The sequence below is a fragment of the Tasmannia lanceolata genome, unplaced genomic scaffold (genome assembly GCF_043159265.1).
Source record: "Tasmannia lanceolata isolate RefF3 unplaced genomic scaffold, GAP_Taslan_0.1 ptg000008l, whole genome shotgun sequence".
Taxonomy (NCBI): domain Eukaryota; kingdom Viridiplantae; phylum Streptophyta; class Magnoliopsida; order Canellales; family Winteraceae; genus Tasmannia; species Tasmannia lanceolata.
In genome coordinates, this window is record NW_027518685.1 from 5,097,052 (window position 1) to 5,163,971 (window position 66,920).

Consider the following 66,920-nt stretch of genomic DNA (forward strand, 5'->3'; position numbering starts at 1 on the left):
TTGATGGACCACGATGTAAATAGGATGTGGCCCAAAATCATTTCCATAAGATAATCCCAACCCTATGATCTATTGAGGAACTGCATATTATGGAAACTGCTATAGATCTGACGGTTGGGATCATCCTATGGAAGTGATTTTTTGGGCCACAATCTATTTACATTGTGGCTCATCAAATAGATGGTTTGGATCATACAATGGTGTGCCCATCAAATGGACGGTTAGATCATACTATGGTGTGCCCATCAAATGGTCGGTTTAGATCATCCAACGGTAGTGGTACGTACTGTTTTGTTTTTTAATAAGCTTACACCATCTTGCCCTTATAAGAGAGAGAGAGAGAGAGAGAGAGAGAGAGAGAGAGAGAGAGAGAGAGAGAGAGAGAGAGAGAGAGAGAGAGAGAGAGAGAGAGAGAGAGATTTTCAAAGGATTTAATTTTGCTAAGATGGAGAGATTTTAGGGATTTCTAAGGGTAATATAATGAAGGGTAATGGGTAAAATAAAAAATACAAAGCTATTTTAGGCTCAAAATTGTATCACTGGTAATTATGATAATTTTAAGGGGATTCTGGTTGATATGTTTTAATCTAGAGGGTTTTTAGTAGTTTTCCCATAATCTCATTATAAATTTTCCATGAAAGAGGTTATCCAATAAAAAATTTGTTGGAAAGAAAATAAATGACAATTTAGTATATGCTATAGATAGATAGACCTGCCTCCAATAAATAACCATTCCAAAGTGGCCGACATGCATGCCCTGGTAATAAAATAGTGTATTAAAAGGAGGAGGTCATATATAATTTATTAGCTACAAGCTAAAAGTCTTATCTCTAGTGCAATATTCAAATAAAAGCCTTTCAAAAGCGGTCTCTGTTCTATAAATAAAAAATTACAGTAAAATGACTGACAGAACCATATTTGATGGTAAAAATTTCAAATAAGGGCACGTTTGGCTACCATGAATTTTGTTTCATGATAAACTGGTGTCTCCAAGTGATGAGAGGAGGGCTGTGCGGTTGAATTGGGTTAAAACTAGGAAACAAAAAACACAAAACTAGTGTCTCGAAGTGACTAAATATAAGGAAACAAAACACTCTACTCAAAATCCAATCGGCTTCTTCTTGTGTATTTAGTCGTTTCTCACCCTCATTCCCAGTTGCCACATGGCCTAAATATCTTCACCTGCTGTTGTACATGATTATCAAGGACTAGGGTTTTTCTGACCCGCCAATGTAGTAAGTATCAGAGGAACATGTTTGCTTACCAAGTTAAAATATTCCATGAAATATTCGTTGCCTGAGTGTAAAAGAGAAGTTGAGAAGAGGGGAGGGTGAGAGACTTAGAAGACACGGGTGGAGAGAAAATAAAGAGGGGATGAGAAATTTCTAAAAAAAAAAGTGAAAAATAATACTCTTCTTCAAATCAGTTTTTTTTCCCCTTGTTTTTCAAGGGCTTTCATGCTCCTCCACTCAGCTCCCACCCTCTTTAAGTCTCCTTCACTCGGCCCACTCTCAAACTGCCCAACTAAAATTCCTCGAAATATTTTCTGGGAAATGTTATCAGCACTACTGTATTTTGATGAGGGCACTCCTCACTTTATTCAAAGTAGGGTATGGCCCGCACCATAGGATGATCCAAACCGTCCATTAGATGGACCACAGTTTAAATAGGTTGTGCCCCCAAAATTATATCCATAGGTTGATCCTAACCCTCGATCTATAGAGGGTTAGGATAAACCCTCTAACATTCAGATCGGAGGGTTAGGATCAACCTATGGAAATGATTTTTGGGGCACAACCTATTTAGGTTGTGGTCCATCTAATGGACGGTTTGGATCATCATATGGTGAGGGCCATACCCTACTTTGAATAAAGTGAGGAGTGCCGTCATCAAAATACAGTAGTGCTGATAACATTTCCCTTTTTCATGAAGCAGGTGTATTTTGGACATGTAGTGGAACATAGATTTTGCTCGAGGCCCTTAGTCTTGCCGAGCACGTCCCAAAAGTGTCTTTTGACCACAAAGTTCTCCTTTTCCTAGCAACCACAACTCACAAGCATCTCTCTCTCTACAAAAGGCCAGTAAGAACATTGTTTTGTGAGAAAACACCATCCACTTGCATCATGGCAACGATAGATCACCCCCTCCTTGGCTCTCCCAAGAGGAAGAAACCATCCTGCAAAACCCTCTTTGTTACACTTTCCACAACCACAATCTTATGCCTCGCTGCTCTTGTAGCCATCCATGTCACCTCCAATAACCACTTCCATGTATGCACCCATTCTCTAAATCCCTTTTCTTGCCTTACCATCATCTCCAAAGAGGCTACACTTGGAATCTTTTCAACTAGTGAAGTTAAACTCCTCCAAAACTTACTGAAAAAGTCCCTGATCAACATTAAAACTACCACCCAAGTCGCCATCGGAATCCGGCATCGGATAAACGATCCGAAACAGGACGCCGGCTTAGCAGATTGTCTGGAACTAATGGATCTATCTCGAGATCGATTGGGAGACTCGGTGTCGACTCTAGTGCCACCTCTAACCTCTCGATCACACGCCGATGTACATACATGGCTTAGTGCAGTGCTAACAAATCATGTCACTTGCTTGGATGGGCTTCAAGGTGGGACCAAATTAGTGATGAAGGGTGAGCTTAAATACTTGATGGAATTGGGTAGCACTTCCCTTGCACTTCTAAATCACATCTTGCCGGAATCAGAAGTATTCCGGCCGCTGAACGGGGAATTTCCGACTTGGGTCACGGCCAAGGACCGGAAACTTCTTAAAACTTCCGGGAATGGGAGCAATGCTAATGTTATAGTGGCACAAGATGGGAGTGGAAATTATAGTTCTGTGCAAGCCGCGGTTGCGGGGGCTCCGAATAACAGTATGACCCGGTACGTGATCTACATTAAGAACGGGACTTACACACAGAATGTTCAGGTGGGAAAGACCAAGAAAAATCTAATGCTAACTGGTGATGGCATGGATTTAACCATTATAACTGGAAGCCTCAATGTGGTGGATGGATCCACAACCTTCAACTCTGCAACAGTGGGTAAGGATTATAAAATTTATTACTAGCTCTAAGGTTTTGGTTCTTTTGGATGAATCCGTAGCCTTTCCCAAAAATCTGAAAACTCGGACTCGACCCTAAAGTTGTTAGCTGAGTCAACTCGATCGGGTCAGTGGCGACTCATTAAAAACTGAGTATACTTTACTAGTATATGAATTTACTTTGTATAATTATTTATTCTTCTTATATATCAGCACATTCATGTTGTCCTTTCTCAAAAAAAATCCGAGAACTCGACTCAACTGAAAAGTTGATTGAGCTGAGTCAACTCGGGTCAGTCGAGACTCAATAAAGCCTGAGTATACTTTACTAGTAATACGTAGTTATTGGGTACAAATATTTATTTTTCTTCTATATAAGCATATTCATGTTGTCCTTTTTATTAAAAAAGAAAAAAAAAGAAGAGTTGTCCTTTCTCAAAAAATCTGAAAACTCAACTCGACAGAAAAGTTGATTGACCTGAGTCAACTCGATTGGGTCAGTGGCGACTCAATAAAGCTTGAGTATACTAGTAATATGTATCTGTTTGGTATAAATATTTATTTTTCTATATATAATCACCACTGAGCTGATTCAACTCGATCGGGGGAGTGGCAACTTGATAATGGCATGGCCCTTGAGTATACTTTACTAGTAATACACTAATACGTATTTATTTGGTATAAATAATTATTTTTCTCATACATCATCACATTCATGCTGCCATCTGCTGTGGTTGAAGAGTCAAAACTGAGAGGTAAAATTATGGGGGAAAATCTCTGAAAATTCCAGTATAAAACCAGGAAGATTTTCAATTGGGTAATGATAAAACCTATGGGACTTGAGCCCTGGTCTCTATGGCTGTAGGGGAAATTTATCATGGAATTTTTCCACGGAAAAATAATTCTCCAACCAGGGGCGGAGCCAGGAATTTACACAGGGGCAGCACCCCGTGCTATATTTCCCTCCGCCCGTTCCAACGTTTGACAAACTCAGTTTTACATCTGCTCATGTATAAGCAAGTTGACTCATTTTCTTAGCGAGTCAGTCAATTGAGTTTCAAGATCGCTGGATGAGTCTCGACACAACCCATCCATGCCCTGTGCCCCTCTCATTTTGTCCCAAAACTAATTTTACATCCTCCCAACTCCGTCGACAGCTTCCCGACATATGTGTAAACCACTCTAAACCTATCGTAAACCTCATATAAATATTTCCCCAATCTAATCAGCCATGTTACGACCCAAACCTTTAATTTTTACCCACTCATTTCACCTGTATTTCCTACCACAACAGTCTATACCATCCCGGCATAAATCTGCAACTTCATTCGATCGTCTTGCATCAAAGATAATTGCTCTTGTAGAATAATTGGAGTTTCTGTTTTTGTTTGTTGACACAGCTGCGGTGGGTGACGGATTCATTGCACAAGATATCTGGTTTCAGAACACAGCTGGGGCAGTGAAGCACCAAGCGGTGGCACTCCGAGTCGGAGCCGACATGTCGGTCATAAACCGTTGCAAAATCGATGGCTACCAGGACACACTCTACTCCCACTCCTTGCGCCAATTCTACAGAGATAGCACTATCATGGGCACAGTCGATTTCATCTTCGGTAACGCAGCCGTAGTGTACCAAAACTGCAGTCTCGTCGCTCGATTACCCATGAGCAACCAAGAAAACACAGTGACCGCTCAAGGCCGAACCGATCCCAACCAAAACACGGGAATTTCAATTCAGAACTGCCAGATAATTCCGAGTTCCGATTTGGCACCTGTGGAGGCAACCATACCGTCGTATCTCGGCCGTCCGTGGAAGTTGTACTCACTAACGGTTGTGATGGAATCTTACATTAGTGATAATATTAATCCTGCAGGTTGGCTGGCTTGGGATGGGGATTTTGCATTGAGTACTTTGTATTATGGGGAGTATTTGAACCGTGGGCCTGGTGCAGGGACGAGTGGGCGAGTTAACTGGACGGGTTATCATGTGATTACCGATCCAAATGTAGCTCAAAATTTCACTGTAGCGGCTCTGATTCAAGGAGGGTCATGGTTGAGTGGTACTGGAGTCACTTTTACTGAGGGACTTTGAAATCTCAAAGTAGAGTTTGTCTTCCAACTTTTGTCATGGGACTAGCCACATGATGTCTTTAATTAATGCATAAATAATTACTAGGTTTTGTATTATGATTTAGATTGGCATGATGGGTTTTGCTCCTTTTTGCCCTTTTCTGTGTTTGCATGACTGTATGTAGGGTTCTCAAGTGATCTAATTTGGATCGGATCAGTTCGCATTGTTGTTGGAGAATTCCTAGGATCTCACTTTTGGTGTCGGGGCATTGTCCATTTTAGTTTGTTGGGCGAACTAAAAATCGCGTCAATATTTTGGGAATTCGGGTTGAGTTTTTACCATAAAATCCAGTCGGATTTGGGATGAATTACAACTCAATTTTTAACAAAAGCTCAACCCGACCTGACCCGAGTTGCATTCCTAGGACCATTGGGGTGTCATAGGCCTTACACGCCAGAAAATACCCCCTCGTGTTGAAACTTATGAAACAGTCGTACTGTCCTCTTATGTTATGTTATAATATAATGTACCAAAAATACCCTTATGTTTAGACTCTGCAAGCGAAACCTCTTGGTCTTTCCATAAATTAGGAAAATCTGACTTGCCTACAAGAGTAGATTTCACCTCTGTCTCGAGACGAAGTGTGTAGCTCGAAATCGGCCAATTCATTTTCTAGTTAATAGCTCAGATTAGTCCAAATGAAACGAGATGGGTGGGTTAACGGTGCGTGTGAGGTGAAGTTTTTTTCTTTTTTCCTTAAATGGTGAAAATTTATTCTATCAAAAGCAACCGATTTGGATAGTAGGGAGAGTAAAGAGTACAACGGAGGGAGAAAACCGCATGGGGGGGGGGGGGGGGGAATCAAATATCTCTAGAGCAGATCGAAATACTCTCTCCTGGGTAGCCGATCTACCTCTCCATTTGCTAATCTCTTGACATGATAGAATCAGACTGAGTGGCCCTCCACTAGATCAACGATCTAAAAGAAGAACTCTAAAAATCTCCACGGGGAGAATATTTCTCTTCAATAGGGGTGCAACTCGGGTCGGGTTCAGCCCGAAAAAAAGTCGGTCGGGTCAGGTTGAGTTGAATCGGGTTCGGGTTGAGTTCGGGCCGGCTTTGAGTTAAGGGCTTGGGCAACCCGACCTGAGTGAAACATGACATTTTTTATCATTTTTTTTTTTTTTTTGTTATCTTAAAAAGTCAAGTTGGGTTGGGTTCAGGTTGGAAAAAAGGGTTCCTCAGGTCCAGTCGGGTTGAACCTCATTGAGTTTGGCCTCAACCCAACTCGGTTTCGGGTTGGCCTCAACCCAACCCGACCTGACCCGAGTTGCACCCCTACTTTTCAGGCTGCCTAATGAATTTCCTTCCACTATAAATTGTCTGACTGACTGCCCTCCGTCAATCAAATACCTTGAAGAACCTCTGTGACTTCTGCCTCATTTGAATCTTTTGAGCCATTTTGAACAGAGAAAGCCCACCTACTAAAACCATTTTCATCCCTAAGAAGCCCTTCAACGCCCTCCGGTCCCGGATTGCTCCAACTCGATCCATCAAAATTTAATTTTAGGAACTCGTGGTCTGGGGGTGACCATCTTGGGGCGATAGACTCCACACAATCCCAGCTAGAACATATCCCCTTCCAGCATCGTTTAATGTTGGTGGCTAAGTACAAACTGAAACTAGAGAGAACTTTTTTACCATGGAATGGCTAAAGATAAAATTCTTGAGAAAGAAGATGATGCGCTCATAACAACATTCTTATGTACCCACATTTCTCTCTTTCCAAAGGACCCAAGTAAATGCCAGCAACACCAACTTTCATAGAACCCTACCCTTACTAGGCCACGGCGTAAAAGACTAGCTCTCTAGGAGCTCCGTAACGTGAGCAAGAAAAACCAAAGAGATCCCAAACAAGTCCTAAAATTTGGGCCAAACTTCTCTAGAATACCTAGAATGGATAAACATGTGGTCCATTGACTCGCCAGCCTTCCCGCAAAGGGCACATGATCATTAACAACATCTTGCAATGATGGAGCAACTCTATGATCTTAAATTAGAAGGCAGTCCATCCAATCACCTGAACTCTAGGAGGACATAGAATGGGCCAAACTTTAGAGAGTTGCGACGAGGGGGGAGGAGCCACATAAGAATGAAATGAGTAGACAAAAATTGAGCTTCTGTGGTTGCTCTCTCATGCAACAGCCGGTCAGCAATGGTTTGTTTCCTATAATACAGAAAGTTTTCCTCTTCCTTCCCTGCTTTATATCGCCCCTTCTTCCTTCTCATCTATCAACATGCAATGCAAGCAACAAAGTAGTAAGCCAAGAACCTCCAAACATCCTAAAATATATTAATTAAAACTCAAGAAAAAAATTCAGTCGAAAAGACAAAACCCTGAACCCTATTCGAATTCAAGAATATATATACTTGCATGTACAGAATACATTGTGCCTAGAGCCCAGTGTTTTTGATGCAGGGAGCGTGGAGCGGCAACACAAGATAGAGATCAACACAAGCAGCAACTAAAATAATCTTGTGGGAGCTTGAAAACCCATGCCACGGTTTGGAGAAAAACTCCAATATAACACGTGAAAGGAGTGAAGCTCCTTCACCCCGCGTGAAAAAGCTAATGCTCTCTTCACAAGTGATGTCTCAAAAATAAACTTTATTCAATCTATCTTTTTTTCCTCATGCCATTACATAATATAAAGAGTTAAAATCTAAGAATAGCAACCCTAAATACTTGCCTACCAATTATTCTCCATCTTCTATCTAAAGCAACAAAAATAAAAGTAAGAAATATCTCTAAGATAATCTTAAAATAGTAATCCCGTAATAGACACTTACCATATCCTAAAACTGTCTAAACTTAGCCAAATAAAGTCCAAATAGCGTAATCTTGGGCTCTTTACATAGGTAATCGAAAAACCTTTCTAAAAACACCAAAATCAATCTAAATAGACAAGTTTTGACGTCCCAAAAAAATACCACAAATAAAAGAACGAAAATAGGAAATAAAAAATAAAAGATTTGATCAACGCCATGCGCTCTGCATCAGTTTTGGAAGTAGAAACACTTCTCCCCCCATCCGAACGTCATATCGAATCTTAGTTTTTCTTTTGTTTTGCTAATGTCGATTAACACTTTCAAATGGCACTTAAGAAGGGGATTGGGCATTGGAAATGAGTTAAATAATAATCAATATTGTACCACAACTTCATCAAGAGCAAGGAAGTTTAGCCAGAAAGACCTCTTCGATCACTAAGGACTTAAATTCACATGAGTATGGAACTGACTCTCGAGATTACGTATGTTCTTTTTTCTCTTGCTTGTTGAGTTTTGATATCGAGGGTGCCATGACCTTGATTGTTCTCTTCCCTTCCTTAGTCATTGTTCTAAGGATTGTGGAGTGGTACGTCTTGTTCCTTTTATTATATCATCTTTCTTTATTTAATATTCTGGTAGGGGTCCACCTAACCCCAGCTTACCAATTTTTTAAAAAAATAAAAGAAATTCATCTATCAAGAGCCGTACTTTTATGGGTTTTTTTTCGTTGGGAATCAGCAAACACTATATAAAGAATAGCAAATACTTCAGGCATCCAAATTTCCATCTATGTTAGCATACTAAGTCACTTAATTCCAATATGGTGCAATAGAGTATGTTGCAAAGGTGATATAGATGGAAGTATAAAAGCTTAGCAACAATCAAAGTTATAGTTGGGGGTCTCTATTATTGTGTTTATTTATTCCATTATCTTTGATACCATATTTTTTTATCGACTAGCATTTGAGTTCAATTTCCCACGAGGAAAGCAGATCTTCATCACCTTAGAAGAAAAGAATAATATTGAGAAGTAACTTCCTCTAAGTTGCGCTTCTTGCGCAAGAACTTGTTGGGCCTTCGCACCGCAGTCTGTCTGCACCATTATTTTTTATATAGATGAAAACTCTAATCGTATAAATTGATCGAGACTTTATATGGTGTTCCCATGGATCTGTGTCCATTTTTTTATATTTTATGATAACAAAAAGATACAGATGCTCAAATTTAAAAAAGCAAGTAGTTATAATGGTTTTCTATATATTATAACCACATAGTCAAGCCATGCCAAAAAAATGAGTAAAATAGGTCGGACCGTGCCCTTTGTGATACTAATTAAATTTCATATTACCATTAAGAGCACCTCGACAGGTTGAACTAAAGGCCCATAACCCATCAAGCCTCTTTCAAATTTGCACTAAGAATAGCTAAATTGTTAAGTTGTAGTCTTTTATCAGCTCATGCATGGGATGTTCGTTCGGTATGGAACCTGTAACATATGGGTCGCCTCAAAATGTGATATGAAATAAACAGTCTCAATTGCATACACACGACTCCATGTGGGACCCAAAATTTCATTTTTACCATTGATCGTAATAAAGCTCTATGCCTAGTCATTCTCAAATACCATGTATACACTCTGCCTAGCCCTCCAATCAATTGGATACCTCCTAGTGGACCATAGCATAGAGATTGCATGTATCTAGAACAACAATTTACTTTGTCAAGGGTTTGGAGTTGCTGAGGTGGTAGCACATAGGACTTTGGTGGAAGGAGAGGGTGTCCACCTCAGCCCTCTAACTCTTAAAAAGTGATCATCTTTATAATATAGACTGTAAACAGTAAAAGACAAAAATATCAAAAGGAGGATATTGCAGATATGATTTCCCATAAGAAATCGGTCTTGAGTCTCATGATACCATGTCCATGGCTTTTTAGGTTGCCTCCTCTCTTTAATTTTATGGGACAACCTTGGACGCACTGAGGTGTACAGGAAATGATATTTTACAATCATTTTCCACAAGTTCTAACACCTTTTTATCAAAAAATGTGTAAAATATCATTTCCAATTCACCTTAACGAATGCTCGTTAGCAAAACCCTTTTAACATTCAAAACCAGACATCACTTCCTTCTTCCTTTTACATGATGGGGACCATTTTTTTTTTTTTATTGAAAAAGACTTGGAAGATAATGCAGGCATGTGATGATAGAGTCAAGTCTCCAGATTATAAAAAATGAACCCATAAACGATTCCACTACGGTAGAAGCCAGGGGGCAACTCACATATAGATCACATGCGTGCTCATTTAGATTATTAAATGGGCGTGGTCATATTTTATTTCATGCTTATACTAAATGCATGAATCTAATCCATGGAACCTAACAATATATAAATATATAGACCGGGATTTGCTAGGGACCAACCCAGAAAGGCATTTCCTGGGCGGCTGTTGCATGTGAGAGTAACCACGCAGGCTCACTTTTCAGCAGATAGAGTTTGTCTTATTCATCTAATTAATCTGACGTGCTGCTCTCTCATGCAACAGCCAGCCGCAAAATGCCTCAATGCGATGGTCCCTAGCAAATCCCATATGGAAATACCCCGAATAAATTACAGACTCAATGTGACGACATGCCATGGTAATATAATGGCTTTAACAAACTCGAAGTGATGACATGCCATGGTAATAAAATGGTTGTATTATAAGAGGGAATTGCTAGGGACCATCGCAGAAGGCATTTCTCGGACCGACTTATTGCATGAGAGAGAAGCCACACCTCAGATGAATTAAATGAATAACCGAAAATCGTAGTCATGCAACAGCTTGTCCGAGAAATGCCTTCTGTGATGGTCCCTAGCAAAACGTGGTCATATATAATTTATTAGCTACAGACAAAAGTCTCAAGTTTAAAATAAAACAAGTAAAAACTCTTAAGAAGGTCACCTGTACAAGAGAATCTAGGGCTGCGGGTTTTCAGCTCCACCAATTCAGTATTGGAGGAAAGCCTGGCCCGCAAAATGTGGTTTTCCAGTGTGGTCTATAAACTGAGATCCAACATCCATATATATCTTTAATTTAGATTTGTTTTTCTGATAGATTACCTTTGGCCAATAGAAATTTTCCCAAATGCCATATTGGTGCAGCAGCTGCAGGTTGCTTAATTAAGTGCATGCTTGGCAACCATGAGAAATTATTCCATGGAAAATTTGTGAGCCCACTTGTAAAAGATGAGCTTAGAAGGTAGAAGGGGTGTGACTTGAGAAGGCTCGAGAGGAGAGAGCATAGGAAATTCCTAATTATAACAACAGTGGGAATTTCGTGGTACCCCACTCCCACCCTCTTCTGTCTCCTTCTCAGCTCATCTCTCACAACTGGCCCCACTGATATTCCTCGTAAAAAAAATTTCACTGTTGCCAAAGATGCATTAAGTTTTACTTTGAAACTATACACCTAAATAAGGAGTAGTTCGGTCACTGTTTTTGGGAACCAAGATTTTGCGCGAGGCTCCTATATTATTCTTGTGCACACATGTCCAAAACTAAATCTGTTTTTTTTTTTTTACGAAAACAAACGTCTCATTTTACTAGCAAACCTAAACAACTCGTTTTTTTTTAATAACAAAGAATTTAATTAACAAAGAGAGAAGATAGACAGGGAGAACCCTAGCGGACGAGATGATCAAAAGAAAACAAAGGAAAACACCAAGAAAAGCTCACAAAACAAAGGCTCGCCAAGGAGGGAGAAAATCAAAAGGATTCTAAGGCCACACTGGAAACTCCCTCCTTAGCAAGCTTATCACCTTCAATATTTGCTGAACTTCTTATATGAAGAAATGAAATGGAGGGTCCTCCACACAATCCAAGATCTGTTATCCCGTCCATCCAATGAGCAAACCGCAGCTAGAACATTGGGAACTCCCTCTCAAGTCTCACCCACCTAATAAGGTGGAGGGAGTCACCCTCCACTACTACATTGTTAGGAATCCTTGGATCCAACATCATTACACCTTGATGAACCACTCTAATTTTCACCTCATTTGAGCCCGTAATCCCAACCGGGCCTTAAAAAGCCCAAAGTGTTTCACCATGCTTATCTCACAGGAAACCTTCTATTCTAGCCGGACCTGGGTTCCCTATGCTAGAACCATCAAAATCCAACTTGAAGAACCCATTGTCAGGGACCTCCCAAGCCTGTGAAACAGGCGACCTCTGATTGGTACTCTAACATACCTCTTGGTACTATAACATACCTCTCTCCATCCTTGGCACAAGTCATACACTGACACAAAGCGAAAGCTAGGCAACACCTTAGCACAAGAGATGGTCAACGCTAATGTCTTAGTGAAGTGGAACTGAGGGAACTTCACGAATCTTCTGAATATCCTAGCATTCCTTTCCTTCCAAAGCACCCGGATGGTTGATAGTGGAATCGCCTTCCATAGTACCTCTACTACGCTATGGTACATCAGACCAAAGTTTCCAAATAACTCTGATAGCTTAGCAGGGAAAACCCAAAAAATGCCAAATCTACTAAGAATACGACTGTACACAAGCTTAGAGGTCTTACAATGAATGAATAGGTGGTCGACTAACCCACATGCCCCCGCACATAACACTTAGTGGTCAAGAATCCACATATTTATATTGTGGATGTGGTCCACTGTGAGAATTTTGTCTAGGATAGCCTTGAGATTTAGCACCTTCTCTACCTCCAGTATACTGAAAGCCAAGGTTTCATCGGTAAACTAAAGATGAGACCCGTCCACCCTTGGATAACCCAAGCTGAATCCTTAAATTAGACCGAGCCTTATATTTATCAATCAATCTGCTCAAGGTGTGAGCCACTGTCACGAATAAAAAGGGGAAAAGAGCGACGCCCTGTCTCAATCCTCAAGAAGACTTAAAGAATCCCTTCGGGAAGCCATTTACCAACACGAAGAACCATCCAACGAGACGCACCCCAGGATCCATCCTCTATCTTAGACCAAACCCCATATGATGCATAAGATAATCCAAACAATTCCACTCTACCTGATCATATGCCTTCTCCATATCGAACTCCTTAAGATAGAGGTCCACTACCACATTTGCAATCAATGCACATTATAAAATTTGTCGCCTTCCTACAAAGGAAGACCAATTTGAGGAAAGTATGCTTGGAAGAGCCTTCTTTAAATGCTTCACCAACACCTTAGCCAAGAGTTTGTACATGCGACCCACTAAGCTTATTAGTCGAAACTCCCCAAATCTAGTGCACCCTTCACTTTATGAATTAGCAAAATAGAAGTTGCCCCAGTTCCTTTGTCCGACTCCAAACCCTCGAAGAACTCCTTAAAAAACTTGAGGATCTCTACCTTAACATAGTCCCACCAGCTTTGGAAAACAGCTAGACAAAAACCATTTGGTGCTGGGCCCTATCCCGACCCAGAGCGAAGAGAGCTTGTCTCTTCCTCAATGGGCCACTAAAGCGCACACCTTGGAATAGGGCGAATCACCCTCTATGAGAAATTCTCTCTCTCTCTCTCTCTCTCTCTCTCTCTCTCTCTCTCTCACACACACACACACACACACACACGGAATCCCCTCTCTCTCTCCCATGGAGTTCTCTATAAAAAGCCACTAAGAAGTGAGAATACAGCATCAACTTCCATCATGGCAACAATAGATCAACCACTCCTTGGCTCTTCCACGATGAAAATACCTTCATGCAAAGCCCTCTTTGCTGCACTTTTCACAGCCACAGTCCTAATTGGTCTTGCAGCTATCCAAGTTACCTCCAATAACCACTCCCATGTACCCTTGCTCTTAATCCTTTTTCCTGCCTTGCCATTATCTCCAAAGAGGCCACAATTGGAATCTTTCCAATTAGTGAAGTCCAACTCCTCCGAAACTTACTGAAAACGACTGTAACCAAAATTAACACTACCACCCAAGTCACCATCAGAATCCGACGCCGGATTAACGATTCAAAACAGGATGCAGCCTTAGCAGTTTGTTTAGAACTAATGGATCTATCTCGAGATCAATTGGGAGACTCCCTGTTGGCTCTAGGGCCACCCCTGACCGCCGGATCCCACGCCGACACACAAACATGGCTTAGTGCTGTGCTTACTAATCATGTCACTTGCTTGGATGGGCTTCAAGGTGCACCCAAATTAGTAATGGAGGCTGAGATTGAATACTTGATGGAATTGGCAAGCACTTCCCTTGCTCTTATAAATCAAATCTCGCCATCAGAATCAGAAGAAGAAGAAGTATTCCGGCCGCTGAACTGGTAATTCCCACCGTGGGTAACGGCCAATGACCAGAAAGTACTCCTTCAATCTTCGGGGAAAGCCATAAATGCTAATGTTGTTGTGGCACAAGATGGGAGTGGAAAATACACGTCTGTGCAAATGGCAGTTTCAAAAGCCCCGGATAACAGTATGACCCGATACGTGATCCATATTAAGAAGGGGACTTACATAGAGAATGTTCAGGTGGGGCCGAGTAAGTGGAATCTTACGCTGATTGGTGACAGCATGGATTCTACCATCATAACAGGTAGCCTCAATGCCAAAGATGGAAAGCTAACCTTCGATACTGAAACAGTTGGTATGGATTAGAGAATTTATTAGCAACTTGGTATTTGAATTAGTATATAATGTTTGGATGAATCAGTGGTCATTCTAAAAAAAATGAAAACTCAGACCCCCTACCAAAGTTGGTTGAGCTGAGTCAACTCAATTGGGTCATTGGAGACTAAAAATATTGATTATACTAATAATATGAATTTAGTGGTATGAATATTTATTTTTTTGGATTTGCTAGCCAATTTTGCGGAGAAAGCCATTTTGCTGCTGGCTTTTTGCATGTGAGAACAGCCATCTCAAATGCAAAAGCCGGCCGCTAAATGGCTTTCTTTGAAATTGGCTAGCAAATCATTCTTTTTTTTATCGTATATTTAGCACATGCATGTTGTCGTTTCTCAAAAAATCCAAAGGCTCAACACGAAAGTTGATTGAGCTGAGTCAACTTAATCGAGTCAGTGGCGATTCTTATATTGGATTTGCTAGGGACCATCCCAAAAGGCATTTGGTGGGTCGGATGTTGTATGAGAGAACAGCCACATAGGCTTACTTTTTAACAAATTTTGTCTTAATAATTTCATCTGAGGTGGCTGCTCTCTCTCTCATGCAACACCCTAGTGCCTAAATTTGTCGAACGTTGTTGAACTCATTTTTAAAAAATTCCAAGATAAATTTTCCCTACACCCATTGAAACTAGTGCCCAAGTCTTTAGATTCATGGATTTTAGATACATCGATCATAAACCGTTGCCGAATCGACGGCTACCAAGACAGTCTCTACGCCTACTCTTGTCGCCAATTTTATAGAGATTGCACCATTACAGGCACAGTGGATTTCATCTTTGGTAATGCAGCAGTAGTGTTCCAAAACTGCAATCTCATTCCTCGAAAACCCGTTAGAAACCAACAACTCTTGGTGACCGCTCAAGGCCGAACAGATCCCGGCCAGAAAACAGGAACTTCAATTCAGAACTGCCAAATAATTCCTAGTTCAGATTTGGCACCATTGAAGGGGACCATCCAGACTTATCTCGGCCGTCTGTGGAAGGAGTACTCGCAAACGGTTGTGATGCAATCTTTTATTACTGATCACATTAATCCTTCGGGTTGGATGCCGTGGCCTAATGTATCAGAATCTAGATTGAGGCATTTGTACTATGGGGAGTATTTGAACCATGGGCCGGGGTGCGGGGACGAATGGGCGAGTTAAGTGGAAGGGTTATCATGCGATTACCGATGAAAAAGTAGCTGAGAATTTCACTGTGAGAGAGCTGATTCAAGGAGGGTCATGGTTGAGGGGCACTGGAGTGGCTTTTACCGAAGGACTCTGAAATCTCATGGTAGGTTTCAGATGACATCTTATGTCATGCGCCTAGCTAGACACATGATGTCTTTAATGCTTAAATAATTACTAGGTTTTGTATTATGCTTTGGATTGGCATGCATGATGTGCTTTGGATTGCCATGAGGGGTTTCCCCTTTTTCTTTTCGTTTCAAGTGTGGGAATGTAAGGCATCTGCTCGATGGGGGCAGAGAAAGCTTGTTATATAATAATAAAGAAAGCTTGTTATATAATAATCAATAAATTATTATGAAGTTTATTAAATTTTAGCTGGAAATATTTACATTTAAAAAAATAATTCACATCTATTTGGCCAACCCCATTTAATGATGAAAATGCTCTCATTATTCCTTATTTATTTGTGTAATTTGTGTACGGTGATGGTTCATTGGAAGTTTTATGCTGTGAAACACATTAAGGCCACGTTTGGATACTAATAAGATTTGGATTTGGATTTAGTTAATATTTTGATATGGATGAGATCCTTAGATTTCCAAATCAGCTACAACAGTGCAAAAAATTCTAATTTTCAAATCTTTTCTGCGAGACATTATTTGGAAATCAATATTTATGTCAACTTCCTTCACCATCACTGCTCCTCGATGTTGCTCTGGCAGCAGCGAGACATCCCTCCCTCCCTCCCTCCCTCCCTCTTAAAACATGATAATGAAGATGATTGATGTGTTTTGTATCCAAAACTCAAATCCAAATCAAAATACAAATGAATGAGGTATCCAAATGAACCCTAAAAAATTGGTGTGCAGAAATTGGATTCATAGATAGGACAAGATTAGATTTTACATGATGTGTAGATTTAAAGTCCAATATTTATCAAAAAGTGCATTGGGTCCACTTCATAAGATGATCCAAACCGTTCAGTTGTTGGCGGGCACAACATAAATAGGATGTACCAGTAGATCATCTCCATAGGATGATGATCGATGATCCAACTGAATGGGTTAAATGCACGTGATTAAAGAGAATTCTTTAAAAATGCTTAAAAATAGGCACTGTTAAAAGAAAGAAGATTAGACGTCTTGAAAACAAAACCCGTGTTAAATGCCTTAAATGCCCATTAAAATTTCTTAGAAAATCAGCGATTGGGAGAGAGATTTAGGGAGGGACAAACTTGAAATTACACAAGGGGCAAAGGGTAAATTCGAGAAATTAATATCTAGGGAAAAACCTTTACTCCGTCCCTGTCTCAAGTCATCTAATTTGGATCGGATTAACCTACGTCTGGGCCAGGATCACTTCACATCGTCGTTAGAGAATTCATCTTTGTTTCGCCACAATTCATTTTAGATCGACCCTCAGTTGGAGTGTCATAGGTCTTATATGACATGTAAAATACCCCCTCATGTTAGAACTTACATAACACTCGGATTGTCCTCTTATGTTATGTTGTTATATAATATACCAAAAATACCCGTTACACCATGTCTTTCTACAAAATATTTTCAGAGTCGGAATGGTTTTGGGGTTTTTCTTGGCATATGGGTGCCACTTCAACAAAACTCCTTGTTTGGTTGCCAATATATTGAAATCCTTATAGACTCCTAGGGATGTCTCCTAGTTAATCATTGCATGTCTCATGTGTCATCATTGTGGTCTCCCTGTTAATATCCAAGCCCAAAACTACAAAAAGGTGGAATTTTGCTTGGATTTCTTGGGAATGACTCTCTCTCTCTCTCTCTCTCTCTCTCTCTCTCTCTCTCTCTCTCTCTCTCTCAGGTTGACAACCAACCACTACTTACCACTATTCTCCGAGGTAAGTTCTAGGCAAATCCAATGCTTGTCTCCCCTTCTTGACTACTTATTCCACTACTATCCGAGTCTAGGCCACACAACCACTTAGATTTTACATATTCAAAATGATGGGTTTTTTAATAATTTAGGACCTAGGAAAATCTGATTTACCTACAAGAGTGGATTTCACCTCTGTTACACGACTAAGTGTGTCGACCAAAATCAGCCATTTCACTTTCTCATGAATGGCCGGATTATTTCAACACTCCCCCTCAGGTGTGATGTGGATTTTTAATATCAAGGAGTTGTTGGGTTTTGTACCCAAGACCTGCCGTGAGGCGATAACTCTGGTACATGTCAAACAACCAATTACTCCAAAATCTTAAGCTGTTAGATTTGGTGTTATTTCATCATTTATACTTCAACAATTAGTCCAAATCAAAAGAGATGGGTGGGTTCAAGACACAAGGCGTCAATGTTCATAGCCATTTTACCGGGTTTTTTTCTTCTAAAAATGCTTATATACTTTGGTCCTAAAAAAGGACCTCGGAAATAGTTTTACTAGGTAAATTGGCATTTATGTTGATTGGAACTGGCAAGGGCTGTAAAATTTTGTTTTACACATGGACTCTTTGTTTGGACCCGGGTAGAACTCACCCTTAAAAGCTAGCGGTTTAAGGAGAGGGTGCCCAAGTCCTTATAAGTACTCCTTCCACATCCTCTTACGTTTCCGAAGTGAGATCTTTGTTTTTTCATGGGAAACCCCCAACAATCTCCACCTCCATGCATAAGCAATGCGGGACGTACTAGATCTTCCCCGAGGGATTTTCACCGTCCTCGAGGGTAAACCGGGATTACCAAGATCTTACACAGGGTTACCGTGCCCTTGCTCTGATCCAAGTTGTTGGGACCCAGGTAGAACTTACCCTTAAAAGTTAGTCGTTAAGGGGAGAGTGCCCAAGTCCTTATGCCCTTCCACATCCTTTCAGCTTTTAGCGTGGAACCCCAAGGTTTTTTTGTGAAAATTATCACCTGAAAAGATGGAAAATTCAACAAGGATAAAGCTTTTCAAGAAAAAAAAAATTCAGCATAGCCAAACATTGCCTAACTATTTGGGTTAAGTTATGCACAGGCCTGACCAAAATTGAGTTGGATCTTTAAATCTGTAAGGCTAAAGTCTGGCCCACCATGTTTTAGACTGGGCGGTGAATAATAGGATCGGCCCTAACCAAGCCTAAAACGAGTGACTAAATTTCATTAAGTCAGGCCCAGCATAAAAAAAACTCATTGGAAGGCCCGGCTCACTTGCAAGTCTACTTTGATGTGTCGAATGGTACCACTAGAAAAGTTAGTGGACCCGATCATCCCTTGAAACAGATCACATGTGTGGCCCACAATTAGAAAACTAAAACAAAATGTGTAGCCCACAATTCTAACCAGTGATGGGCTCAATGTATTACAACCACTCAAAATCAGAAAAAGAGGCTTGGCTCTGAAATGGTGGTAAAAGGCAAGCTGTATGTAGCTAGGCATAAGTAGACCACGAATTCTTGGGAAACACGAGTAAAGGGGTAACTTAAGAGTAACGGCAGGTGGGTAACCCAACCTAGACTAAAACTAGGTAGGACTGTCAATCGGGATGGGCAAGCTCGAAGCCCACCCGTTCGGCCCTCTAAAAGTCCGCCCATAATTAAAATGAGAACAAGCCAAACCAAGCTTGGTCAAAAGTTGAAGCCCGAACTCTAATTTGGGCTGAGCTTGATCAAGGGTCGTCCAGCCCGTTATAGGCCAAAGCCAACAATTTTAATGGCTTTCTATAAAATTGGCTTTTCTGTCTTGGCTTAGTCTTTTCTCATGCAGAAAATAAGAGGTGATGGGCAAACCCGTGGAGTTTGGGCTGAGTGTGGGCAAGCAAATTTTCTAATTTAGTCAGGTCCGAACTCGGCCCGAAGCCCGTTGTATAGACATGGGTTGAGCTTGAGCACCTCAGGCCCGCCCAAGCTCGGCCCGATTGACAGTCCTAAACCTAGGGAAGGGAACTATCTCCTTGATTCACCAATATTCGAACATCACTCAAGAGTCAAGAGTAATAGTAGCTAAGAAGGGCGTTTAGGGCAAGGGCCTAATAGGCCCTTCAGAGTATGTGTCATGTACTCCTACTAGCTAAGAAGGGCGTCATGTACTATCTTCTAATAGTACATGACGAGGGCGTGACGACGTTTAGAGGCGATACCTGACAATGGGTCATGAGTGACTAATGGGTCCCTAAATACCCTTATTATGTTACTACTAGCTGCTTGTTGATTCTTCAATTGTGTATTAATTGTCCACATTGTACTCCTACTCATGCGTGTGCACTAGACCAAAATCATTGGTTGGTAAGTACTACACTAAATGAATGCTTCACCAGGACTCGACCACTTTGTGATACAACGAAGTGTTATGGTATGGGGCCACAATGACCACAACGTAACGTTTGGGGAGGGTTTGCGGAATATAAGGGGGCGTATCGGACTTAAGAAATCTGTATATATGTCCATCTAGATTGCAATTGAAGATATGGTTTTAGAAACTCCCCACATGCGCCCTATATAGCTAGCCCCCTCTTGACATGCATCACTTTCATCTTCTACAGTTGGAGTTTTTGTCGGTGGTTTCAGAGCGATCAGACTAAGAAATTTAATTGAATACAGTACTCAAACGTTTTGGAAATCAGAACTAATGTAATCCTACAAAGGCGCTCCTAGCATTAGACAGGAAATTGTCTATAAGTAAATGTCCAGGTGAAGGGCAGGAAAGACTTAATGTTATGTATGCTCAAGCTGTTGGAAGGTTGATATTTGCAATATTATATACTAGACTGGATTTAGCATATCCAGTGGGTCTAGTATGTAGATATCAAAGTAATCCTAGTCCTGCTCATTGGGAGCATTAAAAAAGAATAATGAAATACATTGAAGGAACTAAACACTACATTATCAAATTTTGTTTTCATACAGAAAAAGTTTCTAGTTCATGATTACTCAGATGCAGATTTCGTCAGTGACAAAGATGACAGTAGGTCCACTTTCTGGACAGGTGTTTGTATGTGGATGTGGGTTGTTTCTTAGTCTAGCAAGAAACGAGGTTGTGTGGTGAGATACACATAAGAAGCTGACTACTACCTGATTATCACAATATAATTTTATTGGTCCATCAACCAGAGCAAAGCCTGAAATTAACAAAAAACCATCTAATCTAGACAAAGTGAGAAGTCGCCATGCTACAATGAAACGAATAATTCTGAAGGAAGACATATATCCATGGAATATCATATAAGAGACATAGTGGAGAAACAAGAAATGAAGGTAACTTATATAACAACTTGTGATAAGATTGACAATCCTTTAACGAAAAAAGTTCCTGCGGAAACTTTCATCAAGCATGTGGGCTTGATGGGACTTAGAAGTGTCTAAGTCAAGGACTAATGTCAGGAAGAAACAGCCGAGACAAAATTATTGCTGATCCTTTTACAAACGGAGTTCGTGTGGAATTTATCGAGCATTCGACCTTGATGGGACTTAGAAATGTCTAAGTCAAGAAAAGGTGTTCGGGAGAAACATCCTAGTCGTAAAATTCATCGAGCATATAAGCTTGATGGGAGTCGGAAAGTTCTAAGTAAAGGAAAGTTGTTCAGGAGAAATATCCAAGCAGCAAAATTCATCGAACTTGTGAGCTTGGTGGGACTTAGAAATGTCTAAGTCAGTGAAAAGTGTTCAGGAGAAATATCAGAAACGTACACTCGGCTAATGTGGCCAAGTGAGAGATGAGGCACTCTCGCTAGGCATGGTCAGTCCGCCTATGGATAAAAAATAAGGCCGATTATGCAGTAATATCATGTAATAGTGTTTATTTTTACAGCGAGGCTGTGGCTATATGGTTCCTCAAACCAATTTTGCCATCTTTGCGCGCATTTCACCTCAAACATCGACTGCCTCTGAAATGGTTGTGTTTTATAATCAAGCAACGGCCCAACAAACGTGATTCCAACCATCACACTAGACTTCAAAGAATCAGTCTTTTAGACCCAAGTTGCATGAATATCTTATAAAAATGACTTCCATTTCTTATTGACATCAATGAAGTAGAAGTTTCAGGCAATATAAAAATTCCTATTTTGCGAGGATATTATATTGATTAACACCCAGAGACAGATAGGCTAGCGGGCACACAGCTAAATTTAAATAAGAGGTCTACTTTGCCAGTTATACAGGGTTACCAAATTAGAAAATTCACGGTCCCATCATTCACAATCAACACAAGTAGATTCGATCCCATCCACCCGAAACACACATAAGTCAATCAGTTCATGCATTGTAGTGGAAATACCCCAAAATACCCCAAAGTACCATAATGTCAAATTCGGTTAAGAGAGGGGTATTTGTGTCGAAAGATAAATTATATTAGGACTATTCAGAGTCACATATAACTTCAATAAGGAAAGAAAATTAACATAATAAAATCCAAAAGATATGAAACGCACCTCTCAATCCAAAAAACATAAACATTCTATCCTTGTTTATGCTAACCACAATCACAAGTTGAGAGATCTTCGCCACTACATTTTACTTCAATTTTATATATATATGAGGAATAAGATTGTGCGGTCGACCGCACCAAGCTTAGGTGCGGTCGAGGGCCCCAAACTCATGTGGGCCCACTTTGTTAGGATGATCCAAAGCATTCATTTGAAAGGCCCTAACATAGATGGGGTATGTACAAAAAAATCAGCTCCATAGGATCATCCTAACCCATCCATTTGTGGAGGTCAAAATGGACAGACACCGTTTGCCACAAATATGCTCATTTTTGCCCTCCACTTTTGGAGGGATTAGGATGATCCAATAGACCTGATTTTTTGTACACACCGCCTTGTAAATGAATGGTTTTGATCAGCACTAAAAATGTGGGACCCATGTGTTTGGGCCCTCGACTGCACCTAAGTTTAGGTGCACTCGACCACACACTCATCTCTCTCTCTCTCTCTCTCTCTCTCTCTCTCTCTCTCTCTCTCTCTCTCTCTCTCTCTCTCTCTCTCTTATAATATAGCAGGATGGGGGTTTCACTGTTCACACTGACGTGGACAGCTCCCCTATCCCGCATTCGATCTAGGTGGCATCAATTATTTTTTATCCGTTTATGAAAAAAAACATTTAGATTTCTATTTTTTCACCTTCTATTTTCAGGATAGGTAGGTTAGAACTTTTTTTCCCGTACTTGGTTCCACTCAGTATCCATAGCAGTACTCTATAATTAATTATGAGATGGTCCACTTCATGGGATTATCCTAACTGTTCATTTGTTGGGCCAATATGTGCACCCTGTAAATCATCTCCATAGGATGATCCTAATCCTCCGATCTATAAGGGTTAGGATCATCACTTGGAGATGATTTACGCAGGGCAGCCTATTTACGTTATGGCCCGACAGATGAACGGTTTGGATCATCTTATGAAGTGGGCCCATATTAGTTTTTGAAATAAACTAGGCTACATGCACAAACATATAAAGTTCTGAGAAGTATTGGAATTTTCAATGTAAAAAAGTGTCCCCTTTTGGGGCACCTGGAATTTATAAGATCATTAACAACAGGGGTGTAAAATAGTGGGCCTCACCCATCACAACATGAGGTGTAAATAGTGGGCCCCACTAGATCAAAATATGAGGTTTGAGCGATCTTTTCCTTAGACATATCTATATATCCAGTTCATTTTTTCTTTCTTTCTTTTTTTTCAAATCTTTACGTTTTCATTGAAATTGAATGATGGGGAAATTACAGTCTAATTTTGTTTAATTTGCTTATGAGAAGTGAATGACCGCTAACTAATTAACTATATTCGTTTCCTCTTGCTAATTGATAATGTTTATGTTTGGTGACAATTGACAATTGATTGCACATAGAGAGATGATACACTATTGAATTGCAAACTCTATGAACATACCGGTGAGAATACATGCTCAACCATTTTTCTAGAGTAATAACAAAATATGAAGAATTAAGGTGATTTAAATATTTAACTAATGGGTTAAGAATGCCGAAATAGTTTGGTCTCTCATTGTAAAAAGTAAAACTCATTTTTCTGCGATCAGGATTATCCATGTATCATAAAAAATAAAAAATAAAAAAAATTAAAAAAAAAGAAGAAATCTCCATGATGCATCCTGGGTTTCTATTTTTTATCCCCCGTGCATATCACGGGGTTGCCCACTTCGGAAGTATGATATAAACAAAAAGAGCTGATTTGGCACTACTTTTCTCATTGGCTGGTACAATACGGCAAAACCATTCCACTTAGAGTTTAAAATATAGAAAGGAGTGCCAATATCAAAACAAGAGAACATTGATATCTTTTCCCTTTGGGATCATCTCCCCATTGCACGCTCCTCGTTCCTGTTTCGATCTTTCTCTTGCTGCAAGAGCTGCTCATTGAGTCCATTTCTCATAATGTTGTTTATTCTCTTTTGGACGGGTTTTGTGTTTTAGTTGATGTATCTTTTCTCTTTTGGCGCCGCTTTAGGCTCCTTGTACAATGGCTTTTCTTTCTTTTAATAAATGTGGTCGGCTTACCCATCCAAAAAAAAAAAAAGAAAAAAGTTCTAAATTGTAAGACCAATATTTAGCACTTATCGTGCTAAGTGATACTCCGCTGGTGATTTACACCATAATGATGCAAAAAATACACCAATTAGATGATATTGATTATTGACCGATGGATGGATTGCCTAAAAAGGCAAACGACGACAAAAGAGTACCCCCATTGATATCACGAGTTTTTATATGTTGTCCGAACGTACGTGCACGTATTTTAAAAAATATATATGTAGTGGGTCCCACCTTGTTCGAAGATTCGAACCATTCAATTCTGGGGCCCCAGTATAAATAAGTCATGGCCACAATATTTTGTGGAGATGATCGTCCAGTATATTTTAGAGGGTTAGGATCATTTTATGTAGATGATGGTCCGACAAATGAATGATTTGGATCTCTGGACAATGTGGACCGCACAATATTTTAAAAAAAATGCTCCAGTATAAAAACTACAATATGACATAGTAGATTTGCGTTTTGAATTGTCTGAATTTTGATCTGAATGATCCATTTCACTGGCCCGTCTTTGATCTGAACTGTTCATTTGATATTCCCTTCATTATAATAGTTTCTAACCGTCCATGTTCTTTCCGTAGGCCCGTTCTTGCCCATTCCGGCTTCGGTTTAAAGTGACCCATTCTTACTCGTCTATTGAGGCTTGAGTTTTATCTAGTCCATTAAGGCTATGACTCATTGGCTTTTTATAAGCCCTCTTTACGGCACATCTTACAAGCGGCACTTTCCTTCACAATCACTCGTCTTCAGCATCTCGGCAACAAGTATCAATCACTTGGACATTGTTTGAAGGTGTGCATCAAGCAGGCAGATTTTTCTTTCAGGGAATATTTAATTGTAATTTCTTGGGGAATTATTCGATTGTAATCAAATGTATATCGATTTTCAATCCATATACGTTTGAGGGGGTATATTAGAATGAGAGATCCGACGGTTGGATTGAATTAAGATCTCACCGTTAAATAATCTTGGAGGTAGATTGCGTAAGTTAGTTAAATGAGGCACGTAGATAAATTAGGCATGTGGATTAGATGAGGCAACCAAAAGAGATTAGGAAAGTAGATTTGATTAGGATTATTTTCTTCTATAATTATCTTAATCTCCCTGCCTACTATGTTTATCATGTGAGTGTTCTATAAAAACACTCACTGTACTTAATGTAAATCATCCAATATTAGTGAAATTCCTGGACTTTATCAGTTAGACATTATTGGATGCTAAAATGGAATGACTGCCAAGATTTTTAAGCCAAGGAGTTCCAAACTAGGGCGGTAGGGCCTACCAAATGAGCGGTTCAGATCAAAGCAAGGTGGGCCATGAGGTGTTGCCGATTATATCCAAGTTACGAGGCATTGACCGTATTTTTGGAATGTTTTCCGATTAATCGTAGAATTCACGCGTTATTTCGGTATTTCCGCCACATTTTTCTCAACTAAATTATCTGGAGATTCTGTCCTCCTCTCAGAATCCCTTTCTCTCTCCTCTTTCCAAGGGTCTCTCTTCTCTGTGAATTTAGAATCAGAGAGAGAGAGGGGGGAGAGGGGAGAGGGGATAGAGACCCTCTTTTAAATCCTTCATTGACCTTCTAATTTGGAGGTTTTTGTGGTTGTTGGGCTGGTTTTTTCTCTACACCTGATGATCCATCTCTTTCTCTCTCTGTCTCACTCCTCTCCCATCAATCCCAAATCCCCAATCTCGAGAAACCCAGAAAGCATCTTCCCCTTCTTGGGTTTTTCATTGCTTCGCAAAAGTTTTTTATGTCTCTTCTAAAAATTTGAAAAAAGATGATAACAGATGATGAAGCTTAGAGAGAGAAACTTCTCTTTTAAATCTCAAAGCCCTCTAAAAGATTTAAACATATTTCTCAAGGTATGCTAACATTATCATTTGTCTTTTCTTCTTTTCAATGCTATTAATTATATATGGATTTTCTATTGTTGTTTACTAGAAACTGCAACATCTTCCAAGAATGAGTACAAAAATGATAACTTTTTATTAGAAACTGCGACATCTTTCAAATCATAACTTTTATTTGAAACAGCTTTTAAAGCACATCTAATGCACCTTCTTCAATGCAACCATTTCAAACACAAACCCATCTAACATCATCATTTTCCTTTGTTTTTTGAAGGGACTGTTGGATAGGAGAGTCTACAATGGGTACAAAAATCAAAGGGATCTTTAAGGGGATGAAATACTTCTCTCAAATCTTTGGTAAGATTTTTCAGATTTACCCTTTCTTTCTAGGTCTATTAATAATTTAAAGGTTTGAAGACCATCTTCCTTTTCATTCATGGTTTTGTATTGATCTTGACATGGTTTGTTTTCAGTTTACAAGGAGCATGAGATGGAGATTGGTTTTCCAACAGATGTTAAACACGTGGCACATATTGGGTGGGATAGCACTTCTTCAAATGGTCCAAGTTGGGTATGAAATATAATGTAAAAATTTAGGCCACGTTTGGATACCAACAACAGATTTAGATTTGGATTTAGTTGATATTTTGAACTGGATCAGATCCTTAGATTTCCAAATCAGCTACAACAGTGCAAAACATTTTGATTTTCAAATCTGTTCTGCGAGACATTATTTGGAAATCAATGTTTGTGGCAACTTCCTTCACCATCCCTGCTCCTCGACGTTGCCACAGCAGCAGCCAGACATCCCTCCTTCCTTCTCTTTCTCTCTCTGTCTTAAAACATTATCATGAAGATGATTGATGTGTTTTGTATCCAAAATTCAAAATACAAATGCATGAGGTATCCAAACGGGCCCCTATAGAATTTAGGCAAGCCTCTCTTTCTTTCTTTTTTTGAAATGGAAAATGATAGGGGCGTTGCGGGAATCGAACTCGCGACCTCTTGCTTAGGCAAACCTCTCTTGGTTCTGTGTTTTTCATTTTCTTGGCCATTTTTTTTTGTTGTAATGTAGATGAACGAGTTCAAGACTACATCGGATTTTTCATCTACATCGCTAAATAACATGATCGAATCAAGGGATCCCAACGGGGCAGTAGCTGGCTCATGGTCTTCTCAAGGTCTGTTTTTTTTTTTTTTTCTCTTTTCATTTTACACAAAAAAATTGAAAGAGGAATCATATTCGCTCCAACTTTTTTTTGGGTCATTTTCAAAATATAATGCAAAAAATAAATGGGTGGGCACGCCTCTTTTGGCTGAAGGCCACAAGCTAACATTTGTGCATAATCATCCTATCAATGCCCTGTTTTTGCATGATGGACAAGCAATCCCCAAAATCACACATTAATTGGACAAAGTCTTGGACTATTTCCTATCCAAGAGGCTAATCCAAGAGTTGGATGGTCCAAATGGAAGAGCATGCACTCACAATCGGTTCTCAAAATCCAAAAAAACAGGGCAGGCATTTTGGGAATCGGAATGTCAGATCTACCTATGTCTTGGTCACTATCCATTCGGATCCCTATTCACTCAGTAATTTTGTGTCCAAGGGCATTTTGGTCATTTTGTTGGCCTAGCTAGCATATGTGTGAATTGCACATGTTTGCTCCATCTTTTTTCAATCTTCCCATTTCCCTTATATTTCAAATTCAAACTCTACTTGAAACTCTAAACCCACCACCACTACCCCAAGCATTTAAGTCTCCACTTTTCCATGCTCAACCCCACTAGGAAGACTTCGATTGAAGCTCTTGTGTGCAAGCTTTTAATGTGAAGCAAAGTGCCAACTTGCACTATTTTTTCTATATTTTGAAGGGTTCTTTTTCTACATATTCATCTTCCTTTATCATATATTGAAGTACATCTTGTTGGTGCTTGTTCTTCTTCTATTTCGGTTGTTGATGTTGAGCTAGACCACTTGACTACCTATTCACTAGGCTCTTGGATTTTCCATGGTTTTGGAACTCTACTATTTTGGAAGCTTGCATCCTTGACTTGACTGACTACATTGGAACTCATTTTGTGGGAGTTAATGGCCTAAGGACTTAGTTTTATGTTTTGGAATTGTGCAAGTCTTTTACTTTACCTTTGTTAATGTGTTAGTGATACCTAGGGAAGCTAAGTTTAGTTATGATATGTTAATCTCGGATTTGAAGTATAGGCTCTATTCTGGGTCATGCATCTTCTTCTTACGTAAGCCATTTTAGTGAAATTTGAAGGCTTTTGACTAGTGTAACAACTTGGGCTTCTTTCTATGTGTTTTGGCATCAACAGAACAATTTCCTTCTCTTGAAACTTATCTTCTCCCTCCATCCAAGTTGGTTTTGGTTTCATTCCAACAAAGTGGTAGGTCATACTTACGTTGTACACATTAAGGAATTAGTGTTAGGGGAGGGAAAAAGGAAAAGAAGAGAGAGGAGAATCATCATTGAAATCAAAAGTGGAAAAGTGAACTTTGGGTAATTTCGTGCATTGGTGTCCTCTATTCTGATCTAGGACGCTTATCGGATTGTGCCTACATCTAGGTCATGATCCTAAATAATTTTAGACCTTAGGATATGCATCCAATAGACATGGTTGGGTTTCAATTGAAGACTTCAGATTGAGAATAGAATTTGTTGAAGTATAAATGATTATATAACACCAACTCTATAGGCTTAAGCTTTTGGAGTAATTGGTCGTTTGACATGATGTCAGAGCTACATATGTTGGGTTCAAAACTCACTAACTCCTTGACATTAAAATGTTCACATGTAAGGCCAACCCAAAAGAGGGGCCCCACATGTGCCACGTGTATGGCCAACCCAAAAGAGAGGCCACATGCTAGGGGGAGTGTTGAAGTATAAATGATTGAATAACATCAACTCTAAAGGCTTAAGCTTTTGGAGTAATTGGTAGTTTGACAGAATTGTCATTGTAGAGAGAATAACAGCAGAAATTGACTGTTGTCTGTTTTGGGGATGTTGGATTTTTCTTAATTACCATTAACTCTATAATTATATATAATCCTATCATAAATTCCTTATATATCTTTGGACAGATTTTCAACAATCCAGAGGACTTGAACCAGCTTCTGCAATGTTCACAGACGCCCCATATCCAGAGCTACCGAAAGTTCCGAAGAAAGCCAAAAGGAAAAAGACCAAGGATTCATCTGGCTCGTCTTCATCAAAATCATCCAAACCGAAAGCCAATTTCCCAATTGATCAAACAGTGCCAATACCACCAGTGTTCTGAGTGATCTCATGAGTGGGATATTCTCCATGGTAGTGCAAAGAACTTGTGATGCTAAAAGAGTGCAAGTCCCATTTGATTCTGGGATGTTCACTTGAAGAGAGAAAAACAAAGACCCATATATTGGGTAATTTTCCCAGTGTAAATCCCAAAGAAAGTTTGTTTTCATCTGTGAGAGTAGCACTGTTACAGTGCTAACGTGGTTCAGATTGAGTAAAATTTCTGGCATGACGAACTTTGTATCATATTTGTTTAATTCTTTCAACTATAGAGCGATTTCCTAGGACTTCATGTTTCACTGACATGGTGAGTATCTACTGTGGGTGAGTCAGTATGACAATTAGAGTGGCTGACTCACTGGGTTAGTTGCAAGACTCCGAAACAAGTCACTTGCTCTTTCTAATCATGAGCTCTCCATGAATGAGTTTTCCTGCGTGGGAACAAGTAAGCTTCACTATGCTATTATGAACAAAGTGACCCTAGCTTTCCCAACGATAATAACACTCAGAAGTGTCATTCTCTAGTGTGTCTTTTTTATTTTCACACTTCTTGCAATTGTTGGATTCTATCTTATTTTTCAAACCCTTTCGCAATTCAATGTATGGTTAGATGTAAAGCCTCATTAGTTAAGGTGGTTACATCATCTAACCAGTGATATTTGCTGTGAAATATGATCTGTGCTCTGTCTCAAATCATTGGTCAGTAGTTTTCTTAGCTTACTTTAAGTGATTTTTTTTATGATACCCAATTAAAAGAACTTCTGATCCAATTTTTTCATGTGAAGGACATACTTAGAACTAGAGATTTCTCAGAGCGCCTTGCTAGTTATTGTGTATTGTCAATTAGAGTAACTTTTGATTTAATTTCTAAAAGCCATTTTTTTGAGCTAGAGGTGTGGCCTTTGGACATGTGAAAATGATGATCCATGGTTCATTGGAAACGTTAAATAATAGAAAAAGAAAACAAAGCACACAGATTGAGAGCACATGCGATTTATGGTTCATCATGTTCTATGACTACATGCATGGGTGAAAACAATCAAAGAGCTTATATTATGTGAAGATTACAATTACATGAAATAATTCATAACAAAGACCTTATCTAATATCCCTACCCTAATCTCAGCATAAAAGTTTCACCTATAATTGAGGCTCATAAAAATGGACTTAAATTTTGTTTTATGTTCATTTTTACAACATATAACAAATTTTACGTCGAAAGAAAGGGAGCCTGAAGAAAATCACAACGTAAGGGTTTTCTAGCCCTTTCTTACCTTCAACACTCTCGCCCACTTTCTTCATCTCTCTCCTCAGTGAAGTTAAATTTAAACAAAATTTCATGAAAAAATTCCACGCATGCCTAGGATTAGATTTTTTGTACCCAAAATCATGAGTTTAGAATTGATAAAAGGGTGTAATTGTCCACAAAAGTTTCGCAATTGAATTTAAGGGCTTTTTTGAAATTTTCTCCAGAAAGTTAGGATTATTTGCCATTTCATGGTAAAATTCATACCCACATGGCGAGGAATAAAGAAGAAACACAAGACACATAGCGAGGAAATGCTTCAGCAATAGTGCTCACGACAGATTTCACAACAACCGAGAACACAAACAATTACAATGGTTTCACCTTGATCTAAAACAAATATACAAAATACCACGGTAAGATTCTTTTCCATCATACTCTCCTCACATTTCCCATGCAAGAGAACTCATCTCTTTAGTTCGATTCCAAAAAGGTGTATAATGACTTATATACTTGGGTTTTCTAAATCTAAACCCCACCCTCTCCTAATTAAACTAAGAGACAATATGAGAATCCCTAAACAACTTTTGTAACTATCCTGGAATTTGCTAGGCAATTTCGCAGCTCACTTTTCCATGAGATAACAACCACAAAGGCTCACTTTTTAGCAAATTTTGTTTAGTTCATTTAATTAATCGAGCTGTTTTGGGAAATGATAAATGTGCCCCTTTTCATCACTTGGGACACCCAGCAGCAGTGTATCAATGACTTCAGAGGGGTTATGTACTTCACATCAGAAGGATTCGACAGATTTGATTGCCACGTACACTGCAGTTGGGTGTCCCATGTGACGAAAATGTGCGCATTTATCACTTCCTGGTGTTTTTCTCTCCTGAAAAAGTGAGCCATGAAATGGTGTTCCGTGAAATTAACCATCAAATCCCCATTGTCCTATCTCTCTCATAGTCAAACTAGGAGATTAGTGGATGGACCCCACTAAAACCTGATAAAACAAGACACTAAATCCCAACAAACTTCACATTGGTTTGTTTTCTAGCCACCTTGATAAATTTTTTTATTGGTGTGCCACCACCTCTTTGTTGCTTTCACAAAGCACACCTACTAAAACACCAACTCCACACTCCATTCAACATCTTGGTTGTAACAGTTAGCAAAACGTGATTCGCCAAAAAAACGTTGTAGAAAAACGGAAACACAAGAAAATGAGTTTAGAATTTTGTCATTTACAAAATATTGTAGTGGTAAAATTGGAAAGTTGGTCCAAAAAAACGTGTTTAAAACGTTTGCCTCAAAAAAGCGGAGTTTTATTCGTTGTGAAAGTTTTAAACGGCACACCAATAAAATGCGTATTAAAAAAAAACGGAGTTTAAAACGGAGTTTTGTTAACTATTTGTAACTTGACATAACTCAATCAACCCACCGAGGCATTGGCTCTTCGGCATAAAGTCACGGGTTTGCTCCCTGTTGACAAGTGTTCGAATCCCGCCCCCGACTTACCTGATACACGTGGTGAGTGGGTCGTTGCGTGTATCCGTAGGGACTAGTCCTACTCCCGAAGGGGGTGGGGACATCCTACGTCATCAAAAAAAAAAAAAAAAAAAAAAAAAAAAAAAAAAAAAAAAAAAAAAAAAAAAAAAAAGCCAATGCGCGCGCGCGCGCACACACACGCGCGCACACACACACACACACACATATATATATATATATATATATATATATATATATATATATATATATATATATATATGAGGAAACTGTTGGTGAGCTAGCTTGCCCAATCACATGGGTCCCACATTTTAGGGAGTGATCCAAACCATTCATTTGCAAGGCCTTATCATAGATAGGGGGTGTACCAAAAATCAGCTCCATAGGATCATCCTAACCCCTCCATTTGTGGAGGACAAAAATGGGGCAGATTTGTGTCTGTCCATTTTTGTCCTCCACAAATGGAGGGGTTAGGATGATCCTATGGAGCTGATTTTTGGTACACCCCCCATCTATGTAAGGTACTTTCAAATGAATGCTTTGGATCATCCTAACAAAGTGGGCTCCCATGTGATTGGGCAAGCTAGCTCACCATAAGTTTGGTGAGCTTAACAGTTTCCTCATATGAGGTGGAGTATTTCACACTCATGCTTTGACAGGTGGGTATTACACATCATCTATAGCCAAACCCATGCATTCGAGTGGGACCCGGAATATTTTGACAGGTGGCCGAAATCCATAGTATTATGTACTAAATGAACACGTTATGTATTAAAAAATAATCGGGTTCGTCAATATTTTGAAAGGCGTCTCGAATCTGTAGCATTATATAATATGTAGGGGTGTAAACGAGCCGAGCCGAGCCGAGCTTGGCCAGGCTCGCCTCGGCTCGTTAAGCTCAAAAGCTCAGCTCGGGCTTGGACCAGGCTCGGCCAGGCTCGCGAGCCTTATCGAGCTCGGGTTATATTAAATACACACCCCTCATCTTCCCTGGACAACTCTATCTAGTGTAATTTGACTACTCTTTTTACACTACGGGGGGTGGTCCAAGTAACAAATGGGGTTCTAAAAAAGAAGTGACATATTTTGCCTCCCCCTTTCACTCCTTGGACAACCCTTTTAGTGTATATATTAATATATAATATATATATTTAAATATATTAAATTCTTAACGAGCCGAGCTGAGCCGAGCCTGGCCTAACTCGGGCTCGGCTCGTTAAGCTTAACGAGCCTGGCCAGCCGGCTCGGCTCGGCTCGTTAAGGATTCGAGCCGAGCTCGAGCGAGCTTCCGAGCCCGAGCCAAAATTGACACCCTTAGTAATATGTTCATAAAAATCCATAATATTATGTAACATATGTACCCAATCCGTAATTTTGCAAAAAAAAAAAAAAAACCGTCACTATGTTGACTTTGTCCACTTTTTTTTATTACAAAAGCATAAAGGAGTGGGGTAGGATTGAAATTATGTGGCTTTAATGGGTGCATTTGTTAAAAAGTATAAAGGAGGAGGTAGGATTGAAAATATGTGGGTTGAATGGGTGCCTTTGTTTAAAAAAAGTAAAAAAAAGTGGTGTAATTCTATTAGAATTTTGAGAGAAATTCAAATAATTCTCTCATCTTCTCTTCTGCTGTATAGTATACTAGTAAAAAAACCCGTGTGATGCATGGGCGGCGAAAAAAAGAACATGGTTAATTAAAAGAAGCATTAAAACTATTGACAATAGAGAAATTAAATAACTGATAACATTGCATATTGTTAAGACATTATAAAATAGAAAAATAGAGCAATATTTGACATTGGTTTGCGATAATCTTTGACATATTTTTTTTTGAAAAGGAATCTTTGACATATATTGGTTCTTACATGATTGAAGAATACCCAGTTTAGACAAAAAGCATCTATTTAAACATGAACTTAAAGAGGTTCTACAGAAGTTAATTGCAACTTGTTCTGATCAAGTTGGAGAACAAATATCAGTGGGAAACAATGGAAGCTCATGTAGGTCAATGTATGTTGGGGTGACAGCTTGAAGTCCTTCAAATAGATTAATCAACAGATGGAAATATAACCTAGTAAAATATACCTGATAAGCAAATACAAAATGGTTTAAGAGACAATTGATGTGAAAATAGGGCTTAAATGAAAAATGGCATGAATCTTTGTATAGTGGACTTCGTTGGAAATTAGAGGTTGGCATTCATTCTAATGGCAAAGCAACATCAATTATGAGAATCAGATTGGAGTATCACATAACATCATTGTCCATAAGCACAATAAGCAAATAAATATGTTTCCATAAACACCAATGGTACAAAAATTATAATTACCCTTTAGTTAAATATAAACTTGCACAGATATGGTATGGCCTGCACCAGAGGATGATCCAAACCGTCCACTGTATTTTAAGCTAGTGTGTAGATAACTTATCTACACATGAGTGTAGAAACCGTATTCTCATATATATATATATATATATATATATATATATATATATATATATATATATGAGAATAGAGTTCCTAAGGTGTCACCTCATATAGCTTATATGAGGTGGCGCTTAAAAACATAAGGGGCCCACTTTGTTTGGATGATCCAAAGCATTCGTTTGATAGGCCCTCACATAGATAGGGTGTGCCCAAAAAATCAACTTCATAGGATCATCCTAACCCTTCCATTTGTGGAGGTTGAAATGGATGGGTATAAACCTTCATAAATCTGCCCATTTTTAACCTCCATAAATGGAAGGGTTAGGATGATCCTATGGACCTGATTTTTTGTAGGCACCATATCCATCTAAGGGCCTTTCAAATGAGTGGTTTGGATCACCCCAAAAATGTGGGCCCTTTATGTTTTGTGAGCGCCACCTCATATAAGCTATATGAGGTGACACCTTAGGAATTCTATTCTCTCTCTCTCTCTCTCTCTCTCTCTCTCTCTCTCTATATATATATATATATATATATATATATATATATATATATGAGAAAACGGTTCCTACACATATGTGTAGAGAGTTCTCTACACACTAGCTTAAAATACAGTGGGGGCCCACATTGTTTGGGTGATCGAAGCCATCCATTTTAAAGGCCCTCATATAGATAGGGTGTCTACAAAAAATCAGATCCATAGGATCATCCCAACCCTACGATTTGTGAAGGTAAAATGGTTGTCTTTAAACCTTCACAAATTAGGCCATTTTTTGCCTCCATAGTTCGAATGGTTAGGATGATCCTATGGATCTGATTTTTTGTGGACACCCTATCTATGTTAGGGCCTTAAAAATGAATAGTTTGGATCACCCAAATAATGTGGCCCCCATTGTATTTTAAACTAGTGTGTAGATAACTTATCTACACATATGTGTAGGAACCGTTTTCTATATATATATATATATATATATATATATAAGTTAAACAATTAAACAACTAAGAGACTAGGGGATGGACCCACTAAAAACTTGGGAAAGAAGACATTCAATCCAAACATCGTCAAATAATTCAAAAAACACTTGCAAATTAGATATCATAAGCAAAAGTGAAAGGGAAATGTTATCAGCACTACTGTATTTTGATGATCGCACTCCTCGCTTTATTAAAAGTACGGTATGGCCCGCACCATAGGATGATCCAAACCGACCATTAGATGGGCCATAGCCTAAATATGTTGTGCCCTAAAAATTATTTTCATAGGTTGATCCTAACCCTTCAATCTATAGTGGTCTAAGATCAACTCTCTAACATTCAGATCGGAGGCTTAGGATCAACCTATTGAAATGATTTTTGTGGCACAATGTAAATAGGTTGTAGCCCATCTAATGGACGGTTTGGATCATCCTATGGTGAAGGCCATACCATACTTTTAAATTTTTAATTAGGGGTGGTTATTCGGTTATAACCGAATCGAAATAACCGAAATTTGATAACCGAAATAATTTCGGTTATCAAATTTCGGTAACCGAAACCGAACCGAAATTTTAAAAAACCGAACCGAAACCGAACCGATTAAAAATTCGGTTATTCGGTTATAACCGAATTAACCGAATAGTGGGATAAAAAGAGGGAAAGAAGCAAAATCTTTGTTTCGATCGGAGGGCTAGGATGATCCAATCGAAATGATTTTTTGAGCACAACCTAATTGAGTTGTGATCAATCAAATGGACGGTTTCGATCATTCTTTTGAGTGCCAATATCACATCTTTTTTTGAAAAAATAATGGTTTGTTATCATTAATTCGGTTATTTCGGTTAACCGAATTTTTTTTAGAGATAACCGAAACCGAAACCGAATAACCGAATTGCCAAAAAAAAAAAAACCGAAACCGAACCGAAATGGAAAAAAACCGAACCGAACCGACCGAACCGTTTCGGTTCGGTTCGGTTATTCGGTTTTAACCGAATAATGAACACCCCTACTTTTAATAAAGCGAAGAGTGCGATCATCAAAATACAGTAGTGCTGATAACATTTCCCAAATGAAAACCACCTAACAATTAAGGCCGGTTAATTAGGACATTATGGTTTTTAAAAATCTCCTCCTTTTAATTTGAAATTTTTTAAATTAGAAGAGAGATGCTAGGAAAACGGGAATTCATTTTCTCTAAAAACACCATTTATAAATAAGTGACACGTGGACAAGACGACAAGAAAAAATGCAAACAGCAGCCAGGTCCGAATCTGCCTTCTATTAATATGACAAAAATACCCTCTGACCATTGGATAGTCTCTCTCACCAACATTGCCTGCAATATCTGAAGAATTGTAAGAACAGATTTAGATTCCGGTTGAAATCTCATAGAAAACGGGATCGGACTTGCCTGGTGAGATTATGGTTGACGTGGGTCTCACACGTGGGACATGGCAATTGTTTGAAAAGTTAACCAGCTTGTAAGGGTATTTTGGATATTTTAACCCGTACTCTTTATTTTCGAACGCATCCCCGTTTTGAAAGCCTTTCCAAATTTGAAAAGACGGTTATATGTTCCTCCTCCAATTTCGTCGCTAACTTAGTGGAGGAGATTTCAGCTGACTTAGTCTTTCACAACCTCACCAATTCATCTCATCATTCTCAACTGGGTTTCCCTTAACTCCCATTTCCCCCTCACTTCTCTTCTATCAATGGCAAAACATGCAGAAAATTTTTCCATTTTTTCAAGCTAACATCTCCAAATACTCCATTAGAACTCAAAGAACCATATTCCAAAAAAAAAAAACCCATGTCTCATGATCCAAAATTCCCTTGAAGATTCATCACAACAACAAGAAGAAAACAAAGAAAAATGGCAATGAAAGCCTCATTCTTCATCCTACTTTTCTTAATTCCTTGCATGGTTTATGGGCAAGATTACGTAGGAGAAAACGCGGCCCCACCACCCGCTATGGACAATTGTGATGGCATTTTCTTATCATATGCGTTCATATCTCGAGTCAAGGAGTTTCCCCACGTGAAGAACGCCTCCGCGCAGGCCTACGCCTTCAGTTCCATGGCAAATATATTGAATGCACAAACACGCGATCTTAAGGCATGGAAAATGTTTATTGAGTTTCAACATGATGAAATTTTGGTCTCGACCGGTGCTGCCGTGTTGTCGGACGGTACCGATTTGCCGGCCTACGCTGGCAATGGTACATTCTTATCGGGTTTTCCACAGTCCGATTTGAAGAATTCGATCGATACGGCCGGAGACATGACTCAAATTCAGGTGGAGATTGAGATCAAAGGGACTCAATTCGGGGTGAAGCCACCCGGGGTTCCGATGCCGAAGACGATTCGGCTTGCTAACGAAGGTTACAAGTGTCCTGCACCGACTCGTCACAGTAAGCTCTTCTTTATTTCTTAATCTGCTCTATTTTTTAATGAATTTGTATATTTTTCTAATCACTCGGTAAAATGTCATGGGAACTCTTTGGCAATTTGATCATTAAGTTAACTATTACACCCATCAAGAGATCCTCGTTTAGCAGCTATGACTATATAATTAGTGGGCTTTCTCCTTTGAAAATTGACTACATTCGGGCAATCTTAACCATACACGATTGGTGTATTTCGAGGTGATGGTCACCCAATTTATTTGTAGGGCATCGATTGAATGTTTAGGCATTTCACGTAGGCATTTCACTTGGGAGTCATTTTTTAAGGATTTCGAATACATCTGGTGTCCCCAGATGAAGGGTGTGGATCATGTGGACGTTATGCAGATGGGCCCATATCAAGTTTCTCCTCGTAGTGTAATTTTCCTCCCCTGTAATAAGGATGCCTCGTTTCTGCTCACTTTGCTCTTTGATATTGCTTTAGTTATATTAGGATTGTTGCTATGAAAGAGCTACACGCTGTTATTTGTGTATGAGGCAGATTAACCATATAATTTTGAACTGCTTAACCATAGAATGAAAATCGTAGCAATCTGAATTTAGCTTTCTTTTCAAAATATTGAAGATTAGGCCATTCCATTGAGGCCAATGGTGATTGACCGATGGTTTTTATAATGAATTTGGTGAATGGCTTTTTGCACTGGTATCTTCTTTATTTCAAACTTCTGACTCTTTATGCATTAATACATTCATATGTTCATATTCCCCAAAGTGCAAATGATTTGGCTGATCGGTTTGCAAAATCAGGCGTCTTGAGGGATTCCTTGCATATCGAACGCTCCCTGCCCATTGATGCGAATTTGTAATCCTTTTGTTATTAATATATGTCATCTTCAGGGGAAAAACACATTAAAATGGTCTACTCATCTTAACATGACCAGATGATGCCAAAAGTGTGCCCTACTTGAAGGGGAGAGCACTGCAGTTGATCCTAAAAACTGAAAGCAAGTGGTGCCAACATCCTCATCATGATCTGACCTTGATTAGATGGTGATTAAATTAGCAACCAGCGAGATTTGGTGTTTTCTTCCCATCTCCACTTGTGTATTATACCATAATTACTGTATAACAGGTTTTCAAGGGTGGGAGCTTCCAACACAATTCTAAACTTTACTGTCTCTGCTATTACTGTTAATTTTCTTGCCTGAAAGAATTCATTTCCATTGGTATTAAGCTGCCCTTATATACTGTAATTTAAACCTTCAAAGGAATGTTTGGCTTCTGTTTTCAGAGACTGAGATGCATGTCTGTTGCATCCTAAACAAAAAATTCAAGCCTAATGCCACCATAGACACCAAGTTCTTACCACGTCCGAATGGAGATCTCATGCTCTCTTATGACGTTATTCAGGCCTTCGAAGGGAACTACCTTGCACAGGTAACCATAGACAACAACCATCCTCTTGGCCGTCTTGACAATTGGAACTTGACATGGGAATGGAAGAGAGGAGAGTTCATATTCTCTATGAGAGGAGCCTACACTCTCAAGAAAGATTACTCTGATTGCATCTATGGGGCCGCCGGAAGCTACTACCAAGATCTCGACTTCACTCCAGTTATGAACTGCCAAAAGAGACCCATCATCGCCGACCTCCCTCCGGAGAGAGAAAAGGATGAAAAAAATGGAAATTTACCCTTCTGTTGCAAAAATGGAACTCTCCTACCAGCCTCCATGGACTCGACCAAGTCGAAGTCTATGTTTCAGTTGCAAGTGTACAAGCTCCCACCAGATATGAATAGAACAGCTCTTTATGCTCCTCAGAATTGGAAGATCAAGGGTGTTCTTAATCCAGATTACCAATGTGGGCCGCCAGTTAGAGTAAGCCCCACACAATTTCCAGACACAAGCGGGCTTTTGTCTACGTCCTCAGCTGTGGCTAGTTGGGGGTTAGCCTGTAACATAACCCGGCCGAAGAACAAACATTCCAGCTGTTGTGTTTCCTTTTCGGCTTTCTATAATGACTCTGTCATCCCTTGTAATACCTGTGCTTGTGGCTGCCCTGAAACAGAGACCTGCAATCCGGATGCGTCGCCATTACTTCTCCCATCAGAAGCTCTTCTTGTTCCTTTTGCCAATAGAACAAAAAAAGCCATAGCTTGGGCAAAAATAAAACACTATAATGTCCCAAAACCATTGCCCTGTGCTGATAACTGTGGTGTGACCATAAATTGGCACATATATTCAGACTACAGAAAAGGATGGACGGCGAGGATCACTCTTTTTAACTGGGAAGAGTACGTTTTCCACGATTGGTTCACGGCAATTCAGATGGGCAGGGCTTACCCTGGTTATGAAAATGTATACTCATTCAATGGAACAAGGATGCCGGAACTTAACAGCACCATCTTTATGCAAGGGTTACCAGGTAATACTTATCTGATCGCACAGACGAACGGGACTAATCCGGCCGTTGATCCACCAGTACCTGGAAAGCAGCAATCAGTTATTTCGTTCACAAAGAAACTGACGCCTGGTATAAGCATTATACGTGGGGATGGATTTCCTACAAGGGTATATTATAATGGGGAGGAGTGTGCACTTCCTACTGAGTTTCCTAAAGGAGATGCATATCAATCTCGTGTTAACCTTCTACCCTTGATTTTCCTCACAGTAATGACATTTATACTGATGATGGATCACCTTTGCTGATGACCAAACTAGCTTCTTTTATTACTTCACCAGCTGATTCTTTCGTTTTGATCTTACGGCGATCTTAATCTGTAAGTGTGCATAGGCAAATTAGTTCTTGGTCTGATCATCATAGCTAACATTTGTAATTACCAAACTCACACCACCCCCTATGAACCACAAACTGATTCCCACAATCTAGTTAGTAAATTATTTCAAATTATGGGTCTCTGTATCTCAATATTACTAGGGATCATGCAAATTTCAGAACTATGACGCAGGAAGAGATAGCGAAGAACGACCCATGATAGATTGTTGGATAACAAAACCTGTTTCTCCAATACATCTATCCCCGGAACAAACCCAGTCCCTAACAAAGTATTCGTTCCTAAAGCAAGAGAAGATGGTAGTCATGCCTCAAAAGAATCAGTTTTGATAAGAAAGAGAAGAACTCGCCATGATAATTTGTTGGGTGGCAAAACCCGTTTCTCCAATGCATCTATCCCTGGAATAAATCCTACCTCTAACAAAGTTTCAGTTTCTAAAGCAAGAGAATATGATGGCCATGATGCCTCAAAAGAACCAGTTTCTGATAAGAAAGGGCAAAGGACTTCTATTATGGATGATTCAGAGGCTCGAGAGAGATACTATCTGAGGAATTGCTGAATGCGTATGTATACTGATTTTTTCAGTTTCTTCCTATATTTGCCAAAAACTTGGCAGATTATAGGAGTCTTTTCCTGCACAGGGTGTTCTCATGTGGAAGTTTTCTTGATTTTGAGATCCAAAAGCACAAAGGATTGTAACTTATATAGAAGCTGACTACTAGGAAAGCTGAATCTTATGTTTAATTTATGAAAAGTTTTAATTTTCAGAAAATATGACTGCCTGTGTTTTCCAACAGCATTTGAAACCGGATTCTTTATAGCAGTATTTGTATATAGCTTGCATAACAAATCATTCCAAAGGAATTTTTTATGAATCTGATCGATTATTATTTAGCAACAGAAACATGGATCCAGAACATAGAAAGATAATGTGTCAGAATGTTTGCTAGGGAAGCCATTAGCAAGGTTCTTCTTCTAAGAAAGGATGAGTAACTTCCTCTCTAATTCTAATTCTCTAATTTGAACTCAATTCTCTCAAACAACCGAGGTCCCATTCATGGGGACTTAAAGCTCTCTTTTGGAGGAAGTCCTAGATATTTTATTGGGAGTGTAGCTACCGGAAATCCTAAGACATCTGAAATAGGTTTCCCTTCAACATCCCCTAAGTTTATATTGCATAGTAGGGGTTTACTTCTATTGATCCTTAGGTCAGTAGCTTCCTCTGCAAGATTTTATGCCTAGTATTGGTTAGTGGCATTGTATATGTGCTTTATATTTTTCAATGAATTTAGGTTTACCTAGAGGTCATTAACCATTATAAAGAACCCATGTGATCCTAGCATGCGATTTCCATTGTGCTCATGGCCATGTGAATTGTGGTTGGGACCTTCAATCAAGTGGGCTTTGCCAAGGATGATTCACGGCCAAAAAAGTCACACTGATCAGAAGAGGCCTCATAATGGTTCGATTGGTGGCTTAAGAACAGACCAGTGTTACTGGAGTCACTGCTCCCCTATCGACCCATGATCTGGACCACACAACCTGAACACGGTTCGTTTGCAACCCAAATCGCTAAAAACGGCGATTCGGGTCGCATGACCCCAAACATGGTCCGCTTGCAACTAAGATCACTAAAAATGGTGACCCACAAGAGAGAAAGAGATATGCATGTCAACATACACTGAGAGAGAGCACTCCCAAAATGGAATAGTTGTTCTCTCTCTTTGAGAGACACCAACTGGAGTTTTTCCCTCCAACTGCCTAGTTTACAATTTACACAGAGAAGTCATGCTTCCTCTACTGCCATGCTCTTAAAATTTTAGGATTTCCCTTGTTCAATCTCATCAAACTTGTCGATTGATTATGATTTTTATTCTTTCCTCATAAAGTTCGCTTCATTTGACATTTTTCACTAGTTTCCAATCCCCTTATGCCCTGTTCGTTTTGGATTTTGAGAATTGATTTTGAGTCCAAATCACACACATACATACATATATAGGGATTTGCTAGCGTCCATCGCAGAAGGCATTTCATGGATGGCCTTTAGCATGTGGGAGCAGCCACCTCGTGAATGAAGACAAAATCTGCTGAAAAGTGAGCCTGTGTGGCTGCTCCCACATGCAATCATCCATTCGTGAAATGCCCGTTCCCACACTGCATACTAGAATGAACCGTGTTCCAACTAACATTGGATCAGACGGCTATGTTGCATCAAAATGGGTACGAGCGTCAGAATTCGACACTCCACGGATATTGAGTGTTGGATTCAGCAAACCTCAAAAAAAAAGATCCATGGATTCACCAAAATATTTTAATCAATTCTGAAATTTTAATTTTTTTAAATAATAATAAGATTATAACAAGTAATATATTAAAATTTTAAATAGGTTAAGTAAATATATTTTTTATTTCTATATAAAAGATTATTATTAAGACAATAAAACTCAAAACATGCGGTAATTGTAAAATTATTGTATTCGTATTTAGAAAAAAAACAGAGATAGAGAAGTGTCGCAAAAATATACCGAAGTATTGGAATCCAACATGTGTCTGAAATAGGTAATTTACCCATTCAGATTGTAAAAACGATAGGAAGCCATCCATCCACATTCACTTGGCAAAAAGTTCATCAATAATACAATTAGGATTCTTTGATCCATCGTGGACTCCCCCGAGTCGACTACCTTTGACCTTGGCCGCTAGCCCCCGAGTCGACTACCTTTGACCTTGGCCGCATTCCGGGTTTTGCACTGCATTCCGTATTTTGCCCTACAGAGTCAATAAAAACTCCTTTGACTCTCCGGAATTATGACCGCATCAACCGAGCACTCAGCCGCGTCAACTGAGTACTCGACCGCATCAACCGAGTCAGCTAGGATTTTCCCCGGACGTGTTCGGCACCGCATGCGCGTTTTTAAACACAGCTAATCATATGGTTATCTAGATAATGACAGCTATGATTTTATGGCTTGAGCCTATACCTAAATTCCACATTGCTTTGAAAATTTCTTCTTATAAAATAGAAAAGGGAAAAAGGAAAAAGAAGAACAAATGCAACCATTCATCCATTTTCAATACCAAGTACTAGGAAAAGGAAAATCTGAAATATTTTATTGATATGAAAGAAGCTGCCAAATAGCAAGCTTTCACTATTTCAAGTATAACAAGATCAAAACAAATGGTACCAATAATACACTTACAATTCTGTGGGTATAAAATGAAAGAGGATGAAAATAGAACCTCGGAGTACATGAATCTCACATACATTATGCGCACTAGCAGTGCTGATACAGAAGGTAACTGGTTATGTTGGACCACCCTCTAAGCTACTCTAATCCAACATTCATTTGGAAGCAATCACTTTTGACAGGCATCACTGTTGGGAAAGAAAAGAAGCATGTATTATTCTCTTGAGTAGCGGAAAATAATCGATCCGGATGTTGTGGAATCTTGTTTTAATTTACGTCTTTTTGGCCTGTAGTTCAAAAGTAAGAAAGTCAGATGGATGGTGTATACTCTAAAATATTAGCTCCAAAAAATCAGCTGATTCGTTACATGTGGGCACACAAATGACAGTGTAGAGCAAAGCCAATTTAATAAAATATTTTTTCAGTGAAAATTCCCAAAGTTAAACATCCAAATAGGCCAATAAGTTATTCTATGAAGCTGCATTAGTACATTTTTGTTGCACTGCTGTTTTGAACATGGAGAAAGTACATTTTAAGTATCCATGCACGGCATGGCTTGAGCCATGTTGTGCATGGTGTGATGTATAGTTCCATGTGGCTAACAAACTGCCATGTGGGATGGACATGTTTTGCAAAGAGAAAGTGGTTCAAGAAAAGAAAATTTCAAATACAGTTTGAGTCTGGCCCTCATGAAGAGACATATCTTACCTTTTTCAGATACTTTTTGTGTAGCTTTATGGCACTGCTGCAAGCTTGTTTAGCATCTAGATTTCCATTTATGTCATTCAAGATCTGAGGAGAAAGTAAACAGATATAAGAGGGAGAGAACTCGACGTAAGTGAATGTGTAAATTACGAAATTATTCTCGTCTAAAGATTTCTTGTAGAGAACCGAGAGATCTTTAATCTCTCATAATAGGATCAAACACGATGTGCAACAAACGACAAGAAGAGATGCAAGAAAGACAATCACAAAAAGCAAGAACAAAAGATTTACGTGGTTTGGTAGTGTGCCTACATCCACGGGAGAAGAGTTTCGCTATTGGGATTGAGCCTCTAGCTCAATGGTAAGCCTTTGCCCTTCAACCTTGAGGTCGGAGGATCGATCCCAGCTTACCTACCAAAGAAAAGGAAGAGTTGCATTATTTCGGTTTAGGGTTACAGAACTTTCCTTTCCTCTTGGCTAGGAAAACTCAACACCCGTAACCCTAATACATGGCTTATATATTAATGCAACTTTATTGGGAAATTAACGAAATACCCTTTAGTGCAAAAACACAAATTGAATTTTCCTTCAGAGTGCACATTAGTCCGCCATGACAATCAATTACTGCCGGAGTACAAGACATTTGCATGTCATTTCTGAAAAATTGGTTTCACATAGGAAAATGAACAAGCCAATACTGTCTATTTGAGTGGTAGAAGGCACCCCTCTTAATAAAGGATAGCATGGGCTCTAGTCCTGTTGTTCTCAGGTTTTGGTCTGCCTGGATCAACTTATGTAGCAAAACTGAAAGAAAGTAAGAACAAAAAAGTAAAAATAAATTAAAAAATACCCTATTGGCTCATAGAAATTCAAAGCTCAGGATGTTTTTTCAATCGTCTTGGCTGACTGATACTTTTCCTTTGCCACAATGGTTGTGTTTCCTATAGCATTGTTTGTAGTGCTCTTCTGTTTTGTTGTTTTGTGATAATCTCGGTCCTATGACTTTGCTTTGTTGGCTTTGGTTTCCTTGGCCGCAATGGTTGTGTTTACTTTTTCTATGTTTGCAGGGCTCTTCTATTTTGTTGTTTTATGATTATCTCGATCATTAGACTTTGCTTTATTTCTTTGATTTTCTTTATGACTTTCTGGCAGTCATCATTCAAAACTAAAAATAAAACTAATCAAAGATCACCGAAATAACCATCATTAATCATAATGACCGAACCTCAAGGTAATCGATCTGAGTTGTTCATGTATTGTATGTGAAAAGTTGCGTGACTATAAACAGCACGTGGTTTAGCAGCCTTCCAAGAGACAATAAAAACTCGGAGTTCGGCTTTTCATGTAGAAATTGATCCTAGTTCCACAGACGGACCAAGAATGAAATGCATTTTTGTCATTTTATTATATCAGTCGAAATGGCCTCCTCGTCCATGAAACGGACACTAAATATTTTATTTTTTTTGTCCATGGAAACTGAATTCCAAGTTTACTCAGGCTTAGTCAAAATGGTAAAGAGATGATAAGGTGCGACATAAGCATTATGAACTATATGTAGCAGTCATACCTTAACAACATCATCTAGTCCACGTGCTTCTTGCAATATCTTCGAGCTCTTGTTCTTAAGGACACTGGAAACAAGAAAAACTGAAATAGGGAGGTTGGTTTCAGGATTCTTTCTTCCATTCCTCATATTCTCCCTCTCATATTTCCCACACTGGCGTGCCGACTTCACTTTCCCTTTGGATCCTTCACTTTTTTCACTTCCTAGGCATGGCTCTTCGTACAAGTAAAAGATGTCAGGATCATATTCCAGAGCCCACATCATCTGCACCAAGGTTGAATATGGGATGTTACAGCTCTATTGTTGCCAGATTACAGAAACCCCAAACTGGATGAGCTGCAATTACATTCATAGATAAGCATGCAAATGCATATCAAAATTATTCATGTATATGTAAGTGATATGCCACAGAGCCACACTAATCTAGACACAGAGACATGTACCGTGAAGAAGGTATGTACTTATATTTTGTTTCAGAGAACTTTTCTAGATGTCAATATTTTTCCATCGATTGATATTAGAAATATTCAATTCATCCAAAAGTTTTCTTTTCTTTTTTTAATTGTAAATCCATCCAAGAGTTCTAATCACTTTGGTGTTCTTTTGAAATAAAGGCTGTTTCTGCTATTCACTGAAGAAGGCAGCACGGAGAGAATATCAAGGTTCCTACCATTCAAAAAAAAAAAAAAAAAGTTCCTCATTTTTCAAAAAAAAAAAAGGAGTATCAAGGTTCCTTTTGAAACTGAAGTTATGATTCACAATAAATTCATTAGATGCCCAAAGAGCTAACATTGAATATAATTTGAGTAATTCTTAAAAAGCATGAGGCTTGATCAGAAAGAAGCTTAAGGTAACTTTTCATTCAAATGGAAATAAATATAATTTGAAGTTTGAAAATTTTTAAAAATCAATTAATGGAAAGCATTTAATTCATGGAAGCATACGAATTTTATTATAGCATCAACACAAACAAAACTATTAAAGTTTAAGAATGGCAGGCTGAAACAATTGGAAGATGTATCTTTTGATTTGGGCTGAAATATATCGAACGCATACCTCCCAAAGAAACAATGAATCTCCAAATGACAACTCCCGACGGAACAGTACCATAAGCATACGAAATGCAAATAGATAGTGTCCTCCACCAAGTGTCTCTGCGGTCCAAGATCATAACACAAATTCTCATTATTAATCTAATCTAAGGTCGCACAGATACAGAGATGTGAGCATAAAGATGAAATTGGAAATGAATAACCAACAAAGGCCAAAGTGTACTCAAGCATCATGACTAACATCACAGAAAATGGATTAAGAAGAATAGTAATAACAATGACTAACATCAAAGAAGGTGGATGAAGAACAGTAATAAACATTTGTATGCATTGTTATTACTATTGCGAGTCTCACTAGATAAAAAATTCAACAATTTGTCCATTCTAGATCATAATATATTAAGTAGAGAAGAAAAATCGGACGGGAACAACCAACACCATAGTTGTTGAAATTCAGTTCAGTTTTTCCATGGGCTGCTATACCCTGAACTGGAAATTTCTTGCGTAGATAGGGAATGTAGTGTATGTAAAGAGGTCTTCAGTGATGTAAAATACCAATAGGAGATTCTTGGTGGAGGAGTCAAATAAGATTCATGCGTGGTGCCTTCCTATACATTCTGGTTTCAATAGAATGTATAGGAAGAAAATAAAAAAAAATAGATCTATCAATATATACACGATAAATCTTATTACATATAATTCTATTAATACAATATAGTTTATTTGATTTAGTTCAGAAAATCTTAGCCTGGCCAGTTTCAGAGGGCACCACCACACATGATGACCAAGAGTAGGTCCTTCATCCTTTGTTGGTCTTCTCCAGAGACAAATGTAGTTGGGACACTCCAATAGGATTTCCCTCGTCGGGTGTGGTTCCTGTGCACAGATGGTGCTGTTGAGGTAGATGCTTTCATCTGGTTCGGTGAACAAACCAAAATCAAGTTCTTGGTGCAAAGTGGTAGAAACTTTTGAGGAAAATCCTGAATAATCTCAGGGTCATTTTACTCATGGACACTTCTCATATTCACAAGGATGGAGAAGCAATTTTGGATGTTTTAGCTAATATTTCTTTGAGCTTCTTTACTTATCTATCTTGGAAGCCTTGTGGACCCACTACATGTATCATGTTTTGTCTTATGAATGAATGTCCTCTTTTACTGATCGAGAAGACAGGAAAAGTGGCTTATATCAATGAAATTTATTATTTTTTGTATAGTCAAAAGAAAAAAAAAAGAATTATATATTTGTAGGAAGGGCTGTAACAGACAGAGGTCATATTAAAAAAAAAAAAGCCATCAACCACAACTACAGATCTCAGCTATGAATATAAAATTATAAGATGTACCTAAGTGCTGATGAAGCTTTGGATCAAGGACTTGTGTAATTGATGCCAGACTATTAAGTTGACTCTCCACCCCGACAGATCTCTCTGTGCATCTGAAATTTCCTCGCTTTAAATATTCAAATGACAATGCATATCATAAGCAACTGGAAATAAAGAAAGATGAGAAAAGGCATAAACTACTGTGATTCCAAACGAACAACAATTGATGCTCAGATAAAGAAAAAATATCGGCAATGGTTAATCCTTAAATGCTGACATGAATATGAAATACATCGATACCTTTAATACGCCACATAATGTCCGGAAAACAGTCAGATAACCGCGATGAACAAATTAGATGGGAAAAAATAGCTAGAGATGGTATGATAGCAATCTTAACTATTTGGATGAAGTTGTATTCTTTCATGAAAAGGCCTCACATTTAAGAAAACAGCCAATGTAGTAAGTTCCAGCGGAGTTTAAATTAAAAAAATTAGAAAGGAATGTTCCAGTGACAAAATTGAACAACTCTTGAAGTGTGGAGATTAGTTTCATTAACTTCTATAAATTCTAATGGTGATATTCTAAACTTACAGAAACCATTTCGAGACAGAACTTGAAAAAGACAATAATCCACACATGTTTATATCATGGTCTTGTCACCTCAATTATCCAAAACAGCTTTTAGCGAGTGTAAAGGCCTATGCAAGATAATTAGATGTAACTGTAAATCTTAAATGCCTGCAATGATGATGGGGCTGGCACATGAAGGGACTAGAAATTTTATCATGGTTATGTAGCATCTAATTTCCCTGAACAAGCAGGAAATTTAAACCCTGAACTGCAGATTATCTAAAATTGTAGGTCACCAACTGATCACTAAGAATTTGTGACACTAAGGTACACATCCTCTACATTGGATTTGTGACTCATTTATATTTGCAGAAAGGTTAATAAATTTTCAACAAAGACCGAGATCCACAAATGAGATAGCAAACACTTTTCCATAATAGTTGATATTGTAATTAGGACCACAGATGTTTTTGCTTTGTATTTGGTTGCAGGGACAGCTTGTTCCATTCGTACTGTAATTTTCTTTTTTTCTTTTTCTTTTTTTTTTTGAATAAATGTTGTTGCCAGTCAAAAAAACAGAAAAAGAAATATACATGTCAAGACAATGAATTGATAGAAAATGAAATTTTAATAAAAACACCATTAGTAAAAAAAAGAGAAACCAAGTATGCAGAAAGATATATAAGAGTATATGACATCTATAGTTGTACATATCATAGTACATACAGAGTTAGCACTTTAGGTGTGTGACATCAATATTTGCCCATATTGCAATATCATTCACAGATACCTCTGAAGAACATCAAACACATCATAGGAGTCCATCACATGTCTCAAAGAAAAGGGCGTAGATGACATAAAAAATAACACCACTCACGGAAAAAAAAAAGGAATAACACTATTATATCTGGGTCAATGAGAAACAAAGGATGTAAGACATTAAGTACCAATCTACGCATCAAGCGTTCAAAGCACCAAAATGCATCTGCTTCATCTTCTAGAAGGACCACCATCGGGGAGCAAAGATCACTCATTCCTACATGCCAACGTCATAAGTTAAATATATTTCAGCAGTGTACAAATAGTTAAATAGGGAAATGATTACAACAACAGAACATAAAAATCTACCATGATTTGAAAGTACCAAGATATTCTTGATTTAAAGATATGATATTCACTTGATTTTTTTAATATATGAGAAAACTACCTAATTGCAGTGTACTTGGAGAAGAGGATAAAAAACTATGATAGCTTGCAGAGGGTTTTTTCAATGAAGAAACCCACGATATATAACCTATGTTTTCTTCAGATTCAGAGATATTTCATTATCAATTCCTAAATGAGTTCATAAGAAGATAACCCACCTTGACCATAGCCAACGTCTTTATCTATCCAGGCATAAACTGCAAGGATATCCCACAGCTTTGATAAATGCTCTTGCTTCTCGTAAAATACTAATGTCCTGTCAGTACGAACCACATCGAGGCCTGGCATAAATAATTTTTGTATAACAAGTCACAATCATATTAGTCTGTATTAAGTGAAAATGCATAATCCTACTAGAGCTTTTACTTGTTAAAACTAATGATTTCCAATTTATTCATACAATATTGAAACAAAAATGTTCCTTTCCCAGCCAGATATTATTTCTCAAACTCACTCAGGAACAAGAAAGGAATACAATCATTCAGTAGGAACCTAAGACAGCAGTCAAACTTACTAATTTCTGTAAAAAAAAATTAACTATAACCACAAGTTCATTTTTCTAATTGTGTCACCAACTAAGGATGGAACAAGCATAGGACTGGTAGAAATTTAAGAACATAAGGAACAAACAAGAAAACCATCAGATTGGAAAAGAAAATTGGGCTCAAAGATAGGCAGTAAAAATTACCTTAAAAAAGATGGGCAACACCCAAATCCTAAACTCAGAATAGGAGATGTCAAGGTTCGCTAAGAACTAGAAGTGGTACACTTCTGTAGGAGCATGAGTCACTTGGTTGGTCCTAGCTGGGAAAGAAGGTCCAATATTTCTTCAAATATGTCCCTTAGCCTGCCTTTCTTCTCCCTTAACTAGGCAAAGTTCTTTCTCCAGGTATTTTACTGATGTCACTTGGTACATGTTGTATTCATAGTGTACGAGAAAATGATTATATCGTAGCAGTACAAATCTAGTTTCACCATAGGACGACACAATTTTGGGATCAAAGGTAAAAAAGTTACGCAATAGGGAAGACTCGAGAAATGTCAGTTTTAGTAGAACCATATGGTATCAATCAATGTTTTAAGACAAGTTACTTTAACTTTTCCAAGTGTCCAGTCATTAATAATGGATTTTACTGATTTAACCCATCTCTTTAGTATCTCAGGTTTCTTTCACTCTAATATCTTGTGGAATCTCTACAAGTTCACTCAACTTGGTATGGTGCCCTTCACTACTTTACTGTTGTGTTTCTTAAGATAACCCATCCTTTGTCAATGAAGCAGGTAAAAGAGCACTGAGCGTAAGTTCAGAAAATACTACTTACGACTCAACACAATAAGAGTGTCATCACCAGCCTAAGGTTCTATTAAATAAGGTCCAACCCAGGGTCAACCTGAAGTTCGACATTGGAGATCTAGTGGTTTGGAAGGGTTTTGGATCAGGAATAGAAAAGGCTGGGTTTCAGGTAGGATTTTGATGTGATCAACCACAAAGATGGCTGGAGGCAAAAGGGAATGCAATCCACCACAACAGTGGTCTGAGGCAAAGAGGGATGCCATCTGCCACAAAGGTGGTTGGAGGCAAAGAGGACTGTGATCGACCGCAAAAGTAGTTGGAGGCAAAGAAGGAGAGAAGAAAAAATTTGAGGGAAGAAGAGAAGAGTTCTTGCTTGGATCTTTGATGATCTTCTGAATTTCCATCACATATCTGATCTTCTATACTCTAGTAGGAACTCAAGAAATGATGTAGCAAAACAAAACAAAAAAAGGAGAAACAGAGAGCAAAATAGAGAGAGAAACAGAAGATGAAGAAGAACAAGTATGGAGAGAGTGGAATAGATCCACAATGGGCTATTGCTTTGTATTTATATTAAACCATTAATGATTGGAAAAAGACAAATACTCGCCCAAACACATCTATCCCCCCCCCCCTCTCTCCTCTCTCATGCTGAAAATACATATCAATCGTGCCTAGCTTCGATAAAATAAAAACAAAATGAGACTTACGTAACTCCTTTTGTCAAGGAACCCACAAGTTGTTAACCAGCAGAACAAAAGGGAAGACAAGTCTCCTTTGACAAAACAGACTCATAAATGAAGTGTCTGTCAACTTCAATGTGCTTTGTTCGATCATGCTACATGAGATTATTTGCTATGTTAATAGCAGCGTGATTGTAACAATATAGGCACATGGGATACTGGACAGACACATGTAACTCTTTCAGAAGACGTCAAGACCACAGTAATTCAGCCATTCAATGCGTCATAGCATGGTATTTTTCCTCTGCACTAGATTTCACAACCACAGTAATTGATATAATTAGTTTACCATAAGATAATCAATTTCTCTTATTTTTGCTTAGTTCCCAGTCTTCAAATTTTATTTTGGTTTTCACATTTTGAGTAATTGGGATAAAGCCTTTCACTAATCTATTGAATGAACATAATTTTTATTTCTACTTCGCAATTTCATACATAGGAATTGGAATCTGAAGGTTCAGTGAAAGGCCAAGGAGTAACATACAAAATGGTAGTATGAAACTATTTCTGGACTAGAAGTGGTACTGCCATCAATATATTTACATACATATGTGGCCTTGTACTTGTATTTTCTTTTCTAAAAATTATCTGTTACCAATCACAATAAGAAAGTTTCCAATCCATGAATGTTTCCAAAACTTAACCAAAGGTATTAACAATAAATCCATTTTATTTTCAAGTCACTCTCTTAATGAACTGCATCTTCTTAAATTTAAAAATCCTTTTCAATGATATACACTCACCAAAGCTTAAAATGATTCCCTTGTTCTTCTTCATTGATAAAAGGACAAAATCTATTGAGTCAAAGAAAGGATATCCAGTCATTTCAGCTCAAGATGGAAAGCTGTATGAAGTCTTATTCTAGCAGTGTGTACAACATGAAATATCAAAAGAACAAATTAGATCAGACATGTGCAAGAGCCACTCTGGTATGTAACAAATCCTCGACAATTAAAACAAGCTGTTTTCTAGAATTTTAAGATTCAATGAATATGCAATAATATTGCATTGTCCTATCATGTTAGGACATTCAAGAAAACCAGTTAATTATGAAACCTGGTTGTACATATATCATATAGATATGAATGCCCTACAAAATCAGAGTATTCGTGTTTGAAGATCACAATGTCAGCATGAATATGTCAAAGTCTCTCTAGATGGATCCAGTAGCAGCGTTTCTCAATATAGAAAGGCAAAGCAACAAAACAACTAAATCCATTTCCTCAACACTCCAAATTTAGTAGATCGGATAGGGGAGTAGAATGTGTTCATGGTGTGGATTGGAGATTAGGAGTGAAACTCTACAACAATCATTTGAAACAAGTGTCATCTTGACCAAAGACCTACCTATTTGATGTAAGGTAAGCTTCCATTGGATTACTTTCTTGTCCAGAGGAACATGGTTTGCATACTCCACCTTCTCCAACCCGTTAGGAGTGTTTGAACGCAAATCATCGAATGCATTCTCTAGTGATTCATTGCTAGGGGGAAGTAACGAGTCTTCAGCACTTCTGGCTTGTGGAGGAATCGGCAATACTTTGTCTGGATTTGCTTGTAGAAGGGCCAAAGGATCTGGAATGGGCTCCCCATCCTCAGTGATAATGGGTGCTGTGATAATCCTTCCACTACCAACAATGGGGTCCATTTCCCGGCACTCTTCTTTCCACCTAGCATATTGGTCCCTGCAGTTGAACATGCATGGATGAACATAATAGTTATTGGGTACTAATTAACATAGGAGTTTCAAATTAGAGCCTCAAAGTTTAAAGGAAGACAGAGAAAAGTAACCAAAATGAAATTGTATCTTCTACCTTATCACTCTTAAAAGGAACACACATAAAAGTAACCAAAATGGAAATGTATTTCTACCGTATCACTCTTAAAAGGAAGGCAGAGAAAAATAACCAAAGTGAAATTGTATCTTCTACCCCATAAGCGACAAAAAACAAAAGAGAACAGGGTTGTCATGGTTGCAAAGAGTGGAAGCATTGGATTGGAGTATAATATGTATGCTCCAAGAAATAGAAGCAGTGTAAGCACCGGAAATACACGAGGATGAACATATTAATTATTAATAGGAGTAACAAATTAGAGCCTCAAAGTCCAAAGCTAAATTTAGAAAAATAAACAGACTGAAAATGTAGCGTCTGTCGTTTAAGTGATAATGAACAAAAGAAAACATAACAGTTTTCAAGGTTGCAAAGAATGTAAGTACCGGAGTATGATGTGTACACCCCAATATAAGTAAACATGCATTTATGGTGGAGGTTGACCAAAAGGCTTAGGCGCCGCAGATCAAGCAGCATTACAAGAACATAGACTTTAAGCACAAACTAGGAAACCTTATGATTAGTACGGATGACCCTCTAAAGAAAGCTGATGACAAGTATGATTACTAAGTGATTACTTGGCTCTGGAGTAGTATGGAGCCCTCAACTAGAGCTTATATTGATTGAGACTTCCAAACAAGTGTGGAACCCTAAAGGAGATGTATTCCAAAGAGAAATGGGAGAGAAAATCAAGTGCAAAGAAGGGAGGGGAGGAGGAAACGCCAATGAAGATGGAGAAACTTAAGTTTCCGAAGAGGAGGAAGTTGTTGCAGCCAAAGAAAGGAACAAAGCGACTATAGAGTATAGACATAGAAATGAAAGAAGCAGAGCATGGAGGGACAAGGCCAAAAATGACATTTATGTTAAAGCAGCTGAAGAGAATAAGAATAGTGTTGAGCTCGAAATGTAGTACAAAGACAAGATTTTTTTTGTTTTTTTTTCTTTTTTTTCAGCCAAAGGGATCCCCAGTTAACTGCTAAAAGACCCTCTCATTATTAGGTTATTTCAAGTTTATTTTTGTGTTTCTTATTTTACAATTGACAAGGACCTTTGGATGATAATAAAGCATGTTACGATCTTCCTTCGGGCCTCTTCCAGTATTTGCAAGGCCTTAGCCCTTTCTGCATTTGATGGAATAATGTTTTCTGATACCACATGACCCAACTAGTAAGCTCATGCCTCTTGACATTTTCAGTCTTTGGAGACTTAGCATGCACAGTTTGTGCTTCGGATTTTGAGATCTTTTGGACATTACATTCATTGCTCTTGTGAAACACTTCTTGAAGTTAAGGTAAACACTTCTTGGACATTACATTCATTGCTCTCCTCCTCTTTTCTTTTTCTTTTTAATGAGTCTTCCTCTTTCTAACTCTTTCATTCGTTGTTTCAAGCATCCTCATTAATTTCTGTCTATTAAATCTTGACTTGTGTGGACAAAAAAAGGGAAATTAAATTTTTGTATAAACTTACATCATAGCCCATACCTAGAAGTGACACACACATATACCCATGTGTGTGTCACTACTAGATATGGTGTAATAGCCGATCATATATATATATATATATATGGGAAATGACATTTCCACCTCTTTTTGAAGACTGAACAATGAAAACATAATGCATATATGGCTGCAATATAAGCTAAAAGTTTCTTCTAAGATCAAGTAACTTTAAGAAAACATAATCACCTTCGCCGTTGTCGCAATTGATCTCTCTCATCAAAGGTGCTTTTAGGAGCAAAACAACCAAGCAAGAATTCCCAAACTTCTCCTCTTATTGATGGATGGATACCCTGATTTTGTCAAAATTCACATGTAAAACAAAGAATAAATTATTTGTTTTGTATACATCAGCGGAAATCTCGTAATGATATTGAGATTGTTGATTTTGTTGTCCTAATGTACAAATAAAATCTACAATTGATGATTCTTATGCGCTGATACCAAATACAATGATGCTTTTACAAAAAAATAAGGTTCACGAGTCGATGTGTAACACTTGTTTTAAATATTCAAATAATATATTCTGATCTGGAATCAACTAAGAAACAAATTTCTATCAAAAAAGTATGGCAATTTACCTCCAATTGAAAACATATCAAAAGTATATTTTGTAGCAGATTACAATTTACAACCGTTGGACTGATCTATCAAAAAAACTTGCAGAAAACAACTGCAAGGAATTTTGTATGGAGGATCTCCTCTTAAGAACAACCACAAGAACAAAAATCTGCAGCAAAAACCTACGCAAAACTTCCTCACCTTCTTTCTTATTAAAAACTCATGGAACTCTCTTTTAAAACTCCAAATTTCTATGTATATGTAGTCCCTTATTTCCGCACTATTAAGAGTCCTAATAAGACTAGGACTGTTTGTGCGAGACCGGGTGGAAAACGTGATAGTAGAAGGAGACTCGTTGAATGTCATAAGGTGGTTGAAGAAATCTCAAAATCCGCCTTGGAGATTTGATCTTCTTTTTGACGAAATGTTTGACTGGATGGCTCGATACTCTTGGTCCTCTATTCATGTTTGTCGATCCGCTAACCAAGTGGCCGATTGCCTCACGAGAGTTGGAGTTTCAAAGGAGGGTTTAGCTCTTTTCGATGCTCTTCCCCATTAATTCATTTTCTCTTGTATCTTCTCTCATGTTCCTCTTTTTATCTTTTGCCTTGTATCTTGACTATCTCAGTCGTTTCTTTTAATAAAATTGGCTACCATTTTCAAAAAAAAAAAAAAGATTAGGACTGTTTGTATCATAAAAACAAACTAAAACTACTCATTACTGTTCACGTGAACAATAACTAATGGTCCCTACAACTTAAAGCATAAAACATAAACAATGATAGCCCCCAAAATTTTAACATTCCCTACTAAAATAAAACAACCAAAGCTAATCACTTAAATCTGCGAGAGATTAGAATGGGCCCCATCTAGTCCCATCTATCTTATAATGGAGTAGTACTTATCTATGACTGAATTGAAGTCTATCTCTGAGTGATGCAGATAATAGGTAAATAAGAGGCATATTTGTATCTTCTTCTATTCTTCCCTCTCTTCTCTTCGTCTCCTCTTTTCTCCCCTTTCTTCTATTTCCCTTCCCTATCCTACATCAAATTTGAATAAATCCTAATGGGCAAATATGCCTCTTATTTGGCCTATTATCTGCATCACTGAGTCACGTGTAGGAAATTTTGCACCTTCCTTTGCTTCAAGTTGTCGCTCCAGTTTTGGGTCACGAACACTCCCAAATTTCCAGAGGCTTGTTCACCTTATAGGCATTGTCATTAATCTTCTTCAGAACTTCACAAGGACCAATAGTCTTAGGCTTGAGTTCATGGTACTCACTACTAGGATAGCCTTCTTTCAAAAGACACATACTTTGTCACCAACTCCAAAAATAAACTCAGCGATGGCGGTCGGTATTCTCGTTGTACTTTACATAGCTAGTCTCAATGTTAGCTCTCACTTTGTGAACGTATTACAATACCTGGAATTTCGTCATTCACTCTATAAGGCTAAATTATTGGCAGACTCTTACGCCAAGAAGGGTGTCTCTAGTGTTTCTTTGTATGTGGGGCAATATCTATCCCTGTATTTGTTGTTTTTTCAATGATATCTACCTATTCTAAAAATAAAAGGTCTTTCAAGATCACCAATAGTTACAATGGTTTCAGTTTGCATGCTCTGCATCTCTCTCTTCATCAGAAACATTTCTAAACCGCCCAAAAACATGCCTGAAGTTCCCAACATTATAATTGGAAACCCCGGTATAGCTGCGGACCTTTAGATGCGGAGATCTGCTACAGTTTTAACTTTTTTAACCAAGATATTAGGTTTTCCAGGTCACCAATCAGAAGGACCAATAGGAAACAAACAGTTATGAGGGCATTAGGCTTTCCCAGAAGATTCTTGTTTTATTTAAGATCATCTTAACACTAGGGCACCATCAAGTATGTTGAGGATAGGAACTATGCCATGAAACAAACCTAAACAACTAATTGTATGACGTTATAGACCAGGAAAGATGTACTTACCCCGCGCTGGATTCGGCTGAGTGTCTTGGATATATCCAAGTATCCTTCTTGAGTAAATGCAGCGTGCCACTTCCTTGCACTAAGAGTTTTTCCTGCCTGCAAAGAAGGGTTACAATGAGAATTTGTCCATTATAAACAGGCAAGTACAAGCAAAATGTTAGGGAAGAGCAAAACAAAATGATGATAAGAAGTTTTCAGAAAACATTTGGGTGCATGAAATCTCTCATTCTGTGCAAGAAACCCCCTATGACCTTACTCTTTCTTTCTATATAATCACAATAAATGGTAGTAACAGTTCTCCATATGTATCCAGAGAAACTAAGTCAGCCACTTAAAGGTTGCATTATTCCATCATGTTTTAGCTGCTCCTTATGCAGATTAAAATGGCGAAGCAGATGAGCAGTCGCTTTTATATGGTGGCCGACCGTGTAACAACAAGGGCGGGAAGCCCATCCTCGATATTTGATCCAACAGCAGCCCCTTTTTTTGACTTTTTTAGGGTGCTGCAGTTGGATCAAATATCAGGGGCGGGCTTCCCCTTGTTGGTGCACAGTCGGCCACCATATAATTTCTCCTAAAATAGACTCTTTGATCCCTCTATACATAAAGGAGTTGTGGCATGAAGACAAGATATGGAGGATGAACAGAGGGCATGAACACCCCCAGTCACAGAGAAAAATGGTTTATTTTTTCAGCATATAACTTTTCTAAATTATTTGATTATTTTAATAATGTTCTCAAAAAAAATTATTTTCTAAGAACGCAACTCCCCAACATAAATCCGTTGATGATAGTGTTAGAGAAATGTCGCTAGAATTATGTACCTCCCCGTACTGTAATCTTAAAAAGATTTTGCACCCGCGAAAGGGGAAATTTCTTTCACATAACCAACAGGGTTTTTAAGAAGTTTATTTTTTTTAAGAAGTTTATTTATTTGCTATTAAAGTATAAAAGATTAAATAACACCTTCTTCAAGAGCTTAACCTTTTTGAGTAATTGGTTGTTTCACAGGTACCAGAGTAATTGCCTGGGATCAAAACTCCTTGATATTAAAAATCCACATCTGATGGCCAACCCAAAAGAAGGGCCACACATGAGGGGGAGTATTAAAGTACAAAAGATTAAATAACACCTTCTCCAAGAGCTTAAGCTTTTGGAGTAATTGGTTGTTTCACATTTGCAAATCACCTACTAAAGTAGTTGCAAATCACCTACTAAAGTAGTTAATTCTAATCTTCAACTGTGGAAATTAGTTAATTTTCAGCAAACCAAGAGGCGAATTGGCTAGCCCAGGCGGAGGTGACTCGATCAGCATTAGAGATCCAATCTCTTGTTCTCTTTGCTGCCCCGACTATCTCGATCAGGTGCTTTTAATCTAATAAATTCTAATCATTTCCAGGAAAAAAAAAAACTGTGGAAACTAGCTTGTCTCCAAATAACAATACCATACCACAAAATCTCTTCCTAACCAACTAAATTGAAATAAAATCTCTGTTATCAGCTCATGTTACTCTGCTTCACCTAAAAAGGAATTCAAATCACTAACTTTCCAAGACTATTTGATTCAGAAACAACATGATCACAATAACAGAAAATCACGAAATAAAATAAATATTCGCATGACTTCATAACAACTACCTCAAAAAGAAACACAATCAAATCAAAATCAAGAACAAATTCACAGTCTAATATTCTCCAATTAAATCAGAGACCTTGATCTTGAACCGTGTCTTTGGAACATCGCTGCATTCAGGACGAACTGCGTAGAAAGAATCAGAAGGAGCTCCTGTATCCCTCCACATTCCAAATGAAAACCGAACCCTATGATAATCAAAATCGGAACCCTAAATCTCTCGAAAAAGAAGATGATAAAATCGAGGAGAAATCTCGACGAAAAAACACGAGCTGGATCTCACGAGAAGAAATATGGAAGAGTTTGGAGAAGTAAAGGAATCTAGATCGGGTGAGAAGAGGAGAAAATCAATGGAGAAGGGAGAGATTTTGAATAGAAAATGGGGATGGATTTTTATTTTATTTTTTTTCCCCCTTTGTTTTTTTAGGTGGAGCGGTTCATGGCTTCTCCGTCACAAACAGGATTCTTTTGTTTTTTTGGAGGTGGGTAACGAGACCTAACGACATGAACGGCCGTTGGACCAAGTTGTTAGAGTCATTGCCGTCAACGTCTCGGACCGCGCCTTTTTTAAGGGGTTTTTGGAAAAGACCATCTCAAGTTAATGTATTCCTTGTATGGGCGATGATTTTTCACCCCCCGTAGGATAATGCGCCCCTTGTAACGTGATTTGACGTCATAAAGCGTGAAAGTCTGCCCACAATTCACGTACAGGGGCGCATTATCCTTAAAGGGGGCAAAAAAATCAGTTCACAGTATGTATTTGTAAATCACTACCCTAGTTTTCTAAATTTGCAAAAGACCAAATCAACCAGGGCATAATTTTCAATTAATAAGTCTCAGATTTCTGACGAAACCCGGACAGATGGGTGCTGTATTCGGTTTAGAAAAAGACAATGACAGCTTATTATGTGGAAAAACCCTAAAATACCCTTCATGAACTACTAGAAATTAATAACTTAATTTATTACTTTTAATAAATGAATTAAGGGCCATTTGGATGCCAAGAAGATTTGGATTTGGATTTCTCACATTTGCATCCCTTTTTGCATTGTAATTTGGATCGGATCAAATTCTTGGATTTCTAGTTCAGTAGCTGACAGTGAAAAAAATCAGATTTCCAAATATGCTGTGGAAATAAGAAATTAAAAATCCACAGATGTGGCAGTTTCCTTCACCCTCTTTGCTCCTCGACCTCTCCCCTCCACTAGGAAGTACCACCCCTTTCCCTCTCTGTCTCCCTCTACATGAGCTGCCGGATCTATTCAATTTGAATTCAAAACTCAATTCCAATTACAAATACAAAATGAGAGGTATCCAAACGGGCCTTAACAGTTTTTGAAACCCTTTTCAAAAGACAAAACCCACTGAAACCAGCCTCTATATATTAAGAAACTAAACCCTAGTAATGAATAACTTAGTTTATTACTTTTAATTAATAAAACTAGTAGTTTTAAAAACAATTTTACAGAGGACAAAACTCACTAAAATATATTTTTAAAGACCTATTTTCTCTTCCGCCAATACAAAATCCACTAACCCGTTCTGTTTGGATGCTTAAGCTTTCTTTGGGTAAGTACTCACCATGGAGGGTGCAAGATTTTAGCCAGAGAAGAGGAGTTAGTAAAGTAAAGCAAAGCAAAGCAACGAGTAAGTAAAGTTTCTGTTTGGATGCAAAGTTAACTAGTGGAGAGGAGGAGGAGTGGAAGAGATAGAGAGAGAAAGTTGGAGCAAGGATTACATAAAAATCTCTTCTTTGAGATATTTCATATGTAAAAAGAAGTGATGCCTCATCACAGTACATGCATGAGCTCTGTTCAATTGCAAGTACTTGCCTTTGGATCCATTGTATACGTAGTCAAAAAGGAGGAGACAAGCATTGGATTTACCTGGAACTTACCTCATAGAATAGTGGTAAGTAGTGCTTGCTTGTCAACTTCGTAGAGTAGTGGTATGGGGTGTCATTAGCAATATGTATATATATATATATATATATATATATATATATATATATATATATATATATATATTTATGAGGAAAAGGAGTGTGCGGTCGAGGGCCCAAACACATGGATCCCACATTTTTGTGGTGATCAAAACCATTCATTTGCAAGGCCCCATCATAGATAGGGTGTGTACAAAAAATCAGCTCCATTGGATCATCCTAACCCCTCCAAAAGTAGAGGGCAAAAATGGGCAGATTTGTGGCAAACGGTGTTTGTCCATTTTGCCCTCCACTTTTGGATGGGTTAGGATGATCCTATGGAGCTGATTTTTTGTGCAAGCCCTATCTATGTAAGGGCCTTGCAAATAAATGATTTGGATCATCCTAACAATGTGGGCCCACATGAGTTTTGGTCCCTCGTGCGGTCGAGCGCACAATCTTATTCCTCTATATATATATATATGAGAGAACATTTCCTACACACTTGTGTAGGTAAGTTACCTACACACTGCCTTAAAATACAGTGAGGGCCCACATTGTTTGGGTGATCCAAACCATTCATTTATGGATCTGATTTTTTTGTGGACACCCTATCTATGTGAGGACCATTCAAATGAATTGTTTGGATCATCCTAACAACGTGGGCCCACATGAGTTTTGGGCCCTCGATCTCACCTAAGCTTGGTGCAGTCGAGCGCACAATCTTATTCCTCTATATATATATATATATATATATATATATATATATATATATATATATATATATAGCAGAAGAGAAAATGAGAGAATTTTGTCCATTTAACACGTCAATGTGGATGATTTTTATCGTTTTTTGCCCTCCTCACATGTGTACATACTAGCTATGTGAGGGTAAAAAAGGTATGAATGTTCAGAATTATTTGCAAAATCTGTGGCATTAACTGGCATTAATACGTCGCTGGTAATTTTGAATATTGATTTGCTAGCCACTAAAACTGAACCGAAATACTATTTCTTGAAAGGTTGCCAGTAATAATACGTAAAGAAAGAAGCTCCCAATAATAATCATTACTAGTAAAGTTTGAGAGGGAACTTACGGACAATGGGTACCTGGATATGACAATTATGGAAAAAACTACAAAGAAGAGATATCAAAATATAACAATTACGAAAAAACTATTTTTCCTTATTATTTTTTTAGGATATTACGAATTCAGCACACCTTTAAAAATATTTACAAATTCTGGGCACCTTCAGAGGAACAACAGATTATGGAAACCTCTATAAATTGAAGGGCTAGGGTCAGCCTATAGAAATGATTTTACGGGCACAACCTATTGATGTTGTGTTCCATCACATGAACAGTTTGGATCAACTTATGACTCCCAAAATTCTATGAGAATTACACATCACTTTTTTTTACTTTTTTTAATAAAGGCACCCATTTAACCCACATATTTTCAATCCTACGCCCTCATTTATGCTTTTTAACAAAGGCACCCATTAAAGCCACATAATTTCAATCATACCCCCCTCCTTTATGCTTTTTTAATTATGGAAACCTCTATAGATTGGAGGGCTAGGATCAGCCCATAGAAATGATTTTACGGGCAAAACCTATTGATGTTGTGTTCCATCACATGGACGGTTTGGATCAACCTATGATGTGGTCCGTACAGTTCTTTGTCGGCCTATGCATCGCACGGGTTTTTTACTGGTGTATATATATATATATATATATATATATATATATATTTATGAGGAAAAGGAGTGTGCGGTCGAGGGCCCAAACACATGGATCCCACATTTTTGTGGTGATCAAAACCATTCATTTGCAAGGCCCCATCATAGATAGGGTGTGTACAAAAAATCAGCTCCATTGGATCATCCTAACCCCTCCAAAAGTAGAGGGCAAAAATGGGCAGATTTGTGGCAAACGGTGTTTGTCCATTTTGCCCTCCACTTTTGGATGGGTTAGGATGATCCTATGGAGCTGATTTTTTGTGCAAGCCCTATCTATGTAAGGGCCTTGCAAATAAATGATTTGGATCATCCTAACAATGTGGGCCCACATGAGTTTTGGTCCCTCGTGCGGTCGAGCGCACAATCTTATTCCTCTATATATATATATATGAGAGAACATTTCCTACACACTTGTGTAGGTAAGTTACCTACACACTGCCTTAAAATACAGTGAGGGCCCACATTGTTTGGGTGATCCAAACCATTCATTTATGGATCTGATTTTTTTGTGGACACCCTATCTATGTGAGGACCATTCAAATGAATTGTTTGGATCATCCTAACAACGTGGGCCCACATGAGTTTTGGGCCCTCGATCTCACCTAAGCTTGGTGCAGTCGAGCGCACAATCTTATTCCTCTATATATATATATATATATATATATATATATATATATATATATATAGCAGAAGAGAAAATGAGAGAATTTTGTCCATTTAACACGTCAATGTGGATGATTTTTATCGTTTTTTGCCCTCCTCACATGTGTACATACTAGCTATGTGAGGGTAAAAAAGGTATGAATGTTCAGAATTATTTGCAAAATCTGTGGCATTAACTGGCATTAATACGTCGCTGGTAATTTTGAATATTGATTTGCTAGCCACTAAAACTGAACCGAAATACTATTTCTTGAAAGGTTGCCAGTAATAATACGTAAAGAAAGAAGCTCCCAATAATAATCATTACTAGTAAAGTTTGAGAGGGAACTTACGGACAATGGGTACCTGGATATGACAATTATGGAAAAAACTACAAAGAAGAGATATCAAAATATAACAATTACGAAAAAACTATTTTTCCTTATTATTTTTTTAGGATATTACGAATTCAGCACACCTTTAAAAATATTTACAAATTCTGGGCACCTTCAGAGGAACAACAGATTATGGAAACCTCTATAAATTGAAGGGCTAGGGTCAGCCTATAGAAATGATTTTACGGGCACAACCTATTGATGTTGTGTTCCATCACATGAACAGTTTGGATCAACTTATGACTCCCAAAATTCTATGAGAATTACACATCACTTTTTTTTACTTTTTTTAATAAAGGCACCCATTTAACCCACATATTTTCAATCCTACGCCCTCATTTATGCTTTTTAACAAAGGCACCCATTAAAGCCACATAATTTCAATCCTACCCCCCTCCTTTATGCTTTTTTAATTATGGAAACCTCTATATATTGGAGGGCTAGGATCAGCCCATAGAAATGATTTTACGGGCAAAACCTATTGATGTTGTGTTCCATCACATGGACGGTTTGGATCAACCTATGATGTGGTCCGTACAGTTCTTTGTCGGCCTATGCATCGCACGGGTTTTTTACTGGTGTATATATATATATATATATATATATATATATATATATATATATATATATATATATATATATATATAGGAAAGTGAAGCTACACCACCGATGTAGCTAACTTAGCTACACCGCCGGCTTAAAATACAATGGGCCCACATTGTTTTGGTGATCCAAAGAATTCATTTGATTGGCCCTCACATAGATAGGGTGTCCACCAAAAATCAGCTCCATAGGATCATCCCAACCCTACGATTTGTGGAGGCAAAAATGAACGTGTAAAAACCTTCACAAATTTGTCAATTTTTGCCTCCACAGTTTGAAGGGTTGGGATGATCCTATGGAGCTGATTTTTGGTGGACACCCTATCTATGTGAGGGCCAATCAAATGAATGGTTTGGATCACCAAAACAATGTGAGCCCATTGCATTTTAAGCCGGCGGTGTAGCTAAGTTAGCTACACCGGCGGTGTAGCTTCACTTTTCTCATATATATAGATATATATATATATATATATGAGGGAGAGAGAGAGAGAGAGAGAGAGAGAGAGAGGGAGAGAGAGTGTGTGTGTGCATCATTCCCAAGAAATCCATGCAAAATGCCACCTTTTGTGGATTTTGGCTTGGCTTTTGCAATGATTAACCAGGAGACATACTTAGTAGTCTCTCGAAATATCATTGTTGTATTGGCAACCAAACAAGGGGGTTTGGTGACAGGGAACCCAAGCAAAACCTATATGCTTTCCAGGCTTTTGCACAACCTAGGTGGACTCTACCACCCCCCCCCCCCCCCCCCCCCCCCCCCTCCTCCTCTCTCTCTCTCTCTCTCTCTCTCTCTCTCTCTCTCTCGAATTTGCATCCAATGATAAAGACAGGAAAAAAAAATTAATGGTTTGCATTCATCAAAAAAGTCTCTACAAATTTGAGGGTTAGAATCGTCCAATGAAGGTGAATTTTGCTCCATGTCCTATTCACAGCTAAGGCCCACTCGTATTTATCTAAGAATATGTGCATCCATCCTATGAGAACTTTATAAAACTTGGGTTCCCATGACAAGCCGTAGAGTTATTTAAACCTTATTCATGTAAATTTCTTTAGAAATAGCTATTAAATATCTCATAGATGTAAATTTCTTTGTTGTACACTCTGTATTAACAAACAACTATATTGAAGAAGTCTATATATTATCATAAAGAACGCGAGAATGCTGGAGCGATACTGTTCATGAACATATGGATTCCTTCACTTGGAGATCGGACCGTTTGGGTACATTGACACAATGATATCAGCATTCCCTCCTCGGTTTAAGATGAGCTGTTGACAACTCTTTGGCAATTCTAACAATCATTTTAAGCATAGTCGGTGGTCCGACGATTTCATAATCCCACAAGAATGACAGAGGTGGTTTGGTTGGGCATACTCTTTTAAAGGGTCTCCCTTGAAAAGCATCCACATTCATTGTACAAATTGGAAGATTACTGCCTATGAAAAATAAACATAGAAAGAATGGAAAGTTTAACCTAGGTTCCATATTATCATGAACTGGTACAAATTCATTGACAGAGATAGTTAGGATCACTTAATAAGTGCAATTTTTGGGTTGGAGCACATCCCTAAGGCCAACCTAATGAATAATCAATATCACGAAAATGTGTGCAACATGTATCAAATTAGAGTTGGGGGTGTCAATGTATCCACTTTGGATAGATCCACCTATGTCTCGGTCACAATCCATTCAGATCTCTTATCAGT

At 38.4% G+C, this 66,920-nt stretch overlaps 4 protein-coding genes and 1 pseudogene across 7 annotated transcripts; 4 read left to right on the forward strand and 1 right to left on the reverse strand.

Moving 5' to 3' along the window:
• Nucleotides 1-1,953: 1,953 nt before the first annotated feature.
• On the forward strand, nucleotides 1,954-5,246 carry LOC143884052 (pectinesterase-like). Its single transcript, XM_077387416.1, has 2 exons — nucleotides 1,954-3,060; nucleotides 4,460-5,246. The coding sequence occupies exons 1-2, from the start codon at nucleotides 2,124-2,126 to the stop codon at nucleotides 5,149-5,151; spliced, it is 1,629 nt and encodes a 542-aa protein (XP_077243531.1). The 5' UTR covers nucleotides 1,954-2,123; the 3' UTR covers nucleotides 5,152-5,246.
• An 8,511-nt stretch (nucleotides 5,247-13,757) lies between these two features.
• On the forward strand, nucleotides 13,758-15,858 carry LOC143882478 (pectinesterase/pectinesterase inhibitor pseudogene; annotated as a pseudogene).
• Nucleotides 15,859-25,685: 9,827 nt separating this feature from the next.
• LOC143882600 (CRIB domain-containing protein RIC10-like) lies at nucleotides 25,686-29,698 on the forward strand. The gene is made up of 5 exons (XM_077386068.1): nucleotides 25,686-26,130; nucleotides 26,393-26,475; nucleotides 26,592-26,689; nucleotides 27,194-27,299; nucleotides 29,219-29,698. The coding sequence occupies exons 2-5, from the start codon at nucleotides 26,418-26,420 to the stop codon at nucleotides 29,413-29,415; spliced, it is 459 nt and encodes a 152-aa protein (XP_077242183.1). The 5' UTR covers nucleotides 25,686-26,130; nucleotides 26,393-26,417; the 3' UTR covers nucleotides 29,416-29,698.
• Nucleotides 29,699-37,238: 7,540 nt separating this feature from the next.
• LOC143882601 (COBRA-like protein 10) lies at nucleotides 37,239-41,600 on the forward strand. Its single transcript, XM_077386069.1, has 2 exons — nucleotides 37,239-37,977; nucleotides 39,263-41,600. Exons 1-2 carry the CDS (start codon nucleotides 37,440-37,442, stop codon nucleotides 40,678-40,680), a joined length of 1,956 nt encoding a protein of 651 aa, XP_077242184.1. The 5' UTR covers nucleotides 37,239-37,439; the 3' UTR covers nucleotides 40,681-41,600.
• A 2,251-nt stretch (nucleotides 41,601-43,851) lies between these two features.
• Nucleotides 43,852-60,446, reverse strand: LOC143884053 (uncharacterized). Of its 4 annotated transcripts, none has more exons than XR_013252716.1 (12): nucleotides 59,990-60,446; nucleotides 58,278-58,373; nucleotides 55,933-56,036; nucleotides 53,763-54,097; nucleotides 50,537-50,659; nucleotides 50,120-50,208; nucleotides 48,621-48,726; nucleotides 47,280-47,377; nucleotides 46,227-46,487; nucleotides 44,972-45,070; nucleotides 44,663-44,746; nucleotides 43,852-44,241 (listed from the first exon to the last, which is right to left on the reverse strand). XR_013252716.1 is itself a non-coding variant. In XM_077387417.1 (11 exons), the coding sequence occupies exons 1-11, from the start codon at nucleotides 60,077-60,079 to the stop codon at nucleotides 44,227-44,229; spliced, it is 1,401 nt and encodes a 466-aa protein (XP_077243532.1). In that variant the 5' UTR covers nucleotides 60,080-60,441; the 3' UTR covers nucleotides 43,852-44,226. The 4 variants fall into 4 exon arrangements, 2 of the variants coding, with proteins under 2 accessions (XP_077243532.1, XP_077243533.1); XR_013252715.1 differs by having other exon boundaries at nucleotides 44,951-45,070; XM_077387417.1 differs by lacking the exon at nucleotides 44,972-45,070 and having other exon boundaries at nucleotides 59,990-60,441.
• Nucleotides 60,447-66,920: the final 6,474 nt, after the last annotated feature.

What these genes read in the sequence shown, in the direction of transcription:
- LOC143882600 (XM_077386068.1), top strand. Translation starts at nt 26,418, where the DNA reads ATGGGTACAAAAATCAAAGGGATCTTTAAGGGGATGAAATACTTCTCT. An exon ending in ATACTTCTCTCAAATCTTTG is followed by an intron (nt 26,476 to 26,591) that starts GTAAGATTTTTC and finishes GTTTGTTTTCAG; the next exon opens with TTTACAAGGAGCATGAGATG. An exon ending in TGGCTCATGGTCTTCTCAAG is followed by an intron (nt 27,300 to 29,218) that starts GTCTGTTTTTTT and finishes ATCTTTGGACAG; the next exon opens with ATTTTCAACAATCCAGAGGA.
- LOC143884053 (XM_077387417.1), bottom strand. Translation starts at nt 60,079, where the DNA reads ATGTGGAGGGATACAGGAGCTCCTTCTGATTCTTTCTACGCAGTTCGT. An exon ending in AGACACGGTTCAAGATCAAG is followed by an intron (nt 58,374 to 59,989) that starts GTCTCTGATTTA and finishes CCTTCTTTGCAG; the next exon opens with GCAGGAAAAACTCTTAGTGC. An exon ending in GACTAGATGATGTTGTTAAG is followed by an intron (nt 44,747 to 46,226) that starts GTATGACTGCTA and finishes CTTTCTCCTCAG; the next exon opens with ATCTTGAATGACATAAATGG.
- LOC143882601 (XM_077386069.1), top strand. Translation starts at nt 37,440, where the DNA reads ATGGCAATGAAAGCCTCATTCTTCATCCTACTTTTCTTAATTCCTTGC. An exon ending in TCCTGCACCGACTCGTCACA is followed by an intron (nt 37,978 to 39,262) that starts GTAAGCTCTTCT and finishes TTCTGTTTTCAG; the next exon opens with AGACTGAGATGCATGTCTGT.
- LOC143884052 (XM_077387416.1), top strand. Translation starts at nt 2,124, where the DNA reads ATGGCAACGATAGATCACCCCCTCCTTGGCTCTCCCAAGAGGAAGAAA. An exon ending in CTTCAACTCTGCAACAGTGG is followed by an intron (nt 3,061 to 4,459) that starts GTAAGGATTATA and finishes TTGTTGACACAG; the next exon opens with CTGCGGTGGGTGACGGATTC.